This window comes from Arachis hypogaea, chromosome 19, assembly GCF_003086295.3.
Source record: "Arachis hypogaea cultivar Tifrunner chromosome 19, arahy.Tifrunner.gnm2.J5K5, whole genome shotgun sequence".
Taxonomy (NCBI): Eukaryota; Viridiplantae; Streptophyta; class Magnoliopsida; order Fabales; family Fabaceae; genus Arachis; species Arachis hypogaea.
Window position 1 is genome coordinate 70,848,759 of NC_092054.1, and position 72,089 is coordinate 70,920,847.

Genomic DNA, 72,089 nt, shown 5'->3' on the forward strand with positions numbered 1-72,089 from the left:
AGGATAGATTCCAAACCCTACCCTATCCTACCCATTGCCAGCCCTACAATGGACTTCCATGGGGTGGAGACCCCTTCTCCACTCTCCGTTCCCATTTAGAAAAATGCCCCAATCTCCGTTTTATTCTCATCATGGGTCCCCGTTTATTTTTTTTTTATAGGGAGGTAGATACTCGTAGGTATTTATGGATAGTTGGATGTTATTAAGTTTTAAATTTTTATAAAGAAAAATTGATACAACCATAATAAAATTTTATACAATTTAAACACAAATTTAATATAATGATATACACATAAAATTTTTAATATATAAATTAAAATAAAATAAATTAGAATTGCTTACATAACTTATATATATAAGAATATTGAAGTAATTTTTTTCGCAAGGGTTCTACAGGTCCCTATGGGGCGGGTACCTCAATTCCCGCCCCCGTTCCCATTTATTCGTGGAGGCGGATCTCTGTCCCCATGAAAATTTGGCAGTTCCTTATTAGCCTTTTCGTCACGAATAATCTCTACGGGTATTCGTGAGTGCGAGTTTTTTTTGCCATCTCTAGACCCATTAACTAATCATTGTTGGAGTTGTTAACTATTAAGTCTTAATTTATGGGATTAACTTGTAATGGGGCACAATGACACTTGATCCTACATAAAAATAAATAAATGAAATAAAATAAAGCAAAACACGATGAAAATAAAATAAAAACATTATTCATCCTCAAATAATTAAAACGGTAAAGTATATTTTATCCTTAAAGTTTGTTGAAAATTTCAAAAATATATTCCTAAATTTCAATTTAGTTTATGAACCTTTTCATGTCAATATTTGAATATTCTATTTAATATTATTTGAGGTATTTCAGACTCATGATTCTTATTTAGCTTTTTATATTCTTGGCTTAAATTGATTAAGTGGAGACTCTCTTGAGTTATCAAACTCATCGTGATTGCTGATTGTTATTTTTGCTAATTGAATTGAATTCCACTAACTCTAGTCCTTTCTTAGGAATTGACTAGGACTTGAGGATCTAACTAATTAGTCCACTTGACTTTCCTTTGCTTTAGTAAAGGTTAACTAAGTGGGATTAGAACTCAATTTTCATCACCATCGATAAGGATAACTAGGATAGGACTTCCAAATTCTCATACCTTGCCAAGAGATTTTATTATTATTAATTTATTTTTCTTGTCGTTTAAGTTACTTGTTCCTTACTTTCAAAACCCCCAATTTACAAGACTCATAACCATTAATAAGAACACCTCCCTGCAATTCCTTGAGAAGACGACCCAAGATTTGAATACTTCGGTTATAAATTTTAAAAGGGTTTGTTACTTGTGACAACCAAAACTTTTGTACAAAAAGATTTTCTGTTGGTCTAGAAGTTGTACTTACAACGCGATTATATTTCTCAATTTCTTTACCGATAGAAAAACCGATCGTCAAAATGGCGCCGTTGCCGGGGAATTGCAAACGTGTGCCTTATTATTGGTTATTGTAAATATTTACTTTTAAATTGATTTTTTCGAAAAAAAAATAAAAAATATTCAGATTTTTTTTTAAAATTTTTATCTTATCTTATCTTAGTTTTAAATTTCAAAATTCAAATCTTTTTCAAAAATCATATCTTTTTCAAAATCTTATCTTATCTTATTTCAAAATCAAATTTCAAATTTTAATATTTAAATTCTAAAATTCAAATTTCAAAATCCAAATTTAAAATTTTAAAAATCAAACCTTTTCAAAATTTAAATCTTTTTCAAAACTTTATCTTATATTGCTGACTTTTACAAAATTCAAATTTCAAAATTTAGAATTCAAAATTCAAATTTCAAATCTCAAAATTCAAAATTCAAATTTCAAAATTTAAATTTCAAAATTCAAAATTTAATTTTCAAATTCAAAATTTAAATTTCAATAACCTTTTAATTTAAATTTGTTTTTATTTTCGTTTTTAATTTTTATTTGCTATTATGAGTTCTCACCCCCATCGCTTTAAGTTTGGTTTCGATGTTGCTGTAAGGAATGGAAACTATAATGAAAATAGGCATCAAGGTTGAAAGAATCAAAGATGGGAGGAGCCACAAGGATCTGATCAACCCTCTTGGCAACAACCCCCTCCAATGCACTATAACCAACAACCATTCTGTGATGCATACCAAAATGATGACTATAGTGGATCCCTTGTAGTTACCAACAAGCCCCGCCATATGCTTATGAACCATCTCCTCAACACAACTTTGAACCACCATACTCACAAGCCCCTTACCACCAAACACCACCATATGACCCTAACCTGTATCCACCACACCAACCACCATATGAACCACACCCAGAACCACCACCTCAATATTCACCATCTCCATATCCTTATCAAGAAGAACCATATTCCTATTATGAACCTTTTCTCCAAAATAATGAACCCTCATATCCACCCTAATCTCCAATGGATGACTTCCTTCGTGGTCTTCTTCAAGGGCAAGCGAAGATGCAAAGGGCCGTACTGGAACTCACTACTGCCTTAACCGAGGTAGTAAATAAATTAGCTTCTCAACATCTGAGCACTCAAAGTACTCCCATGGCTGCATGTGGAGAATCAAAAGAAGAACGTAACATGAAAGAGACACTAGAAACTTCGGTGGACAATGAGGAACATGGCTTTGTATTGGAACAAGTGGAGGAAGCCATAATAGTTGCAGAGAAAGAAATGGTTGAAGACTTGGGAGATGCTGAACCTCCATGGAAAAGTCAAGACATAGAGCCTCCTTCCAAGACGGTTGCATTTGATGTTGAGGAGGGTGTACAACCTCCAAGGCATGTCATGGTTAAGGACTTGGAAGAGGTCGATCAAGAGATGGAGATTCAAGAAGAAGAAGCACAACCTCCCATGCCCTTGGAAAGCAGTGAAGATGAGATTGAATTGGAAGAAAGCTACCAAGAGAAAGAGGTTGAAATTGAAGAAGCTTACAAGGAGGTGGAAGTTGTTAGAGAAGAGCACAAGGGAGTGGAGCTTGCAAGTTCATTAGAAACACCTTTTCCATGGCCATTACCATCCAACACAACGTTCAAGTGGGTAAAATTCTTATCCTTGACCTTTACCTTCCCACTTGAATATGGGCTACTGGAGACGGATGGTCAACTTAGAGCTCTTTGTGGCATTAAGAGTAAGAGAAAGATGGTCAGTGGTAAGAATTGTCCTGCAAGGTTCATTATGGTTGGAAGCTTTAAGTTTAAACGCAAAGATTGGTGTAGAGCTCAATTGAATGGGTCTGGGAAGTTGTTTGGACACTTCAGTGAGAATTCTAAGGCTGAACCACCCGGATGGAATCATGATAATCAACTTGAAGACGGGTGTAGAAACAAGATTTGGGATCCAGGAATATATGAGGATCAATTTTGGGAGCTCAAAGCTTGTGAAGAACTCCATCAAAGCTTGAGGAATTTACTTGGTATTGATAGAGCTTATTGGAAGTCCAAGCATTGGTGGAAGTTTCAAGACGAGTTCAAGCACAAGCCACCATAACAGGGAGCTCACCAAATGTCCAACTTAAGGACTTTAACTAAAAGTGCTAGGTGGGAGACAACTCACCATGGTATGATCGCTCCTTTTCCAATTATAATTTTATTTAGTTTTGTTTGTTTTTGAGTTTTATTTTACTTCATTGAACCTGGAATAATTCATAACATCTGCATACTGCATTCTGCATTTTGCATAATAAAAAAAAAGCACGCGATGCGTAAGCGTCGCTAACGCATCCGCGTCACAAGTGCATTAGGAAGAAAAGAAAAGTGAACAGAGAGTCACGCGAGAGCGTGGCTGGAGGCGTGCCTTAGGCAAAAATATGATCACGCGACCGCGTCGCTGACGCGTTCGCGTCATTTGCGAAATAGCCTCCCATGCGTCCGCGTCACCCACGCGAACGCGTGGCCCTGTGAAATCGACGTAAATGGGTGTATGGCAGTAAGTTATGATGGAGTGGGGCTGGAACTATGCTAGAAGCACAAGCCCTACCACGCGAATGCGTGCCCCACGCGTCCGCGTCATTTTTAAAAGAAAGGCCATTCACGCGATCGCGTCACCCAAAAATTTGGCAAAAAGAGTTTCGAACAGAGAGTTGTGCGAACGCGAGGCTGCACTCACGCCAATCGCACAAATCAGACCACGCGATCGCGTGACCCACGCGTCCGTGTCACCTGACCTTATCGCGCACCACGCGACCACGTCACTCACGCGTCCGCGTTACCTGCGCCGCACAACTTATCCAGATCAGCGCCAATTATCTTATCTTTTCTTTTCTAATCCTAATTTCTTCTATCTTTTCTTCTTTCTTCTTCCTTTTCTTACTTTCTTCTTCTTCATCTCTTTAACTTCTCATCCCTCTTCACTTCCATTCTATTTCATTTAATTTATTTGCATACTTTCATTCATTGCATTATTTTTATTGGTGTTAGAAATTTATTTGGGTCATTACTTTCTATATTTTTGTGGATTATTAAAGGAATTGTTTGACAATTATATATTACTTTTTAAAGGGTTGCTTGCATGTTCAATTTAATACTTTCAATAGCTTATTTTCCGTGCTTGCTATGTGTTTGTGAAAAAGCCCGTATGGCATTGTGCACTATTTTTAGATTTCTTTCTATCTACTACTCTAAATGCTTGCTTTTCACAAAACCCTTTTTATATTTTATTACTTAAATATAATTATTATTACAAACATGTTGTTAGTTTGAAAGACTTGGTAATCTAACTTGGACATTGAATGCTTGATCTATGCTACTCATGCCTTTGTCAGCATGCCAATAAACATCTTGCATTTAATTGTCATTACATGCACTTGCTATATTTCTATTGATGAACTTTTCACATGTAGTCATGACCATGTATTAACGTCATCCTTCTTTATTGTGCATTGATTACCACCTTTCCCGCTCTCTTCCTTGCTCTAACCCTTAGCTTTAAAAGTTACTTTCTTTTTTCCTTTTCAGGATGGCCACCAAGAATGGTAAAAAGAAAGCTACTCCCAAACCGCCGGCAAGGAAAGGAACAAAAAGAGCCCCAGCTGAAGAACCACAACCCCCATCCACTTGCACATCTTAGCATGCACCGAGAACGGTGCAATCTTTAAATGTGGGGAGGTCGATACCGATCTCCATGGGTTAGTTACCTTCTTTTCAACACCAATACTCTACTTTCTTTGTTTGTTCATTATTGCATTTGCATATTTGATTGCATATTTGTTTGATTTTATGCATTTAGTTACTACTTGGTTGAAGTAATATATTCTTTTTCAAGAAATTTTTATAGTATTTCACTAATTTAAATTGAAAAAAAAAATTAAAATTAAAATTTTCTATGTGTTAAAATTTGTTTGAAGTTGTATTTGGAACATGGTTTTTGAGCCAAAGAACACAACCTATGAGATTTTGAGATTAATTACATGGTTACATTAGTTAACCATAAATATTTTATTCTTGTGTGTTTTCTTCTCTATAATTGCAATCTTTGCTTTGTTCCACTCTATATGTCTATTATTTAGTGTATTTACATGCTTGCATATGATTGAGGCCATTACTTGTTTTCACTCACTTATCCCAAATAAGCCTACCCTTTTATGTCACCCTTGTTAGCCACTTTGAGCTTTTTAATCCCCTTCTGTTTTATAACCACATTACTAGCCTTAAGCAGAAAAACAAAATAAAAATTCCAAGTTGAATCCTTGGTTAGCTTAAGATAGATATTGTGTATAATTTAAGTGTGGGGAATTTTATGGGAACATGGGATGATATGAAAAGGTAGGGAATTAAATTGAATAAGTTATTTGAAAATTTGGGAAGCATGCTCATGTGAAATCAAAATAATTAAATTACCATGTGCATTAAAAAAAAATTAAGTAATTAAATAAGGAGATACAATATATATATATATATATATATATACCCCAAATACAAAATAAAAAGGATCAATGCACATGGGACAAAATTAAAAAATAAGTTTGATACATGAGCATGTAATACAAAAGTGGGAAAAATTTGGGTAGCTAGGTAAAGCATTTTAAATTATATAAAGTATGTATATGTTAGGTGAGATCTTAGACTAATCAAGGATTCACTTTGTTAGCTCACTTAGCCTTATACATATATCCTTACCTTTACCTCAGCTCCATTACAACCCTGAAAAGACCTCATGATGTTTGCATTGGTATACTAAATATTTGTTGATTGGTTAGATGAAGAACAAGGTTGAGAAAGCATGACTAGGGAAGAGTAGAGTGAATAACCCTATACACTTGAGAGATTAGAGTGATATACACTACCAGTAAGGGTTCAATGCTTAATTCTATATTCCCTGCTTTCATGAGCTATCTTCTTACAAGTTTACTTGTTTTTACTGTATGGTTTGAATTAGTGGAATTTGATTTATGTTTGTTCTGGAGAACTTATTTATTTTTAACCAAGTAGGTAGAAACATTTTGCATGTAGTTGCATTCATACACATAGGTTGCATTTCATACATTTTACCATTCCTGTTCACTCCTTTATAGTTTCTCTTGAGCTTAGCATGAGGACATGGTAATGTTTAAGTGTGGGGAGGTTGATAAACCATTATTTTATGGTTTATCTTGTGCTCAATTGAGTGGTTTTTATCAATTCTTCACTCGCTTATTCATACTAATTGCATGATTTTACATTTCCTTCCTGATTTTGTGGTATGATTGAAAACATGCTTCTTTGGCCTTATATTTGCTAATATTAATCCTCTCTCATTACCATTAGATGCCGTGATATGTATGTTAAGTGATTTCAGGAATTACAGGGCAGGAATGGCTTAGAGGATGGAAAGGAAGCATGCAAAAGTGGAAGGAATACAAGAAGTTGAAGGAACTGCAAAGCTGTCAGCCTGACCCTCTCGCACTAAAACGGTCATAACTTGAGCTACAGAGGTCCAAACGATACGGTTTTAGTTGCGTTAGAAAGCTAACGTCCGGGGCTTTGATTTGATATATAATTTGCCATAGTTGCCTTGACGCTAGGTGACGCGAACGCGTGCTCCACACGGACGCGTCGTAGTGACGAAAATCAGCGTGGCAGATTTCTTCTCCAGCGATTTCTGGGTTGTTTTCGACCCAGTTTGTGGCCTAGAAAACACAGATTAGAAGCTATAAAGTAGGAGAATCCATTCATTCATGATCATGCTTTCATAATTCATAATCTTAGGTTTAGATCTAGTTTTTAGAGAGAGTTTCTCTCCTCTCTCTTAGGATTTAGGATTAGGATTTCTCTTAGGATTTAGGATTTCAACTTCTTCAATCATAGGTTCAATGTTCCTTTAATTTAAGATTCTTATATTCTGCATTTATTCCATAATATTTTCCCATTTATTCCAATGCTTTTACTTGTTAATGTTTCAATTTAGCTTATGAACCTTTTCATGTCAATATTTGAATATTCTATTTAATATTATTTGAGGTATTTCAGACTCATGATTCTTATTTAGCTTTTTATATTCTTGGCTTAAATTGATTAACTGGAGACTCTTGAGTTATCAAACTCATCGTGATTGATAATTGTTATTTTTGCTAGGAATAGACTAGAACTTGAGTTATCAAACTCATCATGATTCTTATTTTGCTTTCTTAGGAATTGACTAGAACTTGAGGATCTAACTAATTAGTCCACTTAACTTTCCTTTGCTTTAGTAAAGGTTAACTAAGTGGGATTAGAACTCAATTTTCATCGCCATCGATAAGGATAACTAGGATAGGACTTCCAAATTCTCATACCTTGCCAAGAAATTTTATTATTATTAATTTATTTTACTTGTCGTTTAAATTACTTGTTCCTTACTTTCAAAACCCCAAATTTACAAGACTCATAACCATTAATAAGAACACCTCCCTACAATTCCTTGAGAAGACGACCCGAGGTTTGAATACTTCGGTTATAAATTTTAAAGGGGTTTGTTACTTGTGACAACCAAAACTTTTGTACGAAAGGATTTTCTGTTGGTCTATAAGCTGTACTTACAACGCGATTATATTTCTCACTTTCTTTACCGATAGAAAAACCGATCGTCATCCATTTTTGGGCAATGATACATACGCGTCGGTCACACGCACGCGTGACAGCCCTTTTTTTTTAATTTTAAATAAGAAACTAACAAGCTACCAGAGTAATGCCAGACATTATTAAACAAGTAAAATCATCACTTAAACTAAATAAACTTAACTAAAAATAAAAATGCAACTTATTACCACTATAAATAAAAGAGAAAATAGAAAGAATTTACCATGATGGGGTGTCTCCCACCTAGCACTTTTAGTTATTGTCCTTAAGTTGGACATTTGGTGAGCTCCTTGTCAGGGTGGCTTGTGCTTGAACTCATCTTGAAACTTCCACCAATTCTTGGACTTTCAATAAGCTCCAACATTTCCAAGTGAATTCGCCAAGCCTTGATGAAGGTCTTCACAAGCTTTGAGCTCCCAAAGTTGATCCCCTTGTATGCCGGGATCCCAAATCCTGTTTCTACACCCGTCTTTAAGTTGATCATCATTGTTCCAACCGGGTGGCAAGCAATCCGAATTCTCTATGAGGCATCCAAACAACTTTCTAGACCCAAAAAATCTAGCTCTACACTAACCTTTGCAATTAAGCTTTGAACTTTCAACCAGAATGAACCGAAACTTGTGTTTCCATCCGCTTACCATCGCCCTTTTACTCTTAAAGCCACACAAAGCTCTAAGTTGACCATCCGTCTCAAGCAAACCATACTCAAGTGGGAAGTAGAGTTTAAGGATAAGAATTTTACCCACTTGAATGTTGTGTTGGATGGTAATCGCTTGGGGAGAGGTGTCTCCAATGGCGGCCTTGCCAATGTATGCTTCACTCTCTTGGACTCCTCTTTGATGATCTCCACCTCTTGACAAGCTTCTTCAATCTCAACCTCTTCTTCAAATCAAGTGGGAGAGGATTCAATTGTAAATAAACACTCATCAATTATTGAATCCATCTCGTGATCAACCTCCTCAAAGTCTTCAACCATGATATGCCTTGGAGGTTGTACACCCTCCTCAACATCAAATTCAAATGTCTTAGAAGGAGGTTCTATTATTTGAGATTCACATGGAGGTTTTGCATCTCCTAAGTCTTCAACCACTTCCTCTTCTTCGATAATTTCGGCTTTCTCCACTTGCTCTAGTATAAAATCAAACTCCTCCCTGATGACTTCCACCTCTTGACAACTTTTTTCAATTCCCACTTTCTTGTTAACTTCTTCCAACTCTTCCTCATTGATCAAGTCATGTGTTGGAGGGTGTATACATTTCTCCTCCAACTTTTGGGTCTCCTCTTGCTTCTCTTGAAGTATGGATATGTGAATCCGATCCATTAAGTCCCTAAGATAATCCCTTCTCTCTTGTTCCATGTCACTAGCATAATAAGGATCATGTTGCTCTTGGATTGATGGATATGGATGTTCTTTCATGGAGGGTGGTGGTGGCATGGAGAGATCATTATGTGGATTCACACAGGATATAAGAGCTTGGAGAGTAGAGGTGAGACCAGTGAGAGTAGAGGTAAGTATGGTTTGAAGCTCTCTTTGCCCTTGGTGAATAACACTAAAGGTATCATCTATGGGAGCTTTAGGTGGATAGGAGGGTTCATTTGTTGGGAGAAAGGGATCATAATACAAAGGTGGTTCTTCTTGATAAGGATATGGAGATAGTGTATATTGAGGTAGTGGTTCTTAGGGGTAATTGTGTTGGAATTAGGGCGGTTCTATGTATGGTTCATTTGCCTCATAGGGTGGTTGGTATGGTGGATAAGGGTTAGGATCATATGGAGGTGAATGGTCAAAAGGGGTTTGTGAGTATGGTGGTTCAAAGCTATGTTGAATAGGGGATTCATAGGCATATAGTGGTGGTTGTTAGTAGTCACAGGGAGGTCCACCATATCCATTGTCTTCGTATGCATCATGGAATCGCTCTTGCTCGTAGTACATCGGAGAGGGTTGTTGCCATGGAGGTTGTCCATAAGCTTGAGGCTCCTCCCACCTTTGATTGTCCCATCCTTAATGCATGTTCTCATTGTAGCTTCCATTCCCTACAACATAATTTGAACCAAACTCATAGCAAAAGGGGTGAGAATTCATAGTAGCAAATAAAAACAAAAGCTAATAAAAATAAGCAATAAAGTCCTAAAACTAACAAAAACTAACAAATAAGCAAAAGGCAAATATGTACAATAACCAATAATAAGGCATACGTTTGCGATTCTCCAGCAATGGCGCCAAAAATTTGACGGGGGAAAAATGTCGGTAAAGATTTCCACTAAAAATATCGCGTTGCAAGTATAGTTCTAACCCGACAATTAAACCTCAATCAATATTTAAATTGTTTGTCACTTAAGCAAACCCAATAAAATTAACCGAAGTATTTAAATCTTGGGTCGTCTCTCAAGGAATTGCAGGGAAGTATGTTACTATTAGTTATGGAAAAGTATTTTTGGGGGTTTTTAAATGTTGAACAAGGAATGTAAATGGCAAGAAAGTAAACTAACAATTAAGAAAAGTCCTAGCAAGGATTGAGAATTGGAATTCCTATCCTCATTATAATCATCAATTGTGATGGTAATTGCCTTTTTCTTTCACTTAGTTAACCTCTAACAATGAAGGAAAGTCAAGTGAGCAAAAAATCAACTTAAGTTCATTAGTCCTAATCAAAGATTAGATTTAGTGAAGCCTAAGCCAACTAGCAATTTTCAATCACCAATCAACAAAGGAATTTTGATAACTCAAGAGTTTCTAATTGATCAATCCAAGTTAAGAACATAAAAATCTAATTTAAAATCCAACCAAGCATTTTATCAAACACTTGGAAGGCATAAAATAAAAACAAAGAAAACTAATAAGACATAGCAAAATCTAAGACTAACCAAAGCAAGGAAATAACAATAACAAGGCAATTGAACAATAAGAAACGTGAAACATAACTTGCATTAATGAAAATTGAGAGTAACATATGAACTCATAAACTAAATTAACAAAATAGATGAACCAGTGAGAGAAGTAAATAACTAAAGTCCTAGAACAAATAAAAGTAAGAGAAACTAAATTAAAGGAAGGTAGAATTCTGAAATCGAGAAGAAACAAGACTAAAAATCCTAAAACCTAGAGAGAGGAGAGAGCCTCACTCTCTAGAAAACTACATCTAAACCTAACTAAAGTATGAATGAATGTATGAATGAATGATTTCCCCTTTCCAGCTCCACTCTGCAGCCTCTGATCAATATTTTTGGGCCTGAAACTGGGTCAAAAGTGGCCCAAAAATCACCCCCAGTATTTTCTGTAATTGCAGCACGTGACGCACTGTCACGCGTACGCGTCAGTCACGCGTACGCATCACTTGCCTGCTGCACTGGTCACGCTGATCCTGCACCGCACACGCATGGGCGATGCGTACGCATCACTTAACTGCAAGGTAACTATGGCAAATTGCATATTATTTTGAAGCTCCGGATGTTAGCTTTCCAACGCAACTAGAACCGCCTCATTCGGACCACTGTAGCTCAAGTTATGATCGATTTAGTACGAATAGGTCAGGATTGACAACTTAGCAATTCCTTCAATTTCTTGTGTTCCTTCCACTTTTGCATGCTTCCTTTCCATCCTCTAAGTTATTCCTACCCTATAAACCCTGAAAAAACTTAACAAACATATCACGACATCGAATGGTAATAAGAGAGGATTAACATTAGCAAATCTAAGGCCAAAGAAGCATGTTTTCAATCAAAGCACAAAATTAGGAAGGAAAATATAAAATATGCGAATTCTATGAATAAGTGTGAGAATAATGGATAAAATTCACTTAATTTAGTACAAAATAAATCGTAAAATAGTAGTTTATCAGAGTACAGAGCATCACAATATCTGTGTGAAAGTACACAACATTACAATATCTGTTTATATATATACTTGTACTCCTAACTTCTAGTTAAACTAACACTTAAACAGACTAGTAATTTTTAACTAATTTATGTTACTTCCCTTTACATCTCTCTCAAACTGAGAGGGGATACTACTCAAAGTTTGAACTTCTATTAAGCAAGTTAATTGTAACACCCTCACTTTTAGCACCTTATGATTGCACTAAAAGTTCAGGTGTTACCTACCTTTGCTCTTTTAGTTTCATTCTATATTTATTTAATATTGAGCCCTCACGAATATAAACCGAATTTTTAATTATGCAAATGAAAAGTCCTTATTTTAAACCACATAATCACATAATTATATTTACATGATGATAAATACATAGACTTATTCAATTTTTCTCAAATACAGGTCCTACCCCTCTAAAAACTGAAAATATAATTATCAAGGGGAAAATCTAATAACTAAACTAAATTTATAAAGTACAATCATATATAAGCTTGTAGTTCAATCATGGCTTCACGCCAAAGCTTCTTGAACTAGTCATTGAAAGGAAATTCTGTAGGTGGGTGAGAACATCGTCCTCGCAAGTTCTCAGCAAGGAAGGGAATACCATCAAAGAAAAGAGATATTTGCAAATAAAAATAATTTCATTATAAAAATTGTTTATTCTTGAAATAACCTTTTGGAAAAGCTTTGTGAAAAAACTTACTTTGAAAAGTCGTAAAAAACTCTTTTAGTTTAAAAATCAGTAAGGTGAACAGTTTAAAGAAATTAAAAGGACCAAGGACGTGCCTAATGGCTTCTGAAAGAAGGTTATCGTCGGTTAGGAATTTTCACAAAATAATTCCGTTGCAAGTATAGTCCCAACCAAAAAACAACCTTCAATGAAAATTTTATTTTGTTTGTCACAAGTACAAACCCCAATAAAAACTGAGAGTATTTAAACCTCAAGTCGTCTCACAAGGAATTGCAATGAAGTGATCAATTATTGGCTATGAAGGAACAAGGGGGTTTAATTTGGTGATTGATAAGAAAAGTAAATAACAAGAAAGTAAATGATAATTAACTAATAAAGGAAAGGAAAAGAACTCCTGGCTAAGGCATGGAAATTGAGATAACCATCCTTGTCTACAAACCATATATTGACAATTATGAGGGACCAACCCATCAAGTCTACTTCTACAAGTGAAGTATGTCAAATAGGCTTGATCAACTTTAACTCATAAGTCCTAATCCAACTACTAATTGGCTTAGTAGTAGATTAGTGTCAATGGGTATCAATTTGACCACCAAGGGTTCTCAAATCACCAATTCAATTAGACCCAATGACTCAAGGTCACCCAATTCCCTTAGCCTAGGCCAAGAGTATAAAAAACTACTCTAATATTAGTGAAAACATTTTATGAAACACCTAGAGCGCAATAAAAGCAAACATCACAAAATGCAAGAATTAATAAAAGCTATAATTAACACAAACAAGAAATCAACAATAGCAACTAAGATAAACATAAAAGGACATGGAATAACAAAATTGCATTAAAAGAGAATTGAGATCCAATGATGGTTCATAAACATAAAAGAGAGCAAAATAAGAAATTAACAAGAGAAGTAGATAAACTAAAGTGCAAGAACAAATAAAAGTAAAGAAAATCTAAAATGAAACAAGATTAAAATCTAGATCTAAAAGGAATTGAAATAAGAATCCTAAAATCTAGAGAGAGGAAAGAGCCTCTCTCTCTAGAATTCTAACCTAAAACATGATGAAAAACTAAACTATCACTACTTCCCCCCCCCATTCCCCTTTATTTCTTGGGTTCAAAAGCATCATAGATGAGTTGTATTTGGGCCTCCTTGAGCTCAGAAATCGCCCCCAGTGTATTGCCTTTAATGAGGTCACGTGTCGCTTATCACACGTACGTGCGTACGCATCACTGGCAACTTTCCTTATCACGCATACGCGTCGCCTTGACGATTTTCTACTTCATGTGTGCGCGTCATTCACGCGTACACGTTGATGCGTGGAAAACTTGTCTCTCAACAAATCTCCCTTCGGCAAGTGTACCGAAGTTGTCGTCAAGTAAAAACTCACAATAGAGTGAGGTCGAATCCCACAGGGATTGATTGATCAAGCAACTTTAATTAGAAGAATGTTCTAGTTGAGCGAATCCAGAATTTGGGTTGAGAGTTGCAGAAAATAAAATGGCGGGAATGTAAATAACAGAAAAGTAAATGCTAGAATTAAAGGACTGGAAGTAAATGACTGAAAATAAATTGCAGAATTGTAAATGGGAATGGGGGATTTGCTCATAAAAGTAAATCGCAGAAATTAAAGAGAATGGGTAAGATTAGAGATGGGGAGTTCATTGGGCTTAGGAGATATTGCAATTCTCCAGATCAAGTTCATTTTCATCTCTTCCTCAATCAATGCACTCATTGATCTCCTTGGCAATCTTAAGTGATTGAATTACAATTCCTTGCAATTCAATCTCTCAAATCTTGATCAATAGCCATTTCCTTGGTCAATTGCTCATGAGAAGAGATGAAGTATGGTCACTGATTATACCACATGCATTTCCCAAACCAAGTATTGAGAGGGTTACAGTTACATACCCATCCAAACCCAATTTGGTCCAGCATGAGAAAGCATTTCTAGCTTGATCTCTTCATTCCTCTTCCAAGGTTCAAAAGAGATCCAAGTTTGAATAGCTTCTCTTCCAAGATAACTACTCAATTGGATGAAGATCGAAAGCTTTCAAGTAAAATCAAGAGGAAAGATAGAAGAAGAACAATAAAAATTAGTATTGATCCATTAAATTACAACAGAGCTCCCTAACCCAATGAAAGGGGTTTAGTTGTTCATAGCTCTTGAAAATGAAAACAAAGATGGAGAATACATCATAAAACTAGAAATTGCAAAGAAAGTAAATACAGAGAGTGGTTCTTCAGCCTCCAGAACTCCTTTACAATTCAAAGTTACTCCTATATATACTACTCTTCTCAGCTTCTAGTTTACTCTTCAAGTCTTGGGCCTTTGGATCTTGAGTTTGAAGCAGTTCTTTTCTTCATTTGGGCTTGGCTTTACTTGCAGAGAGAAAGTGCTAAGTGGGCAGAGACTTCAGCTCAGGACGTTAGGGGTGTTAATATTTAGTGAGAATATAAGTTCGAGAACGTTAGTGACACTTAACATTGTCACTAACGTTCCAGTGCACCCCTTTGCCTTACGTTAAAACCCACGTTAACTAGGTTAACGTGGCTTTTAACGTCGCCTTGTTAGTCCTTCGAGAACGTTAGTGACACTCAACATTGTCACTAACGTTCTAGTGTGCCCCTTCTTTTTTCACGTTAACGCCCACGTTAACTAGGCTAACGTGGCTTCTAACGTGGTCCTTGCCAACCTTCGAGAATGTTAGTGACACTCAACATTGTCACTAACGTTCCAATGTGCCCCTGGGTCTCACGTTAGAGTCCACATTAACTAGGTTAACGTGGCTTCTAACGTGGCCATCTTTTAGCCATCCCAACGTTAGTGACAATGTTGAGTGTCACTAACGTTGGCTCATCTTTCATTTCTCATCGTTAGCTTCCACGTTAACCAAGTTAACGTGGAGGTTAACGTGACTCTTAGGGGTTGTGTGGTTGCTTCAACGTTAGTGACAATGTTGAGTGTCACTAACGTTGTCGACAATTCTTCATCCTCTACGTTAATTCCCATGTTAACCAAGTTAACGTGGGAGTTAACGTGGTACTTAGCACCATAGGCCAACGTTAGTGACAATGTTGAGTGTCACTAACGTTGGCTTCTCTCCCTCCCCCTTAACGTTAGAGGCCACGTTAACCTACTTCTAACGTGGCCATTATGAGTGATTGCCAACGTTAGTGACAATGTTGAGTGTCACTAACGTTGGCTCATCTTCTCTTCTCCACGTTAGAGTTCACGTTAACTTGGTTAACGTGACTCTCTAACGTGGGCATTGATGGCTTTCTTTGAGAGTGTTATTGGCAATCACTTTTCTCATTAATCCTTGCAAGTTACCTCCCCTTTCTTGCTCCTTTTTGGTCCTGAAATCAAGCAACAAAGTGCATCAAAGCTCCAGTCCAAGTCATGAGTAATGCAACATAATATTTGTCACTAAACTTATGCAAAATCCTCATGAAATCATGTAAAATGCACAATGTGTGCTTGAGTCAAGGCATAAGTGAATAATTACCCAAAACTAGCTTATTTCCTAAAGAAATGCATGAAACTAACCTAAAAACAGTAAAGAAAAGATCAGTGAAACTGGCCAAGATGCCCTGGCATCACAACACCAAACTTAAAGCTTGCTTGTCCCTAAGCAAGTACTGGAACAAGAGAATGATGAATGGAATATCCAGGGGAATGAGTCATTCTTGTGGAAGTCATATTACTGATTTTATGGTGGTTTCATGCATAGCAACTTAGGTTCATTCCGTTACTGGCTTTCAGACCTTTATCAAGTCCCTAAACACTTACTTTGTTTATATCTCATGAGACTTTTATTCATTGATCCTTTTATTGTTGTTTCAAGGGTTATTTGTGTTATTTAGGCTAAGTGCTCTGTAAGGGGGCAACTCTTTAAGATAAGCTTTCAGCCAACACTCCCGAACCAGTTGGTTCAAGGTGCTAGGTGTTGAAGCACCCCTAAGGACTTACTCCCTCAAGTCTCTCCCCCATACATACACACCACAGGCATATAGTTTATTTATTTTCTTTTCTTGAGACCTTGGTGTCCAGCACCTCTTTGGGTTACTAAATGCTCTGTAGTGAGGGTTACTCTTGATAGTGGATTTTCAGCTGATAATCCCGGGTTAGTTAACCCAAGTTACCAAGTGATAAAGCACCCCTAAGAGCTTATTCATCCAAGTAGATCCCTCACACAGGGGCACCACAGACACTTGCCTCAAGCTTAAAACCATTGATGCCTAGCCTTATTGCTTACTCTTTTTCTTTTGTTTTTCACTTCCATTGTTCTTTCCCTTTTCTCTTATTAGGATCTTGTTATTAACTTAGTCTCATGAGTGTATCCAAAGCAAAGTATTCAGGATAGATAGTTGTCCTCCTAGCCTTGTGGTTGAACCAACTTAGCTAACTTATGACTACCCCAAAGATTCATGAATGCACTTCCACAATATGAACTCTACCCTGGTCTTTTAAAAACATAAACATTCTCTTCTTCATTTGATAAAAAGGGACAAACTTACAAGTAGATAAGGGAATGATGCAGTGACATAAAGACCAGTGCACATAGACTCTCTTCCATACCAAAAACTAAAAATAACATGATTTGAAAAAGGTTTAAACATAACATGGAAGCAAGTTCTATTTCATACAAGATCTTCCTTATTTAAAACACAGAGAAAGATGGAACAAAGAAGGAACTCCACCACCTTTTACTGTTGTGGGTGCCCACGCTCTTTTCCTTGCTTGTACTCCTTGTTTTTGTTGCCTGGCTTCTTTGGGTGAAAGTGCACCATTTCCTTATAAGATTCCTACAAGGTCACTGGAAGTTGCTTGTTCCCAAAGCACTTGAGACATAGTTAGCTTATATGTATGCTTGTGCCTCTTGAACTCAGTTTGGTGTGTGAACACCAAACTTAGTTCTTTGCCCAGTACACAATATTGCATATATGCAGAGACCCTCATATCTTATTATCAACAAAGTAATGATCACCTATAGTCTAACTACACCTAAGTGGTTTCTCTTGGTTGGATGCAGCTAGCAATGTTTTTTTTTTTGGGAGTGGGATGTAATTCTAACCAATGTCCTTTAGTGGAACACCAAACTTAGAATTACACCATCACTCTTGGATTGTTCTGGTGTGGAACACCAAACTTAGCTCCTTTCAATACAGGGGAAACCACCTGTGACTTTTATTGAAATAAGGATGAAATTGAAACTACCTAAGGTTGGGTTGCCTCCCAACAGAGCGCTCTTTTATCGTCGCTAGCTCGATGAGTTCTTAATTATTTGAGATGGTACTTTACTCTGGGGTCTTCCCCCATGTTGCCCAGATAATGCTTGAGTCTTTGTCCATTCACTGTAAAAGTCCTCTTTGAGCCTTCATCCGTGATTTCAATGTGGCCATATGGTGACACTTTTGTAACTAGGAAAGGTCCGGACCACCTTGACTTGAGTTTCCCTGGGAACAGCCTTAATTTAGAATTGTAGAGGAGTACCTGCTGCCCTTTTTCGAAACTCCTGGGTGCCAAGTGCATGTCATGCATTCTTTTTGCCTTCTCTTTATACATCTTAGTGTTTTCATAGGCTTGTGACCTGAATTCCTCCATCTCTTGCAGCTGTAAGATTCTTTTTGCACCAGCAGCAATGCTGTCAAAAGTTAGTATCTTGATAGCCCAAAGAGCTTTATGTTCCAGCTCCAGTGGTAAATGACAAGCTTTCCCATAGACTAATTGATATGGAGACATTCCAAGTGGGGTTTTGAATGCTGTTCTGTATGCCCACAGAGCATCATCCAACTTCTTCGACCAATCCTTTCTAGATGCGCCCACAGTCTTTTCCAGGATCCTCTTCAGCTCTCTGTTGGATATCTCAGTTTGCCCACTTGTTTGAGGATGGTAAGGTGTGGCTACTTTATGTTTTACCCCATATCGTAAGAGGAGAGCTTTCAGTGGTTTGTTACAAAAGTGGCTCCCTCCATCACTGATGAGGGCTCTTGGGACTCCAAACCGGCTGAAAATATTCTTCCTGAGGAAGTTCATGACTACCTTGTTATCATTAGTTGGGGTTGCAATAGCCTCTACCCACTTGGAAACATAATCTACTGCTACCAGGATGTAATTGTTTGCATATGAGGTTTGGAATGGTCCCATGAAATCAATTCCCCACACATCAAACAGTTCAAGTTCCAAGATGAAATTTTGTGGCATGGCGTTTCTTTTGGGCAGGTTTCCAGATCTTTGGCATTCATTGCAACTTTTTACTAGCTCTTTGGCATCCTTGAAAAGAGTGGGCCAAAAGAATCCGCTTTGTAACACCTTTGCTGCAGTTCTGTCCCCTCCAAAGTGCCCGCCATAGCATGAACCGTGACAGTTCCACAGGACTTCTCTCCCTTCCTCTTCCGAGACACATCTTCTAAGAATTCCATCTGAATATTTCTTGAAGAGATATGGCTCGTCCCAGACAAAGTATTTTGCATCATTCATGAGCTTCCTCTTTTGATGCTTATTGATCCCTGGGGGTAATGCTCCAGTTGCCTTGAAATTTGCAATATCTATGAACCATGGTGCTTTATGAACTGTCATCAACTGCTCATCAGGGAAGAGCTCGTTAACACTTGTATCATTTTCTCCACCTTGATCATGAGGGATTCTAGATAAGTGATCTGCCACCTTGTTCTCCACTCCCTTCTTGTCTCTGATTTCAATATCGAATTCCTACAACAGTAAGATCCACCTTATTAGTCTTGGCTTCGATTCTTGCTTGGCAAACAAATATTTAAGTGCTGTGTGATCTGTAAAAACGATCACTTTAGCACCAATGAGGTATGATCTAAATTTGTCAAATGCAAAAACTATTGCTAGCAATTCCTTTTCAGTAGTGGTATAATTTCTTTGAGTTTCATTAAGGACTTTGCTAGCATAGTATATCACACGAACTAGGTTATCTTTCCTTTGTCCTAACACTGCCCCAACTGCAAAATCAGATGCATCGCACATCAATTCAAATGGTAAATTCCAATCAGGTGGGGAAATGATAGGAGCAGAGGATAACCTCTTTTTCAAATGTGTAAATGCTAGCATGCAGGTTTTATCAAAGATGAATGGTGTATCCGACACAAGGAGATTGCTTAGGGGCTTGGCTATCTTTGAAAAATCTTTAATAAATCTTCTGTAAAAACCAGCATGCCCTAAAAAACTTCTAATTGCCTTGACATCACTGGGTGGGGGTAGTTTTTCAATAAGTTCCACTTTAGCTCTATCAACTTCAATGCCTTGGCGAGAGACTTTGTGACCAAGGACTATTCCCCCTGTCACCATGAAGTGGCATTTTTCCCAGTTCAAGACCAAATTGGTCTCTTGGCACCTTTTCAATACCAAGGCGAGGTGATGTAGGCAACTAGGAAAAGAATCTCCGAACACCGAGAAATCATCCATAAAAACTTCAATGAATTTTTCTATCATATCTGAAAAGATAGAAAGCATGCAGCGTTGGAAAGTTGCAGGGGCATTACACAACCCAAATGGCATGTGCCTATAGGCAAACACTCCATACGGACAGGTAAATGAAGTTTTCTCTTGGTCTCTTGGATCAACCACTATTTGGTTGTATCCTGAATAACCGTCGAGAAAACAATAATAAGCGTGCCCTGCAAGTCTTTCCAACATCTGATCCATGAATGGAAGGGGAAAATGGTCCTTTCGTGTAGCCTCATTTAGCTTCCTGTAGTCTATGCACATCCGCCATCCTGTGACGGTCCTTGTAGGTATGAGCTCGTTCTTCTCATTGGTAACCACAGTGATCCCTCCCTTCTTCGGTACGACATGTATGGGGCTAACCCAAGGGCTGTCCGAAATTGGGTATATGACTCCTCCTTGCCAAAGCTTCATAACCTCTTTCTGCACCACTTCCTTCATGATTGGGTTCAGCCTTCTTTGGGATTGAATGGATGGCTTGGCGTCATCTTCCAACAGTATTTTATGCATGCATATGGCTGAACTGATTCCCTTCAAGTCAGCAAGGGTCCATCCAATGGCATCCTTATGCTCCCGCAGCACCTTGAGTAGCTCATCCTCTTGATCTTGACTGAGGGATGAATTTATGATCACTGGGTAGTTTTCATTTTTTCCTAGATATGCATATTTGAGAGTGGGTGGCAGTGCTTTGAGTTCAAGTTTGGGTGCTTCTGATTTTTCGCTCCCTTCCTTTGGTGCATCTGGCATATGTGTTTCTGTTGTAGCTACCTCTTCACTTGATTCAGATTCTTCCTCCACCAATCTCTCGTTCTCTTCAGGTTCATCTTCTTCAAAATTCTCCTGCACTTCATCCTCAAGTGCATCTAACCTCATGCATTCCCCCAATTGTTCTGGTGGATAACTCATGGCCTTGAACACATTAAATGTTATCTTTTCATTGTGTAATCTAAGGGTGAGGTCACCTTTTTGAACATCAATGACAGCTCCAGCAGTAGCCAAGAATGGCCTTCCCAAAATGATGGAGGTTTTGGCGTCTTCCTGCATGTCCAGCACCACAAAATCTACTGGGAATATGAAATCTCCTACTTTTACTAGCAAATCCTCCACTATCCCGTGAGGGAATTTGAACGATCGGTCTGCCAGTTGTAAAGCCATTTTTGTTGGTTTAGCCTCCTTAATTTTCATCTTTCTCATCATAGCTACTGACATCAAATTGATGCTGGCCCCTAAGTCACAAAGAGCCTTTTCTACTGTGATTTCTCCTATAATGCAAGGGATCTGAAAACTCCCAGGATCCTTCAGTTTCTAAGGTAGTTTATGCTGAATGATAGCACTGCACTCTTCAGTTAGTATCACAGTCTCATTGTTCTTCCAGCTTCTTTTCTTAGTCATTAGCTCCTTCAAAAACTTGGCATAAAGTGGCATTTGCTCTATGGCTTCAGCAAATGGTATGTTGATTTGTAGCTTCTTGAAGATTTCCAAAAATCTCAAGAACTGGTTGTCATCTTCTTTTTTCTTCAATAGCTGGGGGTATGGAGCTCTTGAGATGTTGAGTTGGGGTATCCTTTTCTCTTTCTGCAAACTTGGCATGGGGGGTTGCATTCCATCTTGCTCCTCTTCCTTTTCAATTGAGCTTTCTTCTAGTGGTTTTTGGGGATGTTCCTTCAGTTCCTTTCCACTCCTAAGTGTGATAACTTGACACTCCTCCCTTTTGCTTGAATGGGTATCATAGCAAAAGTTGTGGTTCGGAAACTGCTTAAAAAGATAGCTGATTTGTGTCTCCAGTTTTGTGATGGCAGCATTTTGATTGTGCATGTTTGACTGCACTTCCTCTATGAATGCTTTACTGTCTTGATTGTCTCTGCATATTCCTTCAATGAATGTTTCAATCTTAGAAAGCCTGTCATCAATTGATGAGTGGTTCGGATCTGATGTGCTGTTTTGGTTTTGATAAGTGTGTGGAGAGTTGTTGTTGTGGGGGTGTTGAGATGTCCTCTGGGTGAATTATTGGTGAGCTGCATTGTTGTTGGAATTGGAACGTCTCTGGTCTTGGTTTTGATCTTGCTCACTTCTCCACCCAAAGTTCGGGTGATTTCTCCATCCAGGGTTGTATGTCTTGGAGTATGGATCATAGTTCTTCCTTGGTGAATTCCCAATGTAGTTGGCTTGCTCCTGACTCCCTTCTGCTTCTTGGTTTACTCCTTCTTGTGTTGTTGATGAAGTGGAGATTGCTGCTACTTGGTTCATCTCCATCTTCTTGGTGAGGTCAGCCAGCTGCTGAGTAATGAGCTTGTTTTGGGCCAACAGAGCATCTACATTGTTTAGCTCCATCACTCCCCTTGTGTTCCCTCTTTCGGAAGCATAGAAGTAGTCGTTTTCTGCTACTGTTTCAATAACATCTATAGCTTCCTCAATGGTCTTCTTCTTGCTCAAAGATCCTCCAGATGAATGATCTACTGCCTTCTTTGACTCATAAGAGAGCCCTTCATAGAAAATATGCAGCTGGACCCATTCGTTGAACATGTCAGGTGGACACCTCCTTGTTAAGTCTTTGAACCTCTCCCATGCTTTATACAGAGTCTCACCATCCTGTTGCCTGAAGGTTTGAACCTCATCTCTCAGCCTATTGATTCGTTGAGGAGGGTAGAATCTTGCTAAGAATTTGTTCACCACATCCTCCCAAGTTGTCAAGCTCTCCCTTGGGAAGGATTCCAGCCACTTGGCTGCCTTGTGTCTGAGTGAGAAGGGAAATAAGAGCAATATATAGGCGTCAGGATGAACACCATTAGATTTCACTGTGTCACATATTCTCAGGAAGGTGGTCAAATGTTGGTTGGGATCTTCTTGAATACCTCCTCCAAATGAACAATTGTTCTGAACAAGGGTGATGAGCTGTGGTTTAAGTTCAAAGTTGTTGGCATGGATTGTTGGCTTTTGGATGCTACTTCCGCAATTGCCTGGGTTTGGATTAATGTAAGAGCCCAAAACTCTTCTATCCTCCCCAGCATGATTTGCTCCACCTCCTCTGCCATGGTTGTGAGTCTCTTCTTCATGATGATTTTCCATGTTTTCTTCCATGTTTGGTTCAAAGTATTCCTCAAACTGTTCCTCCTCTTCTTCAGCACCAACTACTCGTTTTCTTCTTGCCTCCCTCCTTAGTCTAAGGAAGGTTCTCTCTGGTTCAGAATCAAAGGAAGTTGAAGCCCCGCTTCTTCTCCCTGTCATACAACCCACAAGTACAAGCAGAGAAGATAGGTGCAGACAGTATTTACGTCAGAATTGATGTTAGTTGTGGGTGATGCAATATATCAAATAGTTAGTGGGTTAGCAAACAGAATTGAAAATAACAAAGAAAAACAAAAGAGTAGATGGAGAAGGGAAGAAGTTTAACTAAAACAAAAAGCAAATCAATCAAACAGAAAATGAAATACACAAAATAAAATGCTCAATCTAGTGATCTTCCAATCTAATCATTGTTGATGCACAATCAATCCCCGACAACGGCGCCATAAACTTGATGCGTGGAAAACTTGTCTCTCAACAAATCTCCCTTCGGCAAGTGTATCGAAGTTGTCATCAAGTAAAAACTCACAATAGAGTGAGGTCGAATCCCACAGGGATTGATTGATCAAGCAACTTTAATTAGAAGAATGTTCTAGTTGAGCGAATCCAGAATTTGGGTTGAGAGTTGCAGAAAATAAAATGGCGGAAATATAAATAACAGAAAAGTAAATGCTAGAATTAAAGGACTGGAAGTAAATGACTGAAAATAAATTGCAGAATTGTAAATGGGAATGGGGGATTTGCTCATAAAAGTAAATCGCAGAAATTAAAGAGAATGGGTAAGATTAGAGATGGGGAGTTCATTGGGCTTAGGAGATGTTGCAATTCTCCGGATCAAGTTCATTTTCATCTCTTCCTCAATCAATGCACTCATTGATCTCCTTGGCAATCTTAAGTGATTGAATTACAATTCCTTGCAATTCAATCTCTCAAATCTTGATCAATAGCCAATTCCTTGGTCAATTGCTCATGAGAAGAGATGAAGTATGGTCACTGATTATACCACATGCATTTCCCAAACCAAGTATTGAGAGGGTTACAGTCACATACCCATCCAAACCCAATTTGGTCCAGCATGAGAAAGCATTTCTAGCTTGATCTCTTCATTCCTCTTCCAAGGTTCAAAAGAGATCCAAGTTTGAATAACTTCTCTTCCAAGATAACTACTCAATTGGATGAAGATCGAAAGCTTTCAAGTAAAATCAAGAGGAAAGATAGAAGAAGAACAATGAAAATTAGTATTGATCCATCAAATTACAACAGAGCTCCCTAACCCAATGAAAGGGGTTTAGTTGTTCATAGCTCTTGAAAATAAAAACAAAGATGGAGAATACATCATAAAACTAGAAATTGCAAAGAAAGTAAATACAGAGAGTGGTTCTTCAGCCTCCAGAACTCCTTTACAATTCAAAGTTACTCCTATATATACTACTCTTCTCAGCTTCTAGTTTACTCTTCATGTCTTGGGCCTTTGGATCTTGAGTTTGAAGCAGTTCTTTTCTTCATTTGGGCTTGGCTTTACTTGCAGAGAGAAAGTGCTAAGTGGGCAGAGACTTCAGCTCAGGACGTTAGGGGTGTTAATATTTAGTGAGAATATAAGTTCGAGAACGTTAGTGACACTTAACATTGTCACTAACGTTCCAGTGCACCCCTTTGCCTTACGTTAAAACCCACGTTAACTAGGTTAACGTGGCTTTTAACGTCACCTTGTTAGTCCTTCGAGAACGTTAGTGACACTCAACATTGTCACTAACGTTCCAGTGTGCCCCTTCTTGTTTCATGTTAACGCCCACGTTAACTAGGCTAACGTGGCTTCTAACGTGGTCCTTGCTAACCTTCGAGAACGTTAGTGACACTCAACATTGTCACTAACATTCCAATGTGCCCCTGGGTCTCACATTAGAGTCCACGTTAACTAGGTTAACGTGGCTTCTAACGTGGCCATCTTTTAGCCATCCCAACGTTAGTGACAATGTTGAGTGTCACTAACGTTGGCTCATCTTTCATTTCTCATCGTTAGCTTCCACGTTAACCAAGTTAACGTGGAGGTTAACGTGACTCTTGGGGGTTGTGTGGTTGCATCAACGTTAGTGACAATGTTGAGTGTCACTAACGTTGTCGACAATTCTTCATCCTCTACGTTAATTCCCATGTTAACCAAGTTAACGTGGGAGTTAACGTGGTACTTAGCACCATAGGCCAACGTTAGTGACAATGTTGAGTGTCACTAACGTTGGCTTCTCTCCCTCCCCCTTAACGTTAGAGGCCACGTTAACCTAGTTAACGTGGCTTCTAACGTGGCCACTTATGAGTGATTGCCAACGTTAGTGACAATGTTGAGTGTCACTAACGTTGGCTCATCTTCTCTTCTCCACGTTAGAGTTCACGTTAACTTGGTTAACGTGACTCTCTAACGTGGGCATTGATGGCTTTCTTTGAGAGTGTTATTGGCAATCACTTTTCTCATTAATCCTTGCAAGTTACCTCCCCTTTCTTGCTCCTTTTTGGTCCTGAAATCAAGCAACAAAGTGCATCAAAGCTCCAGTCCAAGTCATGAGTAATGCAACATAATATTTGTCACTAAACTTATGCAAAATCCTCATGAAATCATGTAAAATGCACAATGTGTGCTTGAGTCAAGGCATAAGTGAATAATTACCCAAAACTAGCTTATTTCCTAAAGAAATGCAAGAAACTAACCTAAAAACAGTAAAGAAAAGGTCAGTGAAACTGGCCAAGATGCCCTGGCATCACACGTCACTTTTGAATCTTCCAAATCCTTATTTTCCATGAATTCTCCTTCTTGCATGCTTTTCTCTTTACTCCTTTTATCCATTCCTTACCTTTTAACCCTGAAATCACTAACAAACATATCAAGGCATCGAGTGGAATCAAAGTGGATTAAATTTAACCAATTAAAGGCCTAAAAAGTATGTTTTTAACCATTAAGCACAATTAGGAGAATTTAATGAAACCATGCTATTTCATTGAATAAATATAAGATAAGTTGATAAAATTTCCTAAATTCAACTCAAGATAAACCACAAAATTGGGGTTTATCAAACCTCCCCACACTTAAACTAAGCATGTCCTCATGCTAAACCAAGAAAGGCAAGAAATGGGGTATGAACATTTATTCATTGCAATTAAATTATATGCACCTATCTACATGCATGCAACTAAATGCAAAATGCATCTACATACTTGGTTAAAAGTAAATGAATCTCCCAGAATATATATGAACATGTAGGGCTATCATAGTATGATGATTCATGAATTTCACCAATTCAAATATCAAAATGAAGCATAAATAAACTTGCAAGAAGAAAGCTTGTGAAAGCCAGGAACAAGGAGTTGAGCATCGAACCCTCACCAGAAGTGTATCCACTCTAGTCGCTCAAGTGTATATGGTTGATTCACTCAATTTTCTTCTAATCATGGTTTCCAATATTTTTTTCATCTAACAATCAACAATTATTCAATGCATGCATACATTTATCACGAGGACTTATTCATAGGTTTTAATGGGGCTAGGGTCAAAGTAAGGATATATATGGCCAAGTGAGCTTGAAATTTGAATCCTTGATTAACTTAAGCTCTCACCTAACACATATAATAACTTATACAACTCTAATACAATACCTAGCTATCCATTTTTTACCTTTTCACACACTCATGCATTCTTTTTAATTCACATTCCATATGCAATTTTATTATTACTTTGCTTTGGGGCATTTTTGTCCCCTTTTTATTGCCTTTCTTTTTCCCTTTTTTTTTCTCTTATATATTTTTTTCTTTTTATTTTTCTTTTTCTTTATCATTTTTTTTACTAAAATATATACAAACGTATCAATGCATATGGTTTTACATATTTAATGCTTGAGTATGTACCCAATTTCCAAGATCTTCAACAAAAATACAAAAACACACTTTTATCTCTCCCAATGTTCCCAATTTTTCCAAACTTGAATGATAAACCTCTCACTAGTCTAAGCTAATCAAAGATCCAAATTAAGGACATTTATTGTTTTTCAGTTAGGGGTAGTGATGTGCTAAAATTAAGAACAAAAGGGGTTTATCATAGGCTCAAAATTGGTTAACAATGATAGATAAAAGGTAAGGCTATTTGGGTAAGTGAGCTATTGAAATGAAGGCCTCAATCATATAAATGCATTCATACACAAAATAATGGACATAAAGAATCAAACAAATCAAAGATTACAATCATAGAAAGAGAATAATACACACAAGAATGAAAATAGTGGTTATATGATGTAACCATGCAATTAAGCTCAAAACTCACATGCTTGTGTGTTCTTAGCTCAAAAACCTGTTCAAAAATTAATTCCTTCAAGCAAGTTCAACTCAATTTTTTTTATTCAAATTGGTAGGGTGCCCTAAAACAGTTTTCTTGAAAAGAAATCATCACTTCAACCAAGTAGTCCTAACAAGAAAGAAGTGGTAAAATATGTATGGATTTTAACTAACATGCAATCTATCATGCAATGCAACAACTAACTAACAAAGAAAATTAAGAATAGGTGTTGGAAAAAGAAATTGTTACCCACGGTGGTTGGTTCTCGACCTCCCCACACTTAAAGTTTGCACCGTCTGATGTGCGGAAAACGATCCGACACAAAACTCACCGGCAAGTGCACCGGGTCGCATCAAGTAATAATAACTCACGTGAGTGAGGTCGATCCCACAGGGATTGAAGGATTGAGCAATTTTAGTTCAGTGGTTGATTTAGTCAAGCGAATCAAAAGTTGGTTGAGTGATTTGTGATTACCAGAATTTAAATTGCATGGAAAATAAAGGGAGAGGGGTAGATTGCAGAAAATTAAAGAGCAAAGAAAGTAAATAAGCTGAATCTTAAAGTGCAAGAAATATAAATTGCAGAAACTTAAATCGCAAGAAATGTAAATTGCAGAATCTTAAAGTGCAAGAAATGTAAATGACTTGAATTGTAAAGGAGATTTGGAATTGGATTTGCAGAAATTAAGTAGAGAAAAGTAAATCTCAACAAGTAGAGAAGTAAAAGAGGAATTAAAATGAAACAGATCTCAACTAGAAACGTAAATTGCTTGCAGAAGTGTTCAACAGAGAAATTAAAATGAAAACTCCAGATCTCAGGACCCAAGAGACTAGATAACCAAGTCTAGATCTCAATACCTTCCTAGATCCAAATTGAGAATTTAATTGCAAGAAAAGTAAAGATCCAGCAGTAGAAGAAAAGAGGTGAAACAGCAAATTCTCAATGATGCAGTAAATCAAAACAGAAAGAGATCTCAAGGTGAGATTGAGACAGAATTTTCTCAATTCTTCAACACCCAAGACTCAGAATCTCAAAATGCTCAAAAACCAAAAGCTCTCTGCTTATGAAAATGTTTAAAGAAAACTCTCAAAGGAAAAGCTCTCCCAAAACTTCAAATCCTAAGCTATTTATACACTTTCTTCAAATGATTATTGAGCCTTGAATTGGGCCTTTAGCCTTGATGGAATTGGGTTGATAGTGGCCTCCGTTGATTGCTCTTGGTGTTGGGAGAAAATCCATTAGTGAACCAAGCCATGAACCATTCACGTTTGAGCCAACGTTTGAGGCAAACGTTGACTCAAACGTTACTTGAGTAAAATTATGCAGCTAGGCCAATGATGCTGTCATCCACGTTTGGCTCAACGTTTGAGGTCAAACGTGAGCTCAAACGTGGACCTCCCTTCTTGTATGCTTCTTGGGGTCTACTTTGTCCTCTTGTTGTGTTGCCAATTTTGTGCCCAATAGAGACTATTATATATGGTTGGAAGGATCTGAATGTCAGCTTTCTAACCCACTTGGAATCACCTCAATTGGACATCTACAACTCAAGTTATTCTTGTTTGAAGTATGCCCCTTCATGCTGTTTGGTGCCAACGTTTGACCTCACGTTTGAGTCAAACGTTGGCTCAAACGTTGCTGCCTCCAGGGATGCCAACTTTCTTCTTTTTGGAGCCAACGTTTGACCTCACGTTTGAGTCAAACGTTGGCTCAAACGTTGCTGCCTCCAGGGATGCCATTTCTCTTCTCTTTGGCGCCAACGTTTGACCTCACGTTTGAGGCAAACGTTGGCGCAAACGTTGCCTTCCCAGGAGCTTCAATTCTCTTCTCTTTTGGAGCCAACGTTTGACCTCACGTTTGAGGCAAACGTTGGCGCAAACGTTGGCTTTTCCCAGGGTGTTCTTCAACTGCTACTCACGTTTGAGTTGACGTTTGAGGTAAACGTTAGCTCAAACGTGAATTCCATTTTCTCAAACCCATTCTTGCAACCTTCTTCCATAATGTTGGCACACCTTTTGTTTCCTTTCTTCACCTACAAGTAATCAAAACAACCAATCAAAGTATCACAAAATTCACAAGGTTTATAAATCAATTAATTATCAACTAAAGTTGGCTTGAACCTCATGATTTTGTACCAATTAAAAGGTGGTTGATTGATTTAAGGAAACCATGCAATTCCAATTCAAATGGCTAATTTATAATGCAAGAAAGTGCATAAAACTAAATGAAAACAGAAGAAAAAGGCTAGTGAAACTAGGCTAAGATGACTTGTCATCACAACACCAAACTTAAAGCTTGCTTGTCCCCAAGCAAGAAATGAATTATGCTCAGAGGTTCTTTCAATTAAGACGGATTGAAGAATAAATTGTAAGGTCCTGTGAGTGAAGTGATCAAGTAACAGTGGGGTAAATTCTAAATCATATGCTCAAGCAAGGGCTTCAGTGCTTACTAGTCCTCACATATTGGGAGTCTTAGGTCTTAGGATTTTCATCCAAATGGTATCATGGAGATCTCTTTATATGTAGTCACCTTGAAGCAGCTTATAATTTCTGTGCTTTGGCCTTGACTCTAAGTGTCATGTCTCAAAGCAGCTCTTTAGATAAGCTTTCAATCAATACTCCTAAACCAGTTGGTTTTAAGGTATTAGGTGTTAAAGCACCCCTAAGGATTTACTTGCTCAAGCCTCTTTCCTTGACACAGCTCAACCACAAGCATTTACTAGGCTAACAACTTTTTGAGTTTTGTTTCTTTTTTTTTTTTTTTTTTTGCCTAGTAATTGATGCTCAGAGCCTTGGGCCATGTTCTTTTTGTTTTTGTATTTTCTTTTCTTTCTTTTGTTTTGTTTGCTGCTTCTTGGATCAATAAATTTTTGAGAATCTCCACAATACTTCTTTGAACTTCATGTCCCGCCTATGAGCTCCCATGCAAGTTTTCACAAGCATGCAACCTCAATACATAATCATACAACTAGAACCACCACTTCTCCTAATCTTTTGCTTGCCTCAAAATTGTTTAATTCCTTAATCCTTCTTTCAAAGAACTTTTGAGTGATGCAATTTTTTTTTGAACATTGAGTGCAAACAAGTTTTGAAGAGAAAAATGTTGTGAATGATCAAGCATCTTGCTTATTGAATTGCAGAAAAGAAACTATGCTAAACAGACAGATAATCAGGGAAACTAAACCACTCTCAATCATAGCAGTGTTTGATGTAAGATAATCACTTAACAATACAACCTTTTGGAGTTCACTTGCTTTCCTTCTTCTCATCATCATCATCATTGCTGGCCTTCAGGTTCATCTCTTGTTTCTTTGGTTGATGATGTTTTAATCCTTCCAAAAGCTTGTATGGACCTCTGCAATGATATTGAAAGTTGCTTGTTCCCCAAGCACTTGAAAAATGGTTAGCATGCATGATTTATTTGTGGGCTTTTGAACTTACTTTGGTGTGGGAACACCAAACTTAGTACCTTGCCAATGGTTTTCATGCATCAAATTAACCATGTGTGATAAATTTTTTTCTTTTCTTCTTCTTTTTCAAAAGCAATAAAACTGAAAACTAAGAAACAGCAGAATAGTTAACTAGTTCATCCAACATGCTTGAAGCCAGCATTATGCAGAGAGTGAGAATGTGTTTTATAATGGGATTTTGGTGAAACACCAAACTTAGAATCCTGCATTCTCCTTTAGATTGTTTTGGTGTACAACACCAAACTTAGCTTCTTGCATTATAGATAAAACTACTTAACCTTTTTATTGAAATAGATATGAAAAGATAGTTACCTCCGGTTGGGTTGCCTCCCAACAAGCGCTCTTTTATTGTCACTAGCTTGACATCCTTCACTCTGTTGCTCATGGAAGTTGAGGCAATTCAAATAAAAATGTAATTCAAACAACTAACCTACAACTTAAGGCATAAATCTAATCAAACGAACTAACAACCAAAACACTAAAACAAGAATATGCAAAGAAGAAAACTACCTAACAATGGCAACTCAATTCATTCATTGATTATATATACAAGAGAATGGAAGGAGTTTACCATGGTAGGGTATCTCCCACTTAGAACTTTTATTTATTGTCGTTAAATTGGACAATTGGGAGGCTCCTTGTCAAGGTGGCTTGTGCTTGTACTCTTCCTTGAACTTCCACCAGTGCTTGGATTTCAAGTAAGCTCCAAATTTCAAAATCAATGGCACCAAGCTTTGATGAAGTTCCACACAAGCTAAGGGCTCCCAAAATTGATCTTCATATAATCTCAGATCCCAAATCTTGTTTCTACACCCATCTTCAAGTTGATCATCATAATTCTAATTGGGTGGCAAGCTCTTATAATTCTCATTAAGATAACCAAACATCCTCCTATGTCTGAGCAATTGAGAGGCACACCAATCCTTGAATTTGGACTTTGAGCATGCAACCGTAATAAACCTTGATTGGTATTCCCACTCACTAACCATTTCTCTCTTTCTCTTGATTCCACAAAGGGCTCTAAGTTGTCCATCCATCTCAAGCAAACCATATTGAAGTGGAAAATTAAAGCTTAGGGATAAGAAATTTACCCACTTGAATGAAAGGATGGATGATGTGACTTAGGAAGGGGTGGTCCCAATGATCTTGCAAGTTCCACTCCCTTGTGATCTTCTTTGACTATCTCTATCTCTTGGAAAGCTTCTTCAATTTCAATTCCTTGCTCACCAACTTCTTCTATACATCCCTCATTGCTCAAGCCATGCGTCGGAGGTTATGCACGGTCCTCCTTGTCATCAATTTTACATAACAATGAGGAAGGTTCAACAATTTCAAATGGCACATTGGTTGGTGTGGGATCATCTTCAATGGTGCGGCTTGCTTCTTGCTCAACTTCTTCCAATCTTTCATTATCAACAATATGCCTAGGAGGTTGTACATGATCCTCCTCAACATCAAATTCAAGCTCAATGGAAGAAGGTTCAACAACTTCCACCAACTCATCAACAATATTACTTGGTGTGGAAGCGTTTTCAAGCTTGGAATCCACCTCTTGTTCAACTTCGCCTAGGTATTCAACCACTTCTTCTTCTTTAACAATCTCCATCCCTTCCACTTGTTGCAAGACATACTCCATCTCCTTGTTCTCATGTTGGGATCTAAAATCTCCTTCATGCTCTTCTCTTCGGTTGATTTCTCACATTCATCCGTGGAGATGCTTTGTCTACGGTATGAATTCCATGAGTCCAAGTTGGCTTTAATTTTGGCAAGGTTAGCCTCGATAGCTTCATTCATCCTTTGTGCTTCCTCTTGCTCCTTTTGATGGATGATTGCTTGAAACTGATCCATTGCTTCCTTGAGATGATCCCTTGGCCCTTGTTCCACTTGGCTAACATAGGTGGGATCATATTACTCTTGGATTGATGGATATGGGTATTCTTCCATGGAGGGTTATGGTGGAAAGAGGAATTTATTATGTGGTTAGAAATTCTCATACATGGGAGGTGGTTCATCTTGATAATGGCATGGAGGTGGTGGTTCTTGTGTGTATTGGTGGTGGAATTGGGGTGGTTCTATGTATGGTTCATATGGCTCATAAAGTGGTTGGTATGGTGGATATGGATTGGGATCATATGGAGGTGTTTGGTGGTATAAGGCTTGTAAGTATGATAGTTGATGACTATATTGAGGAGGGGGCTCATAGGCACATGGTGGTTGTGGTTGATAACCACAAGGAGGTCCACCATAGCTATTGGATTGGTATGCATCATGGTATAGTTCTTGCTCATAATACATTTGGGAAGGTTGTTGCTAAGAAGGGTGATTAAATCCTTGAGACTCCTCCCATCTTTGATTGTTCCATTCTTGATCCATGTTGTCATTGTAATTTCCATCTCCTACAACATAGTTAGAACCAAACTCATAGCCAAAGTGATGAGAATTCAAAGTGATAAATAAAAACAAAAGCTAACAAAAATAAGCAACAAAGTTCTAAACCTAATAAAAACCAACAAAAAAGTAAAAGAAAAACATATTCACATATTCACATATTCACAATAGCCAATAATATAACACCATTGCAATTACCCGGCAATGGCCAAAAACTTGAAAGAAGGTTATCGTCGGTTAGGAAATTTCACAAAATAATTCTGTTGCAAGTATAGTCCCAACCAACAAACAACCTTCAATCAAAGTTTTATTTTGTTTGTCACAAGTACAAACCCAATAAAAACTGAGAGTATTTAAACCTCGGGTCGTCTCACAAGGAATTGCAATGAAGTGATCAATTATTGGCTATGAAGAAACAAGGGGGGTTTGATTTGGTAATTGATAAAAAAAAGTAAATAACAAGAAAGTAAATGACAATTAACTAATAAAAGAAAGGAAAAGAACTCTTAGCTAAGGCATGGAAATTGAGATCACCATCCTTGTCTACAAACCATATATTGACAATTATGAGGGACCAACTGATGAATGGATTCTTGTGTGGTTTAGAATTCACAAATGAATTCTCGTTGCAAGTATAGTTTCTAAACTAACAATAGTTCTTTCATACAAAAATTTGGTTGTCACAAGTAACAAACCCCTAAAATTATAAACCGAAGTATTCAAATCTCGGGTCGTTCTCCCTAGAAATTGCAAACAAATGTTCTTGTTATTGGCTATGAAGTATATTTGGGGGTTTTTGAGTTAAGGAACAAGGAATGTAAATTGCAAAAGAAATAAACTAACAACTAAGAAAGCTCTTAGCAAGATATGAGAACTAGAAGTCCTATCCTAGTTATCCTCCTCAATTGTGACCATAATTGTCCATTGCTACCACTTAGTTAACCTCTAATCATGGAGGAAAGTCAAGTGGATGAATCAACTTGATTCCACAAGTCCTAGCCAAATCCCAAGGGAAAGACTAGCTTTAGTGGTATCTAAATCAATTAGCAACTTCTAATTATCAATCTACAAAGGAATTAGATAACTCAAGCGTCACTAATTACTCTACCAAAGCCAAGAGGAGAAAATTCTATGCTAAAATCCAACCAAGCATTTCATCAAACACTTGGAAGGCAAAAAAGGAAGCATAGTAAATTGATAATAAAAATAGAATCTAACAACAATAGAATGTAAGAAATAAATAACAACAATCAAAGGGAACACAATTATTATGAATTACCTCATATTGAATTGAAAGAAAATGGAAGGAACAAGAGTAGATCTACAACAAAATATAGAAGCAACATAAAGGAAATTACAACAAAATAATAGAGGAATCATGAATGTAACAACATAGAATTGAGAGGTAGAAGAAGAAGAAAGCATGAATTGAAACCTAGATCTAGATTATTGAACTAAACCGAATCCTAATTCTGATCCTCTCTAAAACTAACTTTCCCTCCAAAAATTAAACTAAAGTAAACTAATGTGTGAAAGTATGGCAATTCCCCTTCAATCCTTGGCTTAAATAGCATCAGAAATGAGTTGGATTGGGCCCACAAGGCTTCTAAAATCGTTGGCCATGAGTTGCAATAAGTGAATTGTGTGCACCCATCGGCGCGTACGCATACCGTGCGCGTGCACATCCTTATGCAAAATGCAACCATGACAAATATTATATCATTTCGAACCGCATCATTTGGACCTCTGTAGCTCAAGTTATGGCCGATTAAGTGCGAAGAGGTCGGCTTGACAGCTTCTGTGATTCCTTCATTTCTTCATGAGTTCTCCATTTATACATGCTTTTTCTTCATTCCCTTGATCTAATCTTTGCCTCCTAAATCTGAAATCACTTAACAAACATATCAAGGCATCTAATGGAATCAAGGTGAATTGAATTTAGCTATTTTAGGACCTAAAAGCATGTTTTCACACTTAAGCGCAATTAAAGGAGAAGTTATAAAACCATGCTATTTTATTGAATAAAATGTGAGGAAAGGTTATCAAAATACTCCTAATTTAACACAAGATAAACCCTACAAATGGGGTTTATCAACCTCCCCACACTTAAACCAAGCATGTCCTCATGCTTAAACCAAGAGAAAGCAAAGGGTATCAATATTTATTCAATGTGAACTAATCTAAATGCAACCTAAACTATATGCACCTGTCTATATGAATGCAACTAAATGCAAAATGATTCTACCTACTTGGTTAAAAATAAATCAATCTCCAAGACATACATGCACAAGAAGGGCTAAGGTCCCATGACAACTCATGAATCCTACCAATTTAAATATCAAAATGAAGTTTAAGTAGACTTGTGATGAGCGGATAATTTATATGCTTTTTGGCATTGTTTTTAGTATGTTTTTAGTAGGATCTAGTTACTTTTAGGGATGTTTTCATTAGTTTTTATGTTAAATTCACATTTCTGGACTTCACTATGAGTTTGTGTATTTTTCTATGATTTCAGGTATTTTCTGGCTGAAATTGAGGGACTTGAGCAAAAATCAGATTCAGAGGTTGAAGAAGGATTGCTGATGCTGTTGGATTCTGACCTCCCTGCACTCAAATTGGATTTTCTGGAGTTACAGAACTCCAAATGGCGCGCTTCCAATTGCGTTGGAAAGTAGACATCCAGGGCTTTCCAGCAATATATAATAGTCCAACTTTGGCCGATTTTAGACAACGTAAAAGGGCATTGAACGCCAGTTCTACGCTGCTGTCTGGAGTTAAACGCCAGAAACACGTTACAAGCCAGAGTTGAATCCCAGAAATACGTTACAAACTGGTGTTCAACTCCAAGAAGGATCTCTCCACGTGTAAACTTCAAGCTCAGCCCAAGCACACACCAAGTGGGCCCCGGAAGTGGATTTATGCATCAATTACTTACTTCTGTAAACCCTAGTAACTAGTTTAGTATAAATAGGACTTTTTACTATTGTATTAGTCATCTTTGGTCTCAGTTTTAATCTATTGTTCATCTTAGGAGACTATTGATCACGTTTAGGGGGCTGGCCTCTCGGCCATCCCTGAACCTTTCACTTATGTATTTTTAACGGTAGAGTTTCTACACTCCATAGATTAAGGTGTGGAGCTCTGCTGTTCCTCATGAATTAATGCAAAGTACTACTATTTCTCTATTCAATTCAACTTATTCCGCTTCTAAGATATTCATTCGCACTTCAACATGAATGTGATGAATGTGACAATCATCATCATTCCCTATGAACGCGTGCCTGACAACCACTTCCGTTCTACCTTCGATTGAATGATTATCTCTTGGATCTCTTAATCAGAATCTTCGTGGTATAAGCTAGATTGATGGCGGCATTCATGAGAATCCGGAAAGTCTAAACCTTGCATGTGGTATTCCGAGTAGGATTCTGGGATTGAATGACTGTGACGAACTTCAAACTCGCGAGTGCTAGGCGTAGTGACAGACGCAAAAGGAGGGTGAATCCTATTCCAGTATGATCGAGAACCTCAGATGATTAGCCGTGCTGTGACAGAGCTTTTGGACCATTTTCACAAGAGGGTAGGATGCAGCCATTGACCACGGTGATGCCTCCAGACGATTAGCCATGCAGTGACAGCGCATCGGACCATTTTCCAGAGAGGATGAAAAGTAGCCATTGACAATGGTGATATCCTTACATAAAGCCAGCCATGGAAAGGAGTAGGACTGATTGGATGAAGATAGCAGGAAAGCAGAAGTTTAGAGGGACGAAAGCATCTCTAGACCTTTATCTGAAATTCTCACCAATGATATACATAAGTATTTCTATCTTTATTTTCTGTCTATTTATTATTTATTTTCAAAAACTCCATAACAATTTGATATCCGCCTGACTGAGATCTACAAGATGACCATAGCTTGCTTTATACCAACAATCTCCGTGGGATCGACCCTTACTCACGTAAGGTTTTATTACTTGGACGACCCAGTGCACTTGCTGGTTAGTTGTATCGAAGTTGTGAATGAAAAACAATTTATTAAGACGTGCGTACAGAGTTTTTGGCGTCGTTGCCTGAGATCACAATTTCGTGCACCAAGTTTTTGGCGCCGTTGCCGGGGATTGTTCGAGTTTGGACAACTGACAGTTCATCTTGTTGCTCAGATTAGGTAATTTTCTTTTTGTTTTATTTTCAAAAATTTTTCGAAAATCTTTCAAAAATTTCTCATCTGTTTTCGAAAAAAAAATATAAATCTTTTCAAAAATATATTTTTCTTCAGAATTTTTAAGAATGAATTCTAGTGTTTCATGAAGCATGTCGAAGCCTGGCTGGCTGTAAAGCCATGTCTAAAATCTTGTGGACTAAGGCTTCCAAACCATCAGCATAGAGGCAAGTTAATTTGATAACTAATGAGCAGTATATCTGAGTTACATACTAAAGCTGACTGGCTATTAAGCCATGTCCAACCCTTTGATTGGAGCTTTAAGCTAATATTGAAAGATTCATGGAATTCTTCTTAAAGATTTTGGAATTCTTATTTTCTTTTTCACATTAATTTTTGAAAAAATCCAAAAAAAAAATCATAAAATCATAAAAATCAAAAATATTTTGTGTTTCTTGTTTGAGTCTTGAGAAAATTTCAAGTTTGGTGTCAATTGCATTTTTTTTTCTAAAAATTTCTATGCATTTTTCGAAAATTCATGCATTCATAGTGTTCTTCATGATCTTCAAGTTGTTCTTGGCCAGTCTTCTTGTTTGATCTTCATATTTTCTTGTTTTGTGTCTTTTCTTGTTTTTCATATGCATTCTTGCATTCATAGTGTTTATACATAAAAAATTTCTAAGTTTGGTGTCTTGCATGTTTTCTTTTGTTGAAAATTTTTCAAAAATAAGTTCTTGATGTTCATCTTGACATTCAAAGTGTTCTTGGTGTTCATCTTCACATTCATAGTGTTCTTGCATTCATCACATGTTTTGATCCAAAATTTTCATGCATTAAGTCAATTTTTTATTTTTCTCTTTCATCATTAAAAATTCAAAAATCAAAAAAATATCTTTCCTTTTTTCTCTCATAAATTTCGAAAATTTGGATTGACTTTTTCAAAAATTTTTAAAATTCAATTGTTTCTTATGAGTCAAATCAAATTTTCAATTTCAAAATCTTATCTTTTTCAAAATCTTTTTTCAAAAATTAAATATTTTTCATTTTCCTTATTTATTTTCGAAAATTTCAAAAATATTTTTCAAAAATCTTTTTCTTAATTTTACATCATATTTTCGAAAATATCATCAACAATTAATGTTTTGATTCAAAAATTTCAAGTTTGTTACTTACTTGTTAAGAAAGATTCAAACTTTGAGTTCTGGAATCATATCTTGTGATTTCTTGTGAATCAAGTCATTAATTGTGATTTTAAAAATCAAATCTTTATCAAAACTAATTTCAATCATATCTTTACAAATCATATCATTTTCAAAAAAAAAATTTGATTTTAAAATATCTTTTCTAACTTCTTATCTTCTTATCTTTTAAAAATTGATTTTTAAAATTTGTTTCAACTAACTAATTAACTTTTTGTTTGTTTCTTATCTCTTTCAGAACTACCTAACTAACTCTCTCTCTCTAATTTTCAAAAATCTCTTCCCTCTTTTTCAAAAATTCTTTTTAATTAACTAATTGTTTCAATTTTTAATTTTAATTTGCTTTCATTCCTAATTTTCGAAAATCACTGACCCCTTTTCAAAATTTTATTTTCGAAAATCCTCTTTCTCTCTCATCTCTTTCTATTTATTTATTTATCTACTAACACTTCATCTCACCCAAATTCGAACCCCCTCTTCCATCTGTGTTCGAATTTTCTCTTCTTCCCTTCTTTACACTACATTCTTTTCTTCTTCTACTCACATAGGGGAACCTCTATACCTGGGTAAAAAGGATCCCTATTATTATTATTTTTCTGTTCCCTCTTTTTCATATGAGCAGGAGCAAAGACAAGAACATTCTTGTTGAAGCAGACCCTGAACCTGAAAGGACTCTGAAGAGGAAACTAAGAGAAGCTAAAATACAAAAAATCCAGAGATAACCTTACAGAAATTTTCGAACAGGAAGAGGAGATGGCAGCCGAAAATAATAATAATGCAAGGAGGATGCTTGGTGACTTTACTGCACCTAATTCCAATTTACATGGAAGAAGCATCTCCATTCCTGCCATTGGAGCAAACAATTTTGAGCTAAAACCTCAATTAGTTTCTCTGATGCAAAAAAACTGCAAGTTTCATGGAATTCCATCTGAAGATCCTTTTCAGTTCTTAACTGAATTCTTGCAGATCTGTGATACTGTTAAGACTAATGGAGTAGATCCTGAAGTCTACAGGCTCATGCTTTTCCCATTTGCTGTGAGAGACAGAGCTAGAATATGGTTGGACTCTCAACCTAAGGATAGCCTGAACTCTTGGGATAAGCTGGTCAAGGCTTTCTTAGCCAAGTTCTTTCCTCCTCAAAAGCTGAGTAAGCTTAGAGTGGATGTTCAAACCTTCAGACAGAAAGAAGGTGAATCCCTCTATGAAGCTTGGGAGAGATACAAGGAAATGACCAAAAAGTGTCCTTCTGACATGCTTTCAGAATGGACCATCCTGGATATATTCTATGATGGTCTGTCTGAATTAGCTAAGATGTTATTGGATACTTCTGCAGGTGGATCCATTCACCTAAAGAAAATGCCTGCAGAAGCTCAAGAACTCATTGACATAGTTACTAATAACTAGTTTATGTACACTTCTTAGAGGAATCTTGTGAGTAATGGGACACCTCAGAAGAAGGGAGTTCTTGAAATTGATACTCTAAATGCCATATTAGCTCAGAATAAAATATTGACTCAGCAAGTCAATATGATTTCTCAGAGTCTGAATGGAATGCAAGCTGCATCCAACAGTACTCAAGAGGTAGCTTCTAAAGAAGAAGCTTATGATCCTGAGAACCCTGCAATAGCAGAGGTAAATTACTTAGGTGAACCTTATGGAAACACCTATAACTCATCATGGAGAAATCACCTAAATCACTCTTGGAAGGATCAAAAGCCTCAACAAGGCTTTAAGAATGGTGGAAGAAATAAGTTTAACAATAGTAAACCTTTTCCATCATCCACTCAGCAACAGACAGAGAACTCTGAACAAAATACTTCTAATGTAGCAAACTTAGTCTCTGATCTATCTAAGGCCACTGTGAGTTTCATGAATGAAAGAAGGTCCTCCATTAGAAATTTGGAAGCACAAGTGGGCCAGCTGAGTAAAAGAATCACTGAAACCGCTCCTAGTACTCTCCCAAGCAATACAGAAGAGAATCCAAAAGGAGAGTGCAAGGCCATTGATATAACCATCATGGCCGAATCCAAAGAGGAAGGGGAGGGCGTGAATCCCAAGGAGGAAGACCTCCTGGGATGTCCAGTGATCAATAAGGAGTTTCCCTTTGAGGAACCAAAGGAATCTGAGGCTCATCTAGAGACCATATAGATTCCATTAAACCTCCTTATGCTATTCATGAGCTCTGATGAGTATTCCTCTTCTGAAGAAAATAAGGATGTTACTAAGGAGCAAGTTACCAAGTACCTTGGTGCAATCATGAAGCTGAATGCCAAATTATTTGGTATTGAAACTTGGGAAGATGAACCTCCCTTGTTCACCAATGAACTAAGTGATCTGGATCAACTGACATTGCCTCAGAAGAAACAGGATCCTGGAAAGTTCCTAATACCTTGTACCATAGGCACCATGACCTTTGAGAAGGCTCTATGTGACCTTGGGTCAGGAATAAATCACATGCCACTCTCTGTAATGGAGAAACTGGGAATCTTTGAGGTACAAGCTGCTAAAATCTCATTAGAGATGGCAAGCAATTTCAGTAAATAGGCTTATGGACAAGTAGCGGACATATTAGTAAAGGTTGAAGGCCTTTACATCCCTGCTGATTTCATAATCCTAGATATTGGGAAGGATGAGGATGAATCCATCATCCTTGGAAGACCCTTCCTAGCCACAACAAGAGCTGTGATTGATGTTAATAACAGAGGTGAACTAGTCCTTCAATTGAATGAGGACTCCCTTGAGTTTAAAACTCAAAGACATCCTTCTGTAAACATGGAAAAGAGGCACAGTAAGCTTCTCCCACTGCAGAGTCAACCAGAGCCCCCACAGTCAAACCCTAAGTTTGGTGTTGGGAGGCCACAACCAAACTCTAAGTTTGGTATTGAACTCCCATATCCAAACTCTAAGTTTGGTGTTGGGGAGTCTCAACAATGCTCTGAACATCTGTGAGGCTCCATGAGAGCCCACTGTCAAGCTATTGACATTAAAGAAGCGCTTGTTGGGAGGCAACCCAATTTTTATTTATCTAATTCTATTTTTATTTTTATTGTTTTTCATGTTTTATTAGGTTCATGATCATGTGGAGTCACAAGATAAATCAAAAAATTAAAAATAGAATTAAAAACAGCAGAAGAAAAATCACACCCTGGTGGAGGATCTTACTGGCGTTTAAACGCCAGTAAGGAGCATCTGTCTGGCGTTCAACGCCAAAACAGAGCATGGAGCTGAACGCCAGAAACAAGCATGAAGCTGGCGTTCAACACCAGAAATATGCTGCATCTGGGCGTTGAACGCCCAGAACAAGCATCAGTTCGGCGTTTAAACGCCAGAATTGCATGCAAAGGCATTTTACATGCCTAATTGGTGCAGGGATGTAAATCCTTGACACCTCAAGATCTGTGGACCTCACAAGATCATCTTAGGATCTGTGGACCCCACAGGATCCCCACCTTCCCTCCTAATAATCCTAGTTTTTTTTTCCACATCTTCTTCTTCATCTATTCTTTCTTCTTTTGCTCGAGGGCAAGCAACATTCTAAGTTTGGTGTGGTAAAAGCATTGCTTATTTTGCTTTTCCATAACCATTGATGGCACCTAAGGCCAGAGAAACCTCAAAAAAAAAAAAAAAGAAAGAAGAAAGAAGAGAAAAGAGAAGACAAAAGCTTCCACCTCCAAGTCATGGGAGATGGAGAGATTAATGTAAAGGATCTATAGCTCAGTGGTAGAACATTTGACTGCAAATCAAGAGATCCCTGAGATACCTCAGGGGATACATTTTTCCCATATAATTATTGGGAGCAACTGAGGATAGAAATACCAAAAATCACTAAGGAGGAGCAACAAAGACAAGGAAGAGACATAGAGGAGCTCAAAAGCACCATTGGTTCTTCAAGAAGAGAAAGACGCCATCCTCACTAAGGTGGACTCATTCCTTAATCTCCTTGTCTATTTATTCCTGTTTTCCAATTTTTGAGCTTTATGTTTATTTATATTTGTGTCTTACTACATGATCATTAGTGTCTAAGTGTCTATGCCTTAAAGTAGTGAATATGAATCCATCACCTCTCTTAAATGAAAAATGTTTTAATTCAAAAGAACAAGAAGTACATGAGTTTTGAATTTATCCTTGAACTTAGTTTAATTATATTGATGTGGTGACAATGCTTCTTGTTTTCTGAATGAATGCCTGAACAGTGCATATGTCTTTTGAAGTTGTTGTTCATGAATGTTAAATATGTTGGCTCTTGAAAGAATGATGACAAGGAGACACGTTATTTGATAATCTGAAAAATCATTAAAATGATTCTTGAAGCAAGAAAAAGCAGCAAAGAACAAAGCTTGCAGAAAAAAAAAGAAAAAAAAATAGCGAAAAAAATAAAAAAAGAGAGAAAAAGGCAAGAAGAAAAAGCCAAAGGCTCTTAAAACCAAAAGGCAAAAGCAAAAAGCCAATAGCCCTTAAAACCAAAAGGCAAGGGTAATAAAAAGGATCCCAAGGCTTTGAGCATCAGTGGATAGGAGGGCCTAAAGGAATAAAATCATGGCCTAAGCGGCTAAACCAAGCCGTCCCTAACCATGTGCTTGTGGCGTGAAGGTGTCAAGTGAAAACTTGAGACTGAGCGGTTAAAGTCAAGGTCCAAAGCAAAAAAAAGAGTGTGCTTAAGAACCCTGGACACCTCTAATTGGGGACTTTAGCAAAGCTGAGTCACAATCTGAAAAGGTTCACCCAGTTATGTGTCTGTGGCATTTATGTATCCGGTGGTAATACTGGAAAACAAAGTGCTTAGGGCCACGGCCAAGACTCATAAATTAGCTGTGTTCAAGAATCAACATACTGAACTAGGCGAATCAATAACACTATCTGAACTCTGAGTTCCAATGGATGCCAATCATTCTGAACCTCAATGGATAAAGTGAGATGCCAAAACTATTCAAGAGGCAAAAAGCTACAAGTCCCGCTAATCTGATTGGAGCTATGTTTCATTGATAGTTTGGAATTTATAGTATATTCTCTTCTTTTTATCCTATTTGATTTTCAGTTGCTTGGGGACAAGCAACAATTTAAGTTTGGTGTTGTGATGAGCGGATAATTTATACGCTTTTTGGCATTGTTTTTAGTATGTTTTTAGTAGGATCTAGTTACTTTTAGGGATGTTTTCATTAGTTTTTATGTTAAATTCACATTTTTGGACTTCACTATGAGTTTGTGTATTTTTCTGTGATTTCAGGTATTTTCTGGCTGAAATTAAGGAACTTGAGCAAAAATCAGATTCAGAGGTTGAAGAAGGACTGCTGATGCTGTTGGATTCTAACCTCCCTTCACTCAAAGTGGATTTTCTGGAGCTACAGAACTCAAAATGGCGCGCTTCCAATTGCGTTGGAAAGTAGACATCCAGGGCTTTCCAGCAATATATAATAGTTCATAGTTTGGCCGAGTTTAGAGGACGTAAAAGGGCGTTGAACGCCAGTTCTACGCTGCTGTCTGGAGTTAAACGCCAGAAACACGTTACAAGCCAGAGTTGAATGCCAAAAATACGTTACAAACTGGCGTTCAACTCCAAGAAGTACCTCTCCACGTGTAAACTTCAAGCTCAGCCCAAGCACACATCAAGTGGGCCCCGGAAGTGGATTTATGCATCAATTACTTACTTCTGTAAACCCTAGTAACTAGTTTAGTATAAATAGGACTTTTTACTATTGTATTAGTCATCTTTGGTCTCAGTTTTAATCTATTGTTCATCTTAGGAGACTATTGATCACGTTTAGGGGGCTGGCCTCTCAGCCATGCCTGAACCTTTCACTTATGTATTTTTAACGGTAGAGTTTCTACACTCCATAGATTAAGGTGTGGAGCTCTGCTGTTCCTCATGAATTAATGCAAAGTACTACTGTTTCTCTATTCAATTCAACTTATTCCGCTTCAAAGATATTCATTCGCACTTCAACATGAATGTGATGAACGTGAAAATCATCATCATTCCCTATGAACGCGTGCCTGACAACCACTTCCGTTCTACCTTTGATTGAATGATTATCTCTTGGATCTCTTAATCAGAATCTTCGTGGTATAAGCTAGATTGATGGCGGCATTCATGAGAATCCGGAAAGTCTAAACCTTGTCTGTGGTATTCCGAGTAGAATTATGGGATTGAATGACTGTGATGAACTTCAAACTCGCGAGTGCTGGGCGTAGTGACAAACGCAAAAGGAGGGTGAATCCTATTCCAGTATGATTGAGAACCTCAGATGATTAGTTGTGCTGTGACAGAGCATTTGGACCATTTTCACAAGAGGATAGGATGCAGCCATTGACCACGGTGATGCCTCCAGACGATTAGCCATGCAGTGACAGCGCATCGGACCATTTTCTAGAGAGGATGAAAAGTAGCCATTGACAATGGTGATGTCCTTACATAAAGCCAGCCATGGAAAGGAGTAGGACTGATTGGATGAAGATAGCAGGAAAGCAGAAGTTTAGAGGGACGAAAGCATCTCTAGACCTTTATCTGAAATTCTCACCAATGATATACATAAGTATTTCTATCTTTATTTTCTGTCTATTTATTATTTATTTTCGAAAACTCCATAACAATTTGATATCCGCCTGACTGAGATCTACAAGATGACCATAGCTTGCTTCATACCAACAATCTCCATGGGATCGACCCTTACTCACGTAAGGTTTTATTACTTGGACAACCCAGTGCACTTGCTGGTTAGTTGTATCAAAGTTGTGAATGAAAAACAATTTATTAAGACGTGCGTACAGAGTTTTTGGCGCCGTTGCCTGAGATCACAATTTCGTGCACCAACTTACAAGAAGAATGCTCATGAAAGTCGGGAATCAAGGAATTGAGCATCGAACTCTCATCGGAAGTGTTTGCACTCTAGTCGCTCAGGTGTGTAGGGTTGATTCTCTCAACTCTCCCCTAATCATGCTCTCTAAGATTTGTTCTTCTTCTAACAATCAACATTTATTCAATGATGCATACAAGTATCATGAGGTATTTTCATAGGTTGTAATGGGGCTAGGGTCAAGGTAGGATGCATATATGGTTAAGTGAGCTTGAAATTTGATTCTTTGATAAGCTTAAACTTCCCACCTAACCTATGACATCCTATACAATTTCAAAGCTAACCTAGCTACCCATTTTTCTCACTTTTTCACATACTCATGTATTCCTTTTCATTTCACAACACTTATGCATTGACCCTTATTGAGCTTTGCTTTGGGGCATTTTGTCCCCCTTTTATATCTTTCTTTTTCTTTGTTTCTTTCTTTTTCTATTTTTTTCTTTTCTTTTCCATATTGCCTTTTTTTTTCTTTTCCTTTTCCTTTTTTTCATTTTTTTCTATATACAAGATCATCAATGCATAAGGTTTTACATTCATTACACATGAGCATGTACCCAGTTCCCAATATTTACAACAAAAATACAAAACTACCCTTTTATTCACCCAATGTTCCAAGATTTCCTACACTTAAATGACACACACACACCCTAGCCTAAGCTAATCAAAGATCCAAATTAAGGACTTTTATTGTTTTCCGCTTTAAGGCTTGTAATGTGCTAAAATTATGAACAAAGTGGGTTAAGCATAGGCTCAAATTGGCTAACAATGGAAGATAAAAGGTAAGGCCATTTGGGTAAGTGAGCTAAATGAAATGATGGCCTCAATCATATAAATGCATGAATACACAAAATAATGGACATAAAGAATCAAACAAATCAAATATCACAATCATAGAATGAGAACAATGCACACAAGAAGGGAAAATAAGTGGTTATAAGATGTAACCACACCATTTGGCTCAAATCTCACAAGCCTGTGTTCTTAGCTCAAAAACCATGTTCCAAAATAAATTCTTTCAAGCAAGTTCAACAAAAAGTTTTCAAATTGGTAGGTTGCTGATGAGCGGATAATTTATACGCTTTTTAGCATTGTTTTTACATAGTTTTTAGTATCATTTAGTTAGTTTTTAGTATATTTTTTAATAGTTTTTAAATAAAAATCACATTTCTAGAATTTACTATGAGTTTTTGTGTTTTTCTGTGATTTCAGGTAATTTCTGGCTGAAATTGAGGGGCCTGAGCAAAAATCTGATTCAGAGGCTGAAGAAGGACTACAGATGCTGTTGGGTTCTGACCTCCCTGCACTCAAAGTGAATTTCCTGGAGCTACAGAAGTCCAAATGGTGCGCTCTTACTTGCGTTGGAAAGTAGACATCCAGGGCTTTCCAGAAATATATAATAGTCCATACTTTTCTCGAGTTTAGACGATGCAAACTGGCGTTCAACGCCAGCTCTCTGCCCTATTCTGGAGTTAAACGCCAAAAACAGGTTGCAAAGCAGAGTTAAACGCCAGAAACAGGTTACAAACTGGCATTCAACTCCAAGGAAGACCTCTACACGTGAAAGCTTCAATGCTCAGCCCAAGCACACACCAAGTGGGCCCGGAAGTGGATTTCTGCATCATTTACTCATTTCTGTAAACCCTAGTAACTAGTTTAGCATAAATAAAACTTTTTACTATTGTACTAGGGGTCCTTTTCCCTATTTCCGAATTCATATGCTCTTTGGGAGGCTGGCCATTTGGCCATGCCTGGACCTTCATCACTTATGTATTTTCAACGGTAGAGTTTCTACACACCATAGATTAAGGTGTGGAGCTCTGCTGTTCCTCATGAATTAATGCAAAGTACTATTGTTTTTCTATTCAACTCAAGCCTATTTCTTCTCTAAGATATTCATTCGCACACAAGAACATGATGAATGTGATGATTATGTGACGCTCATCATCATTCTCACTTATGAACGCGTTCCTGACAAACACTTCCGTTCTACATGAAAGCAAGCTTGAATGCATATCTGTTAGCCTTCTGATTCACGATCAGAGTCTTCGTGGTATAGGCTAGAACTATTGGCGGCCATTCTTGAGTCCGGAAAGTCTAAACCTTGTCTGTGGTATTCCGAGTAAGATCTGGGAAGGGATGGTTGTGACGAGCTTCAAACTCGCGAGTGCTGGGCGTAGTGACAGACGCAAAAGGATTACTGAATCCTATTCCAGTATGATCGAGAACCGACAGATGAATAGCCATGCGGTGACAGTGCATCTTGGACCATTTCCACTGAGAGGATGGGAAGTAGCCATTGACAACGGTGATGCCCTACACAAAGCTTGCCATAGAAAAGAGTGGGAATGATTGGATGAAGATAGCAGGAAAGCAGAGGTTCAGGAGGAACGAAAGCATCTTTATACGCTTATCTGAAATTCTCACCAATAACTTACATAAGTATCTCTATCCCATTTTATGTTTTATTTATCTTTTAATAATTACAACTCTATAACCATTTGAATCCGCCTGACTGAGATTTACAAGGTGACCATAGCTTGTTTCAAGCCGACAATCTCCGTGGGATCGACCCTTACTCACGTAAGGTTTATTACTTGGATGACCCAGTGCACTTGCTGGTTAGTTGTGCGAAGTTGTGACAAAGTGTGTGAATTACGTTCCGAGCACCAAGTTTTTGGCACCGTTGTTAAGGATCACAATTTCGTGCACCAAGTTTTTGGCGCCGTTGCTGGGGATTGTTTGAGTTTGGACAACTGACGGTTCATCTTGTTACTCAGATTAGGTAATTTTATTTTATTTTTAAGGTTTTTATTTCTTATTATCGAAAAAAAAAATTTTCTTCTTTTCGTTTTTCCAATATAATTTTTGAAAAAAAATACAAAAAAAAAATATATATATTTTCCAAAAAAATTTAATTTATGTTCTTTAGAATTTTTAAGAAGGAATTCTAGAGTTTCATGAAACATGTTGAAGCCTGGCTACAGCCATGTCTAACTCTTTTGGACCGAGGCTTCCACTCATCAGCATAGAAGCAAGTTGAATGAAGTATCAGCTGTTGTATGTCTGATTGGTATCTGCTAAAGCTTGGCTGGCCATTGGCCATGTCTAGTGTTTTGGACCAGAGCTTTCACTGAAAGCTTGGCTGGCTAGTGAGCCATGTCTAATTCCTGGACTGGAGTTTTAGATTAACATTGCAAGATTCTTGGAATTCCTATTAAAAATTTTGAAATCCTTATTTTCCTTTTCCAAATAATTTTCGAAAAATCCAAAAAAATTTAATAAAATCATAAAAAAACAAAAAAATTGATGTTTCTTGCTTGAATCTAGTGTCAAGTCATAAGTTTGGTGTCAATTGCATGGTTATCTCTTTCTTGCATTTTTCGAAAATTCATGCATTGCATTCTTCATGACAAGTTGTTCTTGGTAAGTCTTCTTGTTTGATCTTTAAAATTTCTTGTTTTGTGTCTTTTCTTGTTTATATGAATTTTTAATTTGTTAGTGTCTTAACTTTAAAAAATTTTTAAGTTTGGTGTCTTGCATGTTTTTCTTTTCTTAAAAAATTTTCAAAAATGTGTTCTTGATGTTCATCTTGACATTCAAAGTGTTCTTGGTGTTCATCTTGACATTCAAAGTGTTCTTGCATGCATTGTGTGTTTTGATTCATAATTTTCATGTTTTGAGTCTTTTCATTGTTTTTCTCTTTCATCATTAAAAATTCAAAAATCAAAAAAATATCTTTCCCTTATTTCACTCATAAATTTTCAAAAATTTGAGTTGACTTTTTCAAAATTTTTTAAAATTTAGTTGTTTCTTATGAGTCAAATCAAATTTTCAATTTAAAAAAATTCTATCTTTTTCAAATCTTTTTCAAAAAAACAAATCTTTTTCATTTTTTCTTTCATAATTTCTAAATTTTCAAAATTTATTTTCAAAATCTTTTTCTTATTACTATTTCATATTTTCGAAATTAATGCTAACAATTAATGTGTTTGATTCAAAAAATTTTAGTTTGTTACTTGCCTAGTAAGAAAGGTTCAATCTTTAAATTTTAAAATCATATCTTTTTGTTTCTTGTTAGTCAAGTAATCAACTTTGATTTCAAAAATCAAATCTTTTTAATTTTCTTTTCAAATCTTTTTCAAAATGATTTTCAATCATATCTTTTCAACCACATCTTTTTCAAAATCAATTTCAAAATCTTTTCTAACTTCTTATCTTTTCAAAATTGATTTTCAAATCTTTTTTTTTTCAATTAATCTTATCTTGTTTGATTCTTATCTTTTTCAAAACTACCTAACTAATTTTCTCTCTCTAATTTTTGAAAATCACCTTCATCTTTTTCAAAATTCTTTTTTAATTAACTAATTATTTTAAATTTTAATTTTAGTTTTATTTCTTTTCTTATTTTCGAATTTTAACTTTAATTTTAAATTAAAACAAAAATATTTTTCTTTTCTTTTCAAATATTTTCGAAAATTCTTCTCTCTCACCTCCTCCTAATTATTTATTTATCTACTAACACTTCTCTTCTTCTTAAAAATTTGAACCCTCTCCCTCTTTCTGTGTTCGAATTTCTTTTCTTCTTCTACTCACATAAAGGAATCTCTATACTATGACATAGTGGATTCCTCTTCTTTTCTGTTTTTTTCTTTTTCATATGAGCAGGAATAAGGATAAAAGCATTCTTGTTGAAGCCGATCCTGAACCTGAAAGGACTCTGAAGAGGAAGCTAAGGGAAGCTAAAGCCTCAATTAGTTTCTCTGATGCAACAGAACTGCAAGTTTCATGGACTTCCATCAGAAGATCCTTTTCAGTTCTTAACTGAATTCTTGCAGATCTGTGATACTGTTAAGACCAATGGGGTTGATCCTGAGGTCTACAGGCTTATGCTTTTCCCATTTGCTGTAAGAGACAGAGCTAGAATATGGTTGGACTCTCAACCTAAGGATAGCCTGAACTCTTGGGATAAGCTGGTCACGACTTTCTTAGCCAAGTTCTTTCCTCCTCAAAAGCTTAGCAAGCTAAGAGTGGATGTTTAAACCTTCAAACAGAAAGAAGGTGAATCCCTCTATGAAGCTTGGGAGAAATATAAGCAACTGACCAAAAAGTGTCCTTCTGACATGCTTTCAGAATGGACCATCCTGGATATATTCTATGATGGTCTGTCTGAATTATCAAAGATGTCATTGGACCATTCTGCAGGTGGATCCATTCACCTAAAGAAAATGCCTGCAGAAGCTCAGGAACTCATTGACATGGTTGCAAATAACCAGTTCATGTACACTTCTGAAAGGAATCCTATGAGCAATGGGACGCCTCAGAGGAAGGGAGTTCTTAAAATTGATACTCTGAATGCCATATTGGCTCAGAATAAAATATTAACTCAGCAAGTCAATATGATTTCTCAAAGTCTGAATGGATTGCAAGCTGCATCCAACAGTACTCAAGAGGCATCTTCTGAAGAAGAAGCTTATAATCCTGAGAACCCTGCAATAGCATAGGTGAATTACATGGGTGAACCCTATGGAAACACCTATAATCCCTCATGGAGAAATCATTCAAATTTCTCATGGAAGGATCAACAAAAGCCTCAACAAGGCTTTAATAATGGTGGAAGAAACAGGTTTAGCAATAGCAAGCCTTTTCCATCATCCTCTCAGCAACAGACAGAGAATTCTGAGCAGAATCCATCTAGCTTAGCAAATATAGTCTCTGATTTATCTAAGGCCACTCTAAGTTTCATGAATGAAACAAGGTCTTCCATCAGAAATTTGGAGGCACAAGTGGGCCAGCTGAGTAAAAGGGTCACTGAAACTCCTCCTAGTACTCTCCCAAGCAATACAGAAGAGAATCCAAAAAGAGAGTGCAAGGCCATTACCTTCCTTGGTGTGGCCGAACCCAAAGAGGAGGAGGAGGACGTGAATCCTAGTGAGGAAGACCTCCTGGGACGCTCAGTGACCAATAAGGAGTCTCCCTTTGAAGAACCAAAGGAATCTGAGGCTCATCTAGAGACCATAGAGATTCCATTGAACCTCTTTTTGCTCTTCATGAGCTCTGATGAGTATTCATCCTCTGAAGAGGATGAAGACATTACTGAAGAGCAAGTTGCTAAATACATTGGTGCAATCATGAAGCTGAATGCCAAATTATTTGGTAATGAGACTTGGGAAGATGAACCTCCCTTGCTCACCAATGAACTGAATGCATTGGATAGGCATAAATTACCTCAAAAGAAACAGGATCCTGGTAAATTTCTAATTCCCTGTAACATAGGCACCATGACCTTTGAGAAGGCTCTGTGTGACCTGGGGTCAGGAATAAACTTAATGCCACTCTCTATAATGGAGAAACATAGGATCTTTGAGGTGCAAGCTGCCAGAATCTCATTAGAGATGGCAGATAACTCAAGAAAACAGGCTTATGGACAAGTAGAAGATGTGTTAGTAAAGGTTGAAGGCCTTTAGATCCCTGCTGATTTCATAATCCTAGACACTGGGAAGGATGAGGATGAATCTATCATCCTTGGAAGACCCTTCCTAGCCATAGCAAAAGCTGTGATTGATGTGGACATAGGAGAGTTGGTCCTGCAACTAAATGAGGACAACCTTGTGTTTAAAACTCAAGGATCTCCTTCTATAACCATGGAGAGTAAGCATGAAAAGCTTCTCCCACTGCAAAGTCAACCAAAGCCCCCACAGTCAAACTTTAAGTTTGGTGTTGGGAGGCCACAACCAAACTCTAAGTTTGGTATTGAACCCCCACATTCAAACTCTAAGTTTGGTGTTGGGAGGTCCCAACAATGCTCTGAACATCTGTGAGGCTCCATGAGAGCTCACTATCAAGCTATTGACATTAAAGAAGCGCTTGTTGGGAGGCAACCCAATGTTATTTAATTATATCTATTTATTTTCTATTGTTATTTTATTTTTTTTAGGTTGATGATCATGTGGAGTCACAAAAACTACTGAAAACTCAAAAACAGAATGAAAAATAGCATTAAAAAAATAGCTCACCCTGGAGGAAGAACTTACTGGCATTTTACGCCAGTAAGAAGGATCAAGCTGGCATTTAACGCTAGAAAGAAGCATCAAGCTGGCATTAAACGCCAGAAACAAGTACCAGACTGGCGTTTAACGCCAGAATAGAGCATGAAAGTGGCGTTAAACGCCAGAAACAAGCATCAAGCTGGCGTTTAATGCCAGACATGCATACTAAGGGCATTTTACATGCCTAATTGGAGCAGGGATGTTAAGTCCTTGACCCCACTGGATCTGTGGACCCCATATCCACCCCCTCTGGATCTGTGGACCCCACAGGATCTCGACCTACCCCACCTCTTCTTCTCTCCTCTTCACACCTTTTCATAACACTCTTCACCAAATACCCTTCACCAATTACCTTATTCTCTCCTCGCCATCACATATTCACCACTCTCCCCTCCCAAACCTACCGACACATGGCCGAACCACTCACCTCCCTCCATCTCCTCCATTTTATTCTTCTTCTACTACCTTCTTCCTTCTTTTGCTCGAGGACAAGCAAACATTTTAAGTTTGGTGTGGTAAAAGCATTGCTTTTTGTTTTTCCATAACCATTAATGGCACCTAAGGCCAGAGAAACCTCAAGAAAGAGGAAAGGGAAGGCAATTGCTTCCACCTCTGAGTCATGGGAGATGGAGAGATTCATCTCAAGGGTCCATAGCTCAGTAGTAGAGCATTTGACTGCAAAACAAGAGATCATGGACCTCAACAAGAGCATGAGGAAATTCCTCACCATGAAATCCCTGAGATACCTCAAGGGATACATTTTCCTCCACACAACTATTGGGAGCAACTAAGGGATGAAGCAACAAAGACAAGGAAGAGACATAGAGGAGCTAAAGACCACCATTGGTTCTTTAAGAAGAGGAAGACGCCACCCTCACTAAGGTGGAGCCGTTCCTTAATCTCCTTGTTCTTATTTTCCTGTTTTTCAGTTTTTGAGCCTTATGTTTTATTTATGTTTGTGTCTTTACTATATGATCATTAGTGTTTAAATGTTTATGTCTTAAAGCTATGAATGTCCTATGACTCCATCACCTCTCTTAAATGAAAACTGTTCTAAAAACAAAAGAACAAGAAGTACAGGGTTTCGAATTCATCCTTGAAACCAGTTTAATTATTTTGATGTGGTGACAATACTTTTTATTTTCTGAATGAATGCTTGAACAGTGCATATGTCTTTTGATATTGTGGTTTATGAATGTTAAATATGTTGGCTCTTGAAAGAATGATGAAAAAGGAGAAATGTTGTTGATAATCTAAAAAATCATAAAATTGATTCTTGAAGCAAGAAAAAGCAGTGAATACAAAAGCTTGCAAAAAAAAAAAGAAAAGAAAAATGGTGAAAAAAAAAAGAGAAAGAGAAAGAAAAAGCAAGCAGAAAAAGTCAAAAGCTCTTTAAACCAAAAGGCAAGAGCAAAAAGCCAATAGCCCTTAAAACCAAAAGGCAAGGGTAATAAAAAGGATCCAAGGCTTTGAGTATCAGTGGATAGGAGGGCCTAAAGGAATAAAATCCTAGCCTAAGCGGCTAAACCAAGCTGTCCCTAACCATGTGCTTGTGGCGTGAAGGTGTCAAGTGAAAACTTAAGACTCAGCGGTTAAAGTCAAGGTCCAAAGCAAAAAAAGAGTGTGCTTAAGAACCCTGGACACCTCTAATTGGGGACTTTAGCAAAGCTTAGTCACAATCTGAAAAAGGTTCACCCAGTTATGTGTCTGTGGCATTTATGTATCCGGTGGTAATACTGGAAAACAAAGTTCTTAGGGCCACGACCAAGACTCATAAAGTAGCTGTATTCAAGAATCAACATACTGAACTAGGAGAATCAATAACACTATCTAAAATCTAAGTTCCTATAGATGCCAATCATTCTGAACTTCAATGGATAAAGTGAGATGCCAAAACTATTCAAGAGGCAAAAAGCTACTAGTCCCGCTCATCTGATTGGAGCTAAGTTTCATTGATATTTTGGAATTTATAGTATATTCTCTTCTTTTTATCCTATTTTATTTTTAGTTTCTTGGGGACAAGCAACAATTTAAGTTTGGTATTGTGATGAGCGGATAATTTATACGCTTTTTGGCATTATTTTTACATAGTTTTTTGTATGATTTAGTTAGTTTTTAGTATATTTTTTATTAGTTTTTAAATAAAAATTACATTTCTGGACATTACTATGAGTTTGTGTGTTTTTCTATGATTTTAGGTAATTTCTGGCTGAAATTGAGGGACCTGAGCAAAAATCTGATTCAGAGGCTGAAGAAGTGACTGCAGATGCTGTTGGATTCTGACCTCCCTGCACTGAAAGTGGATTTTCTGGAGCTACAGAAATTCAAATGGCGTGCCCTTAATTGCGTTGGAAAGTAGACATCCAGGGCTTTCCAGAAATATATAATAGTTTATACTTTTCTCGAGTTTAGACGATGCAAACTGGCGTTCAACACCAGCTCTCTGCCCTATTCTGGAGTTAAACGCCAGAAACAGGTTGCAAAGCGGCGTTAAACGCCAGAAACAGGTTACAAACTGGCGTTCAACTCCAAGGAAGACCTCTACACATGAAAGCTTCAATGCTCAGCCCAAGCACACACCAAGTGGGTCCAGAAGTGGATTTTTGCATCATTTACTCATTTCTGTAAACCCTAGTAACTAGTTTAGCATAAATAGAACTTTTTACTATTGTACTAGGGGTCCTTTTCCCTATTTTTGAATTCATATGCTCTTTGGAAGGCTAGCCATTTGGCCATTCCTGGACCTTCATCACTTATGTATTTTCAACGGTAGAGTTTCTACACACCATAGATTAAGGTGTGGAGCTCTGATGTTCCTCATGAATTAATGCAAAGTACTCTTGTTTTTCTATTCAACTCAAGCCTATTTCTTCTCTGAGATATTCATTCGCACACATGAACATGATGAATGTGATGATTATGTGACGCTCATCATCATTCTCACTTATGAACGCGTGCCTGACAAACACTTCCGTTCTACATGAAAGCAAGCTTGAATGCATATCTCTTAGTCTTCTGATTCACGATCAGAGTCTTCGTGGTATAGGCTAGAACTATTGGTGGCCATTCTTGAGATCCGGAAAGTCTAAACCTTGTCTGTGGTGTTCCGAGTAGGATCTGGGAAGGGATGGCTGTGACGAGCTTCAAACTCACGAGTGCTGGGCGTAGTGACAGACGCAAAAGGATTACTGAATCCTATTCCAGTATGATCGAGAACCGACAGATGAATAGCCATGCGGTGATAGCGCATCTTGGACCATTTTCACTGAGAGGATGGGAAGTAGCCATTGACAACGGTGATGCCCTACACAAAACTTGCCATAGAAAGGAGTGGGAATGATTGGATGAAGACAGCAGGAAAGCAGAGGTTCAGGAGGAACGAAAGCATCTTTATACACTTATCTGAAATTCTCACCAATAACTTACATAAGTATCTCTATCCCATTTTATGTTTTATTTATCTTTTAATAATTACAACTCTATAACCATTTGAATCCGCCTGACTGGGATTTACAAGGTGACCATAGCTTGCTTCAAGACAACAATCTCCGTGGGATCGACCCTTACTCACGTAAGGTTTATTACTTGGACGACCCAGTGCACTTGGTGGTTAGTTATGCGAAGTTGTGACAAAGTGTGTGAATTATGTTCCGAGCACAAAGTTTTTGGCGCCGTTGTTAAGGATAAAAATTTCGTGCACCAGTTGCCCTAAAAATAATTTCTTGGAAAAGAAATCATTACCCTAACAAAGTAGTCCTAATAGGAAAGAAGTGGTAAAAATATGTACAAATTCTAACTAACATGTAACCTATCATGCAATGCAACAACTATGTAACGAAAAAAATAAAAAAATTGGTGTTGAAAAGGACATTGTTACCCATGGAGATCGGTCAGACGACCTCCCCACACTTGAAGATTGCACCGTCCTCGGTGGATGCAAAGGAGAGCAATGTTGATGAGTTGTTATAACTGATGAGCTTCTTTAAAGAGTTGTGCGGAGGACTTGTTTGTTGCCCCATTTAAAAGCTTTTCCTTTTCCTTCTTTCTTGGTGGCCAACCTAAAAGGAGAGAAAAAGAAAGAAAATTAAGCCTACAACAAAGATATCAAACGAAATAGAACATAGGCGGGGGCTAATGCCAAATAAAAGTAGGGTCTCACCACGTGTTAGCTACGCATGTAAATGAGAAAGAAATATAGGGAAATGGCATATCAACGAATACTGGATGCAAGAGCAAAAGCAAAGCATAAAGAGCACCCAAAAGCATCAAGTTCGAACAAGAAAGAGTGGGTCATGAAAGACAGTATGAGGTCATATCAATGCACAAAGACACAAGTGTCATAAAAGATTGAAGTATTAATTTAAAAGTTTCATCACCCATCAATATTAAACAAGTCAAGAAGCACCAAAGCAATGCAAGAATGCTCAACAATTGAGTAAGAGAATTCAACACCATTATTAAAATAAGAACCTAGAAAAAAAAAGTGAAGTAAAAATAAGCTATAAAAACAAAATGAAAATGTAAAGAGTAAAAGTAGGCGAATACAATGGACAAAAGAAAATGGAAGATGAGGAAAAAAAAACTTTTTTTTTACCGGTGCGGACGCATCATGCACGCTTACGCGTCGATGTGCATTTTGGCCGAAGGGCACATACGCGCCAGGTGCGCGCACGCGTACAGGTGGTTGTGCTAGTGGCACAAGGTTGGCCCAAGGTTCGCACAACTCTCGGGTCTATGGCCTGGATACTGCGTCTGTGAATCGGCGCGCACGCGGCACGTACATGGGCGCGCGCATATACAAAATAAGGACATCGACGCGTAAGCGCGCAGTGCGCGCACGCGTACACGCAGTTGTGCAAGTGGCCCAGCTTTTGCGCGAGATTGGCCCAACTCTCTGGAAAGAGTATGGGCCTGCATATACTTAGGGATGCACACGCGCACAGCGTGCGTACGCGTCCTTGACCCCTCTTTTTTTTTTCAGCAATACTATAAACAACTAAAAATCTCCCTAACACTACCTACAACTCAAGATCAACTAAAATGCAAAATTAAAAAAAACTTTCAAGTGCAAACAAACATAGCTTGCACTTTAAGCAACTAACAACCAAGATATTAAGATAAAACTACATGAAGAGGAAAACTACCTACAATTGCAACTCAAATCACTTATTAATCAAAGCTACAAGAGAGTGGAAAGAGTGTACCATGGTGTGGTATCTCCCACCTAACACTTTTATTTATTGTCCTTAAGTTGGACTTATGGGGAGCTCCTCATCAAGGTGGCTTGTACTTGAATTCATCTTGGAACTCCCACCAATGCTTGGTTCTCCATTGTGCCCTAAAATTTCTCATGGATTTGAGCCAAGTCTTGATGGAGTTCTTCACCAGCTTGGGGCTCCCAAAGTTGATCCTCCTTGTGCGATCCGGGATCCCACACTTTGTTTTCACACCCGTCTTTAAGTTGACTCTCATTATTAGTCCATCCGGGTGGTGAACAAGGTGAATTCTCTATAAAGTGACCAACAATCCTTCTAGATCCATCTAGTTGAGCACTACTCCAACCTTTATATCGCATGTTTGATGCATCAACCATAATGAGCCTTGATTTTCAACGCCAACCACAAAACCTTTTTCGCTTACGCTTCATCGCACAAAGTTCCCTAAGTTGGTCATCCGTTTCAAGCAAACCATATTCAAGTGGGATAATAAAGCTAATAGAAATGAGTTTCACCCACTCAAATGAAGGTGTAAATGGCAACCTAGGCAAAGGTGATTCCAAGGGTCTTGACAAAGCGTATTCAATTCCCATCTTCCTTTTTCTAGGGACTTCCACCTCTTCACAAGATCTCTTAATTTCAATCCTTTGTTCACCAATTCTATCTAAGCCTTTTCCCTTACTTAAATCATAAATGGGAGTGTGAGAGAATTTTACCTCCACATTACTTTCCATTTCATTGGGAGAAGGTTCTTCATGCTCAAAGGATTCTTTGTCACTAAGACTTGATGCTTGATCTTCCTCACCAAGGGAACTCAATTCTTGCTCTATCCCATCCAAGTCTTCATATGGAATATGCCTTGGAAGGTGTGCACTTTCCTCCCTAGCATCAATTTCAATCATCTTGGAGGGGTTTTCTTCAATTCTAGACTCCCAAGGTGGTTCCGCATCTCCTAAGTCTTCAACCACTTCTTCCTCTTCTTCAACAATTGTAGCTTCCTCCAATTGTTCCAATACAAAGCAACTTTCCTCATTCTCCACCAATCTCTCCTTCATGTTATGCTCTTCATTTATTTCTCCACATGTAACCATGGGAGTTCCTTGAGTATTCAAGCATTGGGATGCTAACCGGTTTACCACCTCGTCCAAGGCGGCCATGAATTCTTGCACATCCCTTTTCATCTCCTCTTGTCCTTGAACAAGAACATCAAGGATGTCATCTATCGGAGGTTGGAGTGGATGGAAGGGTTCATCAATTTGGGAGAAGGATTCATAGTAGGAAGGTGGTTCTTCTTGGTAGAGTTGTGGTGGTTCACTACTTTCCACTCTTTCCACTTGTTGCACAACACACTCCATGGTTGCTTGAAGTTGATCCAATGTTTCCTTGAGACGATCCCTTGACTCTTGTTCTCTTGGATAATATGATTAGGATCATATGGCACTTAGAGCGAAGGACATGAATATTTTTCCATGGTAGGTTGTGGTGGAAAGTAGTATTCATCTTGTGGTTGAAAATTTTCATATATTGGAGGTGGTTCTTGGAAGTATTGAGGTTGGAATGGTGGTGGTTCTATATGTGGCTCATATGGCTCAAAAGGTGGTTGGTATGGTGTGTAAGGAGTAGGATCATATGAAGGTGGTTGGTGAAAAGGGGCTTGTGAGTATGGTTGATGGCTATGTTGAGGATATGGCTCATAGGTATATAGTGGTGGTTCTTGAAAGTCACAAGGAGATTCACCATAACTATTAGATTGATATGCATCATAGAATGGTTCTTGTTCATAGTGTATTGGTGGAGGTTGTTGCCATGAAGATTGATCATATGCATATGGCTCCTCCCACCTTTGATTATCCCATCCTTGATACACATCCTCATTGTGGCCCTCATTTTCTACAACATAGTTAGAACCAAACTCATAGCCAAAGTGAGAATTCATAGTGAAAAGAGAAAATGAAAAATAAAATCAAATAAGAATAAGCAAGAAAATTAAATCCTAAAACTAGCAAGAACTAACAAAAGCAAATATATTCACACTATTCATATATATATACAATAACTAATAACACAACACCATTGCAACTCCCTGGCAACGGTGCCATTTTGATGAATGGATTCTTGTGTGGTTTAGAATTCACAAATGAATTCTCGTTGCAAGTATAGTTTCTAAACCAACAATAGTCCTTTCATACAAAAATTTGGTTGTCACAAGTAACAAACCCCTAAAATTATAAACCGAAGTATTCAAACCTCGGGTCATTCTCCCTAGGAATTGCAAACAAATGTTCTTGTTATTGGCTATGAAGTATATTTGGGGGTTTTTGAGTTAAGGAACAAGGAATGTAAATTGCAAAAGAAATAAACTAACAACTAAGAAAGCTCTTGGCAAGATATGAGAACTAGAAGTCCTATCATAGTTATCCTCCTCAATTGTGACCACAATTGTCCATTGCTACAACTTAGTTAACCTCTAATCATGGAGGAAAGTCAAGTGGATGAATCAACTTGATTCCACAAGTCCTAGCCAACTCCCAAGGGAAAGACTAGCTTTAGTGGTATCCAAATCAATTAGCAACTTTTAATTATCAATCTACAAAGGAATTAGATAACTCAAGCGTCACTAACTACTCTACCAAAGCCAAGAGGAGAAAATTCTATGCTAAAATCCAACCAAGCATTTCATCTAACGTCCGGGGCTTCGATTTGATATATAATATGATATGGTTTCCCTGACGCTAGGCGACGCGACCGCGTGATCCATGCGGCCGCGTCGCAGTGACGGGATTCAGCGTATTTGAATTCTTCTCCAGCGAATTCTGGGCTGTTTCTGACCCAGTTTGCGGCCCAGAAAACACAGATTAGAGGCTATAAAGTGGGGGCATGCATCCATACATAAGAGGCTCTCACATTCATAATTTTAGGAGTAGATGTAGTTTTTAGAGAGAGAGGTTCTCTCCTCTCTCTTAGGATTAGGATTTAGGATTTCTCTTAGTTTTAGGAGTGACTCTCAATCCCAGGTTCTTTATTTTTATTTATTTTTCCAATTTAATTTATGAACTCTTTATGTTTAGATTGATCTTCTATTATTAATGCAATTCGAGGTAATTTCAGATTTAATTCTGCTTTGCTTTATTTATAAGTACTCTCAATTTAACTTACATATTTTCTTCCTTTTGGCTTTGGTTAAATAATTGGCAACTCTTGAGTTATCAAACTCATTGTTGATTGAGAATTGGAATTCTTCAAGAATTAATTCATCCACTTAACTTACCTTCATAGTTAGAGGTTAATAAGGTGGGGGAAGAATCCAATTCTCATCACAATTGATAAGGATAACTAGGATAGGACCTCCAGTTCTCCATACCTTGCCAAGAGATTTTATTATTGTTAATTTATTTTACTTGTCATTTAAATATACCTGTGCACATTGCCCAAACTCCAAATTTCTCAAACCCCCAAATTTACAATCTCCATAACCAATAATAAGAACACACTTCCTCGCAGTTCCTTGAGAAGACGACCTGAGGTTTGAATACTCTGTTAACAATTTTTTAAGGGGTTTGTTACTTGTGACAACCAAAACGTTTGTATGAAGGGATTTTTGTCGGTTTAGAGACTATATCTACAACGCGACTGTTTTTATGACATTCTTTACTGACGAAAATCCTAACGTCAAAATGGTGCCGTTGCCGGGGAATTGCAAACGTGTGCCTTATTATTGGTTATTGTAAATATTTTTTTTATTTTTGCTTGTTTATTTGTTTTTATTTTTCTTTTTATTTTTTCTTTTTCATAAATTAAGAGGTTATCGGTTTTTATTTAGTTAATAAAAAAAAAATTTTTTTCAAAAATTTGTTCTTAGTGTTCATCTTGATCTTCAAGTTGTTTTTCGCGTTCATCTTGACCTTCAAGCTGTTCTTAGTTGTTTTCTTTGTTTTGATCTAAAAATTTGAAATTTGTTGTCATGTTATTGTTTTTCTCTTTCCTCATTAAATTCAAAAATATTTTTAATTAATTTTTTTTTGAAAAAAAAATTCAGATTTTTATTTTTAAAATTTTTATCTTATCTTATCTTATTTCAAAAATCAAATTTCAAATTTCAAAATTTCAAAAATTCAAATTTCAAAAATTCAAATTTCAAAATTTAATTTTCAAATTCAAAATTTAAATAACCTTTTAATTTAAATTTATTTTTATTTTTGTTTTTAATTTTTTTTATTTGCTACTATGAACTCTCACCCCTTTGGCTATGAGTCTGGTTACAATAATGTTGCAGGAAGAAGAAATTACAATGAGAACAGGCATTAAAGTTGGAACAATCAAAGATGGGAGGAGCCACAAGGATTTGATAAACCCTCATGGCAACAACCACCTCCAATGGACTATCAACAACCACCACCATATGCCTATGAACCCTTTCCTCAACATAACTTTAAACTACCACACTCACAAGCCAACTACCACCATTCACCTCCATATAACCCCAACCCTCAACCACCATACCAACCACCTTATGAACTAAATGAACCCTCCTATCTACCCCAAACCTCCATGGAGAAAGCACTTGCTGATTTAAACTCTACTATACAAGCTCTCTTCACCCAAATCAGACCACCAATTACCTTCAACAATCAACCCTCAAGCTCTAGTGCACTTCCTTGTCAACCATAGAATAATCTCTCCATCCCATCACCACCATCCATGGAAGAGCACCCACATCCATCAATCCAAGAGCAAGATGATCCCAATTATGCTATTGATATGGAACAGGAAAGAAGGAATCATCTTCACGAATCTATACTTCATAAAGAGCTAGAGGAGGCCCTACGGGTAAGGGTAGGAGAGACCCTTGAAGATGAAAGAATAGTTGAAAGGAGTTGTCATAGAAAGAAAAACATCGAGGATGAGTACGATTTTATACTTAAACAACTGGACAAAGCAGCAATTATTAAAAAGGAAGAAGTGGTTGCAGACTTAAGAGATGCTGTACCTCCATTGGAAAGTCCAGTCACAGAGCCTCCTCCCACGGTGTTTGATGTTGATGTTGAGAAGAGCGTACAACCTCCAAGGCAGATATGGGCTACTGGAGACGGATGGTCAACTTAGAGCTCTTTGTGGCATTAAGAGTAAGAGGAAGATGGCCAGTGGTAAGAATTGTCCTGCAAGGTTCATTATGGTTGGAAGCTTTAAATTTAAACGCAAAGGTTGGTGTAGAGCTCAATTGAATGGGTCTAGGAAGCTGTTTGGTAGCTGCAGTGAGAATTCAAATTACTTATCACCCGGCTGGAAAAATACAAATCCCGACAAAGATGGGTGTAAAAGCAAGGTTTGGGATCCTGGAATCTGTTCTGACATCTAACACCCCGGGAGCCTAAGAATCTTTTTGAAGCTGCTCAAGGATTTTACATGCCTAGTTTGGGACCCCGGAGGTTACTGGAATCACAAACACTGGTGGAGATTCCTGGATGAGTTCAAGCATAAGCCACCATAACAGGAAGCTCATCAAATGTCCAATTTAAGGACTTTAACTAAAAGTGCTAGGTGGGAGACAACCCACCACGGTATGATCGTCCTTTATCATTTTTATTTAGTTGTATTTGTTTTTGAATTTTATTTTATTTTGTTATATTGAACCTGGAGTTTTGCATCACATTCATATTAACACTGCATTCTGCATTTTTCAGATTACAAAAAAAAAAAAAAGAAAAAGCGAGCACGCGACGCGATCGCATCAGCGACGCGTCCGCGTCACAAGGAGATGAGAGACAATATTAATATGAACAGAGAGTTACGCAGGAGCAGCACTGGAGGCGTGCCAATGGCACAAATTACCCCACGCGACCGCGTCACCCACGCGACCGCGTGACCTGAAATCGGCGTAAAAAGGGTGTATGGCAGAAAGTTGAGCTGGAGTTGGGCTGGACTCGTGCTGGAAGGGCAAGCCCTACCACGCGAACGCGTGCCCCATGCGTCCGCGTCATTTTTAAAAGAAAGGCCACTCACGCGATCGCGTCGACCACGCGATCGCGTCACCCAGAATTTTGCCAAAAAGAGTTTCGAACAGAGAGTTGTGCGACCGCGAGGCTGCACTCACGCCACTAGCACAAATCAAGTCACGCGATCACGTGCCCCACGCGTCCGCATCACCTGACCTTATTGCGCGCCACGCGACCGCATCACCCACGCGACCGCGTCGCCAGCGTCGCACAACCTATCCAGATTAGTGCCAATTTTCTTATCTTTTCTCTTCTAATCCTAATTTCTTCCTTCTCTCTCCTTTCTCACTTTCTTTTTCTACTTCTCATTCTTTTTCACTTTCATTTTATTTTATTTAATTTAATTTGCATACTTTCATTCATTGCATATTTTATTTTTCTAAAGTTATTATTGGTGTTCAAATATTCTTATTCAACTGTTATATCTTTTCTGGTATTATCTTAGTGCTTCATGACTTGTTTTATTCTAATTGGGTATTATTATTCATAAGTCAATGCTAATTTTTATAATACTGATATTCCTTTTGCATTGATATGTATTTACACTATTTTGCATTACCCACTCTCTTCCCCATTGTTGCAATTTTTGCACCACTAGTATGCCATGTGCTTCTACTGTTTTCTCACTTGCATGTTGTAGCTACCATGCAATTGAAACCCTTATCATTTGGCATTAACCCATACTTCTTTTATTTTCTTATCTCTATTTCTGGGTTACTCTTCTTCCCTTTTTCTTTCAGGATGGCCACCCGGAAGGGAAGCGGAAGACATTTTACATGGAGAGACAGACAAGTCCATCTGCACAATCCTTAGAGAAAAGCAACAGTCGAAACAACCCATCCACCTGCAAATCTCAGCATGCACCGAGGACGGTGCAATCTTTAAGTGTGGGGAGGTCGATACCGATCTCCGTGGGTTAGTACTTTCTTTTCAACACCAATAATCTTATTTTCTTTATTTGTTCGTTGTTGCATCTGCATATTTGATTGCATATTTATTTGATTTTGTGCATTTAGTTACTACTTGGTTAAAATAATAAATCTCTTTTTAAGATTCTATTTTTGAAAAAAAAAATTTTTTTCACTAATTTAAATAAAAATTTTTATGTGTTAAATTTGTTTGAAGTTGTATTTGGAACATGGTTTTTGAGTCAAAGAACACACAACCTGTGAGACTTTGAGCTTATTTACATGGTTACATTATTTAACCATAAATATTTTATTCCTGTGTGTTCCCTTCTCTATGATTGCAATCTTAACTTTGTTCCATTCTATATGTCCATTATTTAGTAAATTTACATGCTTGCATAGGATTGAGGCCATTGTTTGATTTTAGCTCACTTATCCCAAATAAGCCTACCCTTTAAATCACCCTTGTCAGCCACTTTGAGCCTTTTAATCTCCATTTGTTCTATATTTTACCACATCACTAGCCTTAAGCGGAAAACAAATTAATTATCCCAATTGAATCTTTGGTTAGCTTAAGATAGAGATTGTGTATCAAATAAGTGTGGGAAAACTGTGGGAACATGGGTTAATAAAGGAAAAGTATAATGTTTCTAATTTATTTGAATATCAGGAATTTGGGAACCTACTCATGAAAAACCAAAATAGAAAAATAATAGAAAATCCATGTGCATTGATAAGTTATGTTTGTTTCTCTAAATAAAAAAAAAAGAAGAAAGAAAAAAAAAGAGAAAAAAGAGAAAAATCCAAAAATACTCAATAAATAAGTAAATAAGGGGACAAAATTACCCCAATATTAAGTTTAATAAAAGATCAATGCACATGTGATAAAAAAATTAAAGAAAAATTTGGTACATGAGTATGGGAATTATACAAAAGTGAGAATTATGGGTAGCTAGGCATGAATTTAAAAGTATATAGAGTATATGTATATTAGGTGAAAGCTTAGGTTAATTGAAGATTCATATTATAGCTCACTTGGCCATACATATATCCTTACCTTTACCTCAGCCCCATTACAACCTTGAAAAGACCTCATGATGTTTGTATTGGTACATTAAATATTTGTTGATTGGTTAGATGAAGAACAAGGTTTAGAAAGCATGACTAGAGAAGAGTAGAGTGAATAACCCTATACACTTGAGAGATTAGAGTGATATACACTACCAGTGAGGGTTCAATGCTTGATTCTATGTTCCCTGCTTTCATGAGCTGTCTTCTTACAAGTTTACCTGATTTTTATTTTATGATTTGAATTAGTGAAATCTGATTTATGTTTGTCTTGGAGAACTTATTTATTTTTAACTAAGTAGGTAGAAATATTTTGCATGTAGTTGCATTCATATAGATAGGATTGCATTTCATACATCCTACCATTCCTCTTCATCTTTATAGCTTCTCTTGAGCTTAGCATGAGGACATGCTAGTGTTTAAGTGTGGGGAGGTTGATAAACCACTATCTCATGGTTTATCTTGTGCTCAATTGAGTGGTTTTTATCTACTCTTTACCCACTTATTCATACTATTTGCATGGTTTTACATTTGCCTTCCTAATTATGTGCTTTGATTGAAAACATGCTTCTTAGATCTTATATTTGCTTATTATTAATCCTCTCTTATTACCATTAGATGCCTTGATATGTGTGTTAAGTATTTTTAGATATTATAAGGCAGGAATGGCTTGGAGGATGGGAAGGAAGCATGCAAAAGTGGAAGGAATACAAGAAGTTGGAGAAATTGCTAAGCTGTCCAGCCTGACCTCTTCGCACTCAAACAGCTATAACTTTAACTACAGAGGTCCAAATGATGCGGTTCTAGTTGCGTTGGAAAGCTAACGTCCGGGGCTTCGATTTGATATATAATATGATATGGTTTCCCTGACGCTAGGTGACGCGACCGCGTGATCCATGCGGCCGCGTCGCAGTGACGGGATTCAGCGTATTTGAATTCTTCTCCAGCGAATTCTGGGCTGTTTCTGACCCAGTTTGCGGCCCAGAAAACACAGATTAGAGGCTATAAAGTGGGGGAATGCATCCATACATAAGAGGCTCTCACATTCATAATTTTAGGAGTAGATGTAGTTTTTAGAGAGAGAGGTTCTCTCCTATCTCTTAGGATTAGGATTTAGGATTTCTCTTAGTTTTAGGAGTGACTCTCAATCCCAGGTTCTTTATTTTTATTTATTTTCCCAATTTAATTTATGAACTCTTTATGTTTAGATTGATCTTCTATTATTAATGCAATTCGAGGTAATTTCAGATTTAATTCTGCTTTGCTTTATTTATAAGTACTCTCAATTTAACTTACATATTTTCTTCCTTTTGGCTTTGGTTAAATAATTGGTAACTCTTGAGTTATCAAACTCATTGTTGATTGAGAATTGGAATTCTTCAAGAATTAATTCATTCACTTAACTTACCTTCATAGTTAGAGGTTAATAAGGTGGGGGAAGAATCCAATTCTCATCACAATTGATAAGGATAACTAGGATAGGACCTCCAGTTCTCCATACCTTGCCAAGAGATTTTATTATTGTTAATTTATTTTACTTATCATTTAAATATACCTGTGCACATTGCCCAAACTCCAAATTTCTCAAACCCCCAAATTTACAATCTCCATAACCAATAATAAGAACATACCTCCCTGCAATTCCTTGAGAAGACGACCCGAGGTTTGAATACTCGGTTATCAATTTCAAAGGGGTTTGTTACTTGTGACAACCAAAACGTTTGTACGAAGGAATTTTTGTCGGTTTAGAGACTATATCTACAACGCGACTGTTTTTATGACATTCTTTACTGACGAAAATCCTAACGTCAACTTCTCTCCCATTCAAAAAATTTGAACACCACCTCCCTCTCTGTGTTCGAGTTTTTCCTCTTCTCTTCTTTACATTACATTCTTTTCTTCTTCTACTCACACAAAGGAACTTCTCTCTACTGAGGCAAAGAGGATCCCTATTATTTTCTGTTTTCTTCTTTTTCATATGAGCAGGAGTAAGGACAAGAACATTCTTGTTGAAGCAGATCCTGAACCTGAAAGGACTCTGAAAAGGAAACTAAGAGAAGCTAAAATACAACAATCCAGAGACAACCATACAGGAATTTTCAAACAGGAAGAAGAGATGGCAGCCGAAAATAATAATAATAATGCAAGGAGGATGCTTGGTGACTTTACTGCACCTAATTCCAATTTACATGGAAGAAGCATCTCCATCCCTGCCATTGGAGCAAACAACTTTGAGCTGAAACCTCAATTAGTTTCTCTGATGCAGCAAAACTGCAAGTTTCATGGACTTCCATCTGAAGATCCTTTTCAGTTCTTAACTGAATTCTTGTAGATCTGTGATACTGTTAAGACCAATGGGGTTGATCCCGAGGTCTACAGGTGGTGGACGAAGTTTTTGTGTTCCATGTTCTTTGTACTTGTGTGAGATTAACAATATATAATTGTATTGAATCCTCATTGTGGCTCAATGTGTGGACACAACTCCGTTCAACTAACCAGCAAGTGCACTGGGTCGTCCAAGTAATACCTTACGTGAGTAAGGGTTGAATCCCACGGAGATTGTTGGTATGAAGCAAGCTATGGTCACCTTACAAATCTCAGTCAGGCAGATATAAAGTGATAATGGTGTTTTCGAATATTATATAATAAAATAGGGATAGAGATACTTATGTAATTCATTGGTAGGAATTTCAGATAAGCGAATGGAGATGCTTTTCGTCCCACTGAACCTCTGCTTTCCTGCTATCTTCACCCAGTCAGTCTTACCCCTTTCCATGGCTGGCTTTATGTGATACATCACCACTGTCAATGGCTACTTTCGGTCATCTCTCGGGAAAATGATCCAATGCCCTGTCACGGCACGGCTAATCGTCTGGAGGCATCACCCTTGTCAATGGCTTCATCTTATCCTCTCAGTGAATAATATGCTCACGCACCCTGTCACGGCACGGCTATTCATCTGTCGGTTCTCGATCATGCTGGAATAGGATTTACTATCCTTTTGCGTCTGTCACTAACGCCCTGCAATCGCGAGTTAGGAGCTCGTCACAATCATTCAATCATTGAATCCTACTCGGAATACCACAGACAAGGTTTAGACCTTCCGGATTCTCTTGAATGCCGCCATCATTCTAGCTTACGCCACGAAGATTCTGGTTAGGAGATCTAAGAGATATTCATTCTAGCTTGATTTCATGTAGAACGGAAGTGTTCGTCAGGCACGCGTTCATAAGGAAGAAGGATGATGAGCGTCACACATAATCATCACCTTCATCACGTTCTTGGGTGCGAATGGATATCTTAGAAGCGAAATAAGAAGAATTGAATAGAAAACAGTAGTACTTTGCATTAATCTTTGAGGAACAGCAGAGCTCCACACCTTAATCTATGGAGTGTAGAAACTCTACCGTTGAAAATACATAAGTGAAAGGTCCAGGCATGGCCGAGAGGCCAGCCCCTCTGATCTAAGAACCAGGCGTCCAAAGATGGTCAAAAAGACGCCTCTAATACAATAGTAAGAGGTCCTATTTATAATAAACTAGTCACTAGGGTTTACATGAGTAAGTAATTGATGCATAAATCCACTTCCGGGGCCCACTTGGTGTGTGTTTGGGCTGAGCTTAAGTGTAGCACGTGCAGAGGCCATTTGTGGAGTTGAACGCCAGTTTCTGTGCCAGTTTGGGCGTTCAACTCTGGTTTTGGATCCTTTTCTGGCGCTGGACGCCAGATTTGGGCAGAAGGCTGGCGTTGAACGCCAGTTTACGTCGTCAATTCTTGGCCAAAGTATGGACTATTATATATTGCTGGAAAGCCCTGGATGTCTACTTTCCAACGCAATTAGAAGCGCGCCATTTCGAGTTCTGTAGCTCCAGAAAATCCACTTTGAGTGCAGGGAGGTCAGAATCCAACAGCATCAGCAGTCCTTTTTCAACCTCTGAATCTGATTTCTGCTCAAGTCCCTCAATTTCAACCAGAAAATACCTGAAATCACAGAAAAACACACAAACTCATAGTAAAGTCCAGAAATGTGAATTTAACATAAAAACTTATGAAAACATCCCTAAAAGTAACTAGATCCTACTAAAAACATACTAAAAACAATGCCAAAAAGCGTATAAATTATCCGCTCATCACAACACCAAACTTAAATTGTTGCTTGTCCCCAAGCAACTAAAAATCAAATAGGATAAAAAGAAGAGAATATACTATAAATTCCAAACTATCAATGAAACAGAGCTTCAATCATATGAGCGGGACTTATAGCTTTTTGCCTCTTGAATAGTTTTGGCATCTCACTTTATCCATTGAGGTTCAGAATGATTGGTATCTATAGGAACTTCAGATTTTGAATAGTGTTATTAACTCTCCTAGTCCAGTATGATGATTCTTGAACACAGCTTCTTTATGAGTCTTGGCCGTGGCCCTAAGCACTTTGTTTTCCAGTATTACCACCGGATACATAAATGCCACAGACACATAATTGGGTGAACCTTTTCAGATTGTGACTCAGCTTTGCTAAAGTCCCCAATTAGAGGTGTCCAGGGTTCTTAAGCACACTCTTTTTTTTGCTTTGGACCTTGACTTTAACCGCTCAGTCTCAAGTTTTCACTTGACACCTACACGCCACAAGCACATGGTTAGGGACAGCTTGGTTTAGCCGCTTAGACCAGGATTTTATTCCTTTAGGCCCTCCTATCCACTGATGCTCAAAGCCTTGGGATCCTTTTTATTTGCCCTTGCCTTTTGGTTTTAAGGGTTATTGGCTTTTTCTGCTTGCTTTTCTTTCTATTATATATTTTTTTATTTTTTATTTTTTTTTTCGCCTACTTTTTTTTTTCTGCAAGCTTTGTTCTTTGCTGCTTTTTCTTGCCTCAAGAATCATTTTTATGATTTTTCAGATTATCAAATAACATGTCTCCTAGTCATCATTCTTTCAAGAGCCAACATATTTAACATTCTTAAACAACAACTTCAAAAGACATATGCACTATTCAAGCATTCATTCAGAAAACAAGAAGCATTGTCACCACATCAATATAATTAAGCTAAGTTCAAGGATAAATTCAAAACTCATGTACTTCTTGTTCTTTTGAATTAAAACATTTTTCATTTAAGAGAGGTGATGGATTCATAGGACATTCATAACTTTAAGACAAAGTTACTAACTACTAATGATCATGTAATGAAGACACAAACGCAGATAAGTACATAACATAGAAAACGAAAAACAGAAGAAATAAGAACAAGGAATGAATCCACCTTAGTGATGGTGACGTTTCCTTCTTGAGGAACCAATGATGTCCTTGAGCTCTTCTATGTCTCTTCCTTGTCTTTGTTGCTCCTCCCTCATTGCTTTTTGATCTTCTCTTATTTCATGAAGCATGATGGAGTGCTCTTGATGTTCCACCCTTAGTTGTCCCATATTGGAACTCAATTCTTCTAGGGAGGTGTTGATGTGCTCCCAATAGTTATGTGGAGGAAAGTGCATTTGAGGCATTTCCGGAATCTCATGGTGATGAGCTTCTTGCGCCTCTTGAGCTCCATGATTGGGCTCTCTTGCTTGCTCCATCTTTTTCTTAGTGATGGGCTTTTCCTCTTTAATGAGGATATCTCCCTCTATGTCAATCCCAGCTGAATTGCATAGGTGGCAAATGAGGTGAGGAAAGGCTAACCTTGTCATGGTGGAGGACTTGTCAGCCACCTTGTAGAGTTCTTGAGGTATAATCTCATGAACTTCCACCTCTTCTCCAATCATGATGCTATGGATCATGATGGCCCGGTCTATAGTAACTTCAGACCGGTTGCTAGTGGGAATGATTGAGCATTGAATAAACTCCAACCATCCTCTAGCTATAGGCTTGAGGTCCAATCTTCTTAGTTGAACCGGCTTGCCTTTGGAGTCAATCTTCCATTGAGCTCCTTCTACACATATGTCCATAAGGACTTGGTCCAACCTTTGATCAAAGTTGACTCTCCTTGTGTAGGGGCGTGCGTTCTCTTCCATGTATGGCAAGTTGAACGCCAACCTCACATTCTCCGGACTAAAATCTAAGTATTTCCCCCGAACCATTGTAACATAGTTCTTTGGATCCGGGTTCTTACTTTGATCATGGTTCTTGGTGATCCATGCATTGGCATAGAACTCTTGAACCATTAGGATGCCGACTTGTTGGATGGGGTTTGTTAGAACTTCCCAACCTCTTCTTTGAATTTCATGTCGGATCTCCGGATACTCATTTCTTTTGAGTTTGAAAGGGACCTCAGGGATCACCTTCTTCTTGGCCACAACATCATAGAAGTGGTCTTGATGGGCTT

General features: G+C 37.7%; 3 non-coding genes across 3 annotated transcripts; 1 reads left to right on the forward strand and 2 right to left on the reverse strand.

The window, feature by feature from the left end:
- The first annotated feature begins 22,620 nt into the window (after window positions 1-22,620).
- On the forward strand, window positions 22,621-22,724 carry LOC112782023 (small nucleolar RNA R71). Its single transcript, XR_003192767.1, has one exon. It is a non-coding gene; the product is annotated as a small nucleolar RNA R71 (small nucleolar RNA).
- Window positions 22,725-39,841: 17,117 nt separating this feature from the next.
- LOC112781263 (small nucleolar RNA R71) lies at window positions 39,842-39,949 on the reverse strand. Its single transcript, XR_003192049.1, has one exon. It is a non-coding gene; the product is annotated as a small nucleolar RNA R71 (small nucleolar RNA).
- Window positions 39,950-50,561: 10,612 nt separating this feature from the next.
- LOC112780912 (small nucleolar RNA R71) lies at window positions 50,562-50,669 on the reverse strand. Its single transcript, XR_003191719.1, has one exon. It is a non-coding gene; the product is annotated as a small nucleolar RNA R71 (small nucleolar RNA).
- Between the last annotated feature and the right edge of the window lie 21,420 nt (window positions 50,670-72,089).